The sequence below is a fragment of the Malaya genurostris genome, chromosome 2, assembly GCF_030247185.1.
Source record: "Malaya genurostris strain Urasoe2022 chromosome 2, Malgen_1.1, whole genome shotgun sequence".
Taxonomy (NCBI): domain Eukaryota; kingdom Metazoa; phylum Arthropoda; class Insecta; order Diptera; family Culicidae; genus Malaya; species Malaya genurostris.
The window spans coordinates 314,488,559-314,560,647 of NC_080571.1; the positions used below are offsets into that span (position 1 = coordinate 314,488,559).

Below are 72,089 nucleotides of genomic sequence, written 5' to 3' on the forward strand. Positions count from 1 at the left end.
TTATATAAGCATGATCAGAGAGAAGAAATTGTATCCGTTCTAATGTTTTTTAGAACTGGATTTATAGAGAACACTGATGCATCTATACGTATCATATCTCAGCCAATATTTGTAGAGCATAACCGATCGAAATTTATATGGACGAGTTTTGAGCCATCTCGTACAAATGTTGGCAAGGTCGTCAAATGGTGAGATAACTAAGTCCTCACAAGTCTCTATCTCATGCCTCCCCGAGCGTCTATGATGACATTTGGTCAATAGAACGGTGTCGACTGGGTGCTATCGCCTTCTGCGTTAGTAGCAGAATGAGAGGGTGCGAAACGGCTTGTAGGTTGAAGCCCATCCTAAAGTGCAGTGTTTATCATAGTATATTACAACATATAATTCTGTTGTTTATTACATCATGTATTATTATTACTATTATAATTATTATTATTATTATCATTATTAATATTATTATTATTATTATTATTATTATTATTATTATTATTATTATTATTATTATTATTATTATTATTATTATTATTATTATTATTATTATTATTATTATTATCATTATTATTATTATTATTATTATTATTATTATTATTATTATTATTATTATTATTATTATTATTATTATTATTATTATTATTATTATTATTATTATTATTATTATTATTATTATTATTATTATTATTATTATTATTATTATTATTATTATTATTATTATTATTATTATTATTATTATTATTACTATTATTATTATTATTATTATTAGAAGAGCGTAACTTACACTGCGACATTAACTGTATCATAGCATATTATTTCATATATTATCGTCTTACACTATTTTATGTTATTATATCATATTATATTGTAATCTGTTATATTATATTTTATTTGATTATATTATATTATATTATATTATATTATATTATATTTTATTATATTATATTATATTATATTATATTATATTATATTATATTATATTATATTATATTATATTATATAATATTATATTATATTATATTATATTATATTATATTATATTATATTATATTATATTATATTATATTATATTATATTATATTATATTATATAATATTATATTATATTATATTATATTATATTATATTATATTGTATTCTATTATATTACGTTATATTGTATTGCATTATGTTGTATTATGTTATATTATATTATAGGGTTTGTTATGAGTAGTACTACGTACCTCTGCGCAAAATATAAATTTGTTTTCCTTATAAGTTATCATTTTTAAAGTAACTTTTAACTAAATATCAAGGTCGTCACAAGGTGAGCTTGGTCCTCACTGGTTCCTGTTTCATGCCTACACATGTGTCTGTGGTGACAATTGGTCGAAGGAATGCGTTGATGGCAGAATGAGAGGATGAGAAATGACATATAAATTAAAGTAATATAATATCATAGCATATCGCAACATATCATTTTATTCATTCTATTATTTATTATTTAATTCATTGTACTATATTATATTGTTTTTTTATTATTATTTTTATTATTATATTTATTGTTATTATTATTAGTTTGTCATCAATAATAATAAAATATATTATTTTTATAGATGTGGATATTATTATTGCTATAAAATATTCTACTTCCTGCAGTATTGCGAAGATAGAAGAGCATAACTACATTAACCGTTATTTTATATATTGTTTTATAAAATATTATATTATATTGTATGACATTGTATTATATTATAATAAATTAAAATTTATTATATTACATTATGTTTTATTAATTTCATTACACTATGTTTCATTGTATTTATCAATATAAAACATTTTGCACGGGGGCGTAAAGGGGTGGGAGCATCAGGGCATCGGACGAATTGATGACTGGACGAGGGATTGTGGATAGCCAGCCCAAGTCACTTGAAGGAAACTTGTTTTCTTCTGAAGGTTTGAAATGAGTCTGACGCGCCCTTCTCAAACAAACCATCAGGCGGGTTCAAGCATGTATAGCGATATGCTTCATCCTTGCACTGGATATTATGGTTGGAAGAGTATCTTTTATTCCCGCGGAATACGAGAAAGTGACTCTACTTACATATCCGCCCAACCATTTTTGTTCGCTTTTCGGTAACAGCTATAGTAAGAAGGTGAATGGATGAGTCATATCGGGGCTACTGTAAGTCTACCCGCATCCACTGGCAAGTCCTTGAACTGATGGTGGCTTCACTTCACATCACATCTCGTACAAATGTTGACAGCCCCCTCTCAGACTCTGGACATGTAGCTTTGTCACAAAAAGCCACTTCAAATACTTCGTTTTTCCACAATTTCCTATTTAATAATAAAGTTTGAAGGCACTTAAGTTCTGTGATGCCGAGGGCATTTACTATTTTTAAACTATTTGTTTCAAACTAATATAATTTCAACTATTTTGGTTACGGTGATCTACTCTGATGAATCCTGACTTCAGATGGTAGTCGGGAATGACTGGTGGGTTGGAATTTATCTCGGTAACGCTGACACATATCGCTAGTGGCCGCATACTTCTGTTCTGTCGAAAAACACCCCCTGGTCACGAAAACCCGGCGAGTTGTTTGCATGTTGGTCATCGTCAAGAGCGGCTCTCATTAAACCACGGTTGGTAAATTTGTAAAGGAGAAAGAAATAAACAGAGAGAAGTAAATAATGTATAAAATGGTTTAACAGGTGGGATGGTAGCGAAGGAAGCTAGATTCGGCAGTAAGATCTTTTTAGTTGACAGCAGAGATAGTGAGGGTGAGGTCATAATGATCAAGTTATTTTTTTTTGTTTCTATTATAGAGGTTTTAACAATAATGTCATTCGCCTCTTCGGGTAAGAAAAACTTTCTGACCCTATGTGCGGGGTTGGGAATCAAACCCAAGCGGGCTGCGTGAAAGGCATCGGCTTACCCATCACGCTATACCCGTCCCCCTATGATCAAGTTAATTCCGGTGAAGATTGTGGACAGTCAGGGGATGGAAGAATCGAGCGAATGTTAGAATCGATCTGAAGGGTAAAATTTTTCTGAGAAAATTAAAGAAAATTGATGTTTTTTGAGGACTTATAGATGTCCATCTTCAGGAGCTCATAGATATTTTCGTAGACTGGTGTCGACGAAACTTTTTAATAATCAGTAATATTGTCAAGTTATAACTTTTCATCGTAAAATAAATCCAATAGTATTTGACTATCGAATTGATGGAATTTACACCGATCAACTTTAATTTCCAAAGCAACACGGAAACTCGGATTTATTGCAAAAATTAGTCGGGACTTCAAGGATCCGTATTGTTTGAAAGCGTTATATTGCTCATTGGTGCGTCCACTAGTTTAAAATGCGTGTTTAATTTGGAGTCCTTACCAAATGATTTGGAATTTACGGATAGATCGTGTACAAAAACGATTTATTCGATTTCCTTTGCGGGACCTTCCCTGGCGGAACCCACTGGATCTCTCACCGTATCTTGACCGTTGTCGCCTGATTGGACTGGAAACACTAGAGCGACGTAGAAAGATACAGCAAGCGTTACTTGTGGCTAAAGTAATCAACGGCGATATTGACTCTCCAAAGATCTTATCTCTTTTCGACTTCCGTACTTCTCAGCGACCTCTAACGAATTCCGTTTATTGATAAAACATTGCTTACTATAAGGAAAAACCGGGCAAGTCCAGCAATGGTTTAAGAAGTGTCAGATTAAAAACAAAGATTTGTGGTATTCTGATTTTAACGTGACCAAATTGAGCAGTCATCCGGAAAAAATGTGTTTTGATAATCGTGATGGATGAACACAAAATCAAAGTTCGACTGAACTGGAAGTGCTTTTATGATCGTATGCGAAAATCTGGGCATGAAAAAAGTCTTTTCCAAATAGGTGCCTCGTTCGCTCTCAATCTATCAAAATCAACAATCCAGAGAGTTGGTCGGCATTGTTTAGTCGCAATGAAAAGGATTTCTTGCGTTGGTATGAAGCAGTGGACGAAACATGGATCTATCTTTTTTCTCCGGAGTTGTTTCAACATTTATACGGGAAAAACGCAACAGGTGGCTGCAACAAGTATGGTGTCAGTTTTTAGATGCTCGAGGTATTATTAACGTCGACTATCTTGAAAAGGAAGTACCAACAAAAGTTTTTAGTTATTAATGCGTTTGAAGTATGGAATCGTAAAAAACGGCCTCATATGAAGCAGAAAAAAACATCTTTAACCAAGACAATGCATCGTGCCACAAGTCAATGAAAATAATGGCCAAATTGAACGTATTGGGCACCGATCTGTTTCTTCACCCACCATATTCTCAATAACCTAGCCCCCAGCGACTACTTGTCATTTGATGATCTGAGAGAGTCATCGCCGCAACTGAAGCCTATTTTAAGGCCATAGATAAATCATTCTATAAGTATGATATAAAATATTTAGATAATAAAAAAAGAAATTTTGCTCAAGAAACGTTGTTTTCCCAGTAAGTTCCTGGACTTTTTGGACGATGTGGAAGCAAGCTTCTCTACGGCAGTATCGAACCACACAGAGTGCAAGCCGATTCGACACTGAATTTTTTTTTCTGTGAGTAATTTTCTCAAATGCGAACGCATTCATTGAAGAGCAGAAATCATATGGAAACCGTGAACTTATGTATACGAAACCGTCATATCAATTAGAGAAATGACAATGGTTTGAAAAACAGGGAGAATTAGACATTGTTCGTGGTTGAGTTGTAGATGTTCAAAACCTAACCACTGTCTATATGATTTTACTTCTATATTTTGAATTTGTACCCCGGTATAGAAAACAAAGACGCAATCCTACGTCAAAAGATTTCGAGTGATTTCATTTATGTGACGATAAAGAATGGAAAGGCGGGATGTGACAAGGTTGATTTTAGCAAACTGAAATCTTTTACTACCTTAACTTTTGCAAGAGGAGTTGAACTTAAGCATCTCATCAATGCAAATCACTCGAGTCTCTGGTATGACGGAAAGTACCGATAAAGGTCTTTTACCACTTACTATCCGAACCGACAAAAGAATAGTTATCAGAAGTTGTTACTCTCTACTTGCGGCTGCATTCTCGTACACAATTAATTCTTCACTATCTCTAATAGTGAAAAAGTAAAAATAGCATGATGGGTTTCTATCAGGTAGCGGTGAGTGCAGCGCTACTGAATACCGCTTACAACCTAGGCTAAACAGCCAGCACGCTGTGTTTCTGGGGGCATAAGCAATAGTTCGAACAAACCTTTCATTCTGATGTTCAACTAGTTGTATAGAGATTGAGAAAAATATCCATACAGTGAAGAACTCAATGTGTATAAGAATGCTATTGCAAGTAGAAACTAACAACTTCTGGTAACTTTTCTTTTACCGGTTCGTATAGTAAATGGTAAAAGACCTTTTTCGGTACTTTCCGGCATACCAGAGACTCGGGTGATTTGCATGAATGAGATGCTTAAACTCGACCCCTTTGGTTTAAAGTAAAAGTTAAGTCACTAAAAGATTTCTGCTTGCTCAAATGACCATTGTCACGCCTCAGCTTTTTGTTGTATATTTTCACATCCTTGCTCTACCTTGAGTACTAGCATTTTATAATTATGATATTATTTATTATACTCAGTAACAATAAAACTGTTTTTATTGTTATAAATGATACTAATATTACTATTATTTTTCGTTAGAAATTTCAGGTGGGTAATTACCCACCTTTGGAATTTTCGGGTGGGTAGTACTACCCACCGTACCCACCTCTTTCACCGGCCCTGACCGTGTGTGTTGAAGTTTTCCTACCAACATTACCAGTAGCTGTATCCGTGACCTCGATGGATGACTTAGCCATCGAAGGATACGATCGCTGAAAGAAGGGGCCATTTAGCAGTCAACTACTTCAACAGTGTTTTAACTTTAGGAATGAAAACCATCAGCAGGTTTTTAAGAGGTTCAGAAATATTTAAGGTAGACATAATCAAGTCCACAATATTAGAGATTAGAACAGATATCGTTTATTTTACCCCGGTTTAAACAATTTAGTCCTTCAACAAAGGAAATATCAGAGAATTTAACAAACAACTCATTAGTGCATAACAATTATAATCGGCACGTCAGTATAGACATTGCACTTTGGTAAAAGTAAAATTTTACGTCTGCTTAGCGGTTTTTTGTTGAACTGTTATGCAGTGATGATTCAAAGACGAAACGTAAACATATTAGAAACGGTTATGCACCCTAGCACAAAATTAGGCTAACCCCTGAATTATCTTAAAATCTGTTTGCACCCGCTCTAGATGATTAGAGAAGGTCTGTTTCAATACAAAGAAATTTTTCCGAGTGTCCTTACCCTATTCTCTATTCTCAATCAATAGAGAATTGAAATTGTTTACTTTCACCCAAATACAAGTATGGAATTTTACGAACATTAAAAGTATATTCGCATAGGACAGCAGTAGGACTTCATTCACATTTTATGAAAGAAATTTCATAAGACAGAATGTATCATACATTGCTATCAACCAAGAGTCACACCATGTGTGAATCTACGATCACATCTTAATTCTTCTGTACATTGCCATATTGCCATATTGCCAAAGTATTATATCGACTATCCCAATATGTAGACTCAATAGTTTCCAATATTAACGTCAATATTAACGTAGTATAAACTGCTAATGAAAAAAAAAACAGAACGTGCATAATGCATATGAAGATGCATGATCATAGAGAGCAGATGACTCTATGTTCATGCATCGTCATAAGCATTATGCACGTTCTGTTTTTTTTTTCATTAGCAGTTTAAGCTACGTTAATATTGACGTTAATATTGGAAACTGTTTATGGTTAGACCAATGTTTCTAAATCGCACGGAATTTAGACAGAGAACATCATCACCTGTCGGACATCGCACTTGTCACGAGTAGCAGCGGAAGATGGTGTCAAATCGACCGACCCCACGCCACTTGCGAAACCCGCAGCTTACTTTTCGATGACGGATTTTTCTGCCAGTCACGAAAATTGCATGAAGATTCGAGTGTCTCCCACTGTCGCTCGGAACTTGTCACGTATGGTTCACAACACAGGCCTACACCATCGGAGAATTGCGCACTTTGCGAAATTTTGCACTATTGAGCAGATGACTGAATTGTGCAGTGCAGTTCTATTCTGGTGAACTTCGCACAGTTTCTCAAGCCACCAAGCTGACATTTATAGTACTGTGTCACCCTGAAATAATTAAAATTGCATTCGAAATCGTTGGCTAATCTCATTCGTTATTTTTTCATCAGCTTCTGACACTTGAGCTGCCGACAAAGATGCGATTAATTACTAAGTGTGTTCACTGATATTTAACTATGCGACAAACTATGCCCAGAAGAGAATTATACCAGCCAGTCTCTCCTTCATACCACATTTTCATGACATTGGGTTTCTAAAAAATGCGATTCACTTAAACAAACGTTCATTTCAATCGCTCCAGAATTGTCAATAATGCATTAAAACGCAAGAAGGATACATCGTGATAGTCATGAACACAGAACACACCTATTTAAATACCTATTAAGTTTTTGTACCGGGTGATTCAATTTCAAGTCAAACGACAACATTGATATGGATCTCTATGTCATGTTGTTATTTAGTTAACAGTTGCTCAAATAAAAAGGTTTATTGAATTTAGCAGTTGTTTTAGTTATTGAAACCTAATGCATTTCTTAAACAAATTCAATAATGACTTTTTTGGCGATTCCATCATCAAACGAAGTGTCCTTCAACTGCTAACGCAGTGCGATCAAACTAGTGTGCAGTTCGGCTCTCATATGGGAACCTGCCCTAATTACGAGGTGCTGGCGGTTAAACTCCATTAACTGGCTAATGGAAGGGAAAAACGACAAAAGTGAAAGATCATAGAGAACCATCAAACAGTTTTGTACGAGAGAACGCAAATACAACATGCCAAACACGCAATGCCAACAACAGTCCACATTGAAGAGACACCTTTCTATTACAGCCAGCAGTTTCAGTAAGTCAAGATCTTGGAATGGGTCACCCCACACGTGATACAACCTCCTCTGGTCCCGTGGAGTGCGATCGCGGTCTACGTGCACAAAAACAAACCGCGAATAAATGAATGAATGAATAAACGAAAGACATGCGATGGCAACAGCGGCGATAAGCTTTCATGCTGGGTGGTTTTGACGCTTTTTTGGCTCCTGGTGCAGCCTAATTACGAATCGTGACCGAAATTAAATAGTTTGACAAAACCAGATTAACTATGTGTCATTTTGTAGAATTTACAACCGCAGCGTACACGATTCAATCGATATATACTCAAACTCAACGATGGTTTTCTCGTTGTCCGCCTGTCTGTCGTTTATAATTGGTCACCTGTGGAAAGGGTTTGAAGTGAAGGCATATTGTTGAGCGGATTCTCACGGGTGCTCAATCGAACCGTGAACTGTTTCAACTGTTGCACAACATAACCGGCACTGTGGTTCTGCTGATGTGCAGATACGCATGGGAAATTGTCCTTCCTCCGATGAGCATCGCTACGTTCACTGGTCAGTGAAGATCAAGTTCAACCGGTGCACTCAAAATGTATCAATTTGTAGATAATTCACAGTGATACCGTAACATATCAAACTTCCGACCTGCGCTAGATCCATCCACTTTAAATATTCTAAATGTTTAAGGTTCAGGTGCGTGAGATAAAAATCTGTACTCGATGAACTGTTTCGGAGCTTTGTGCTATTGCATATAATAAAAAATAAGTGAAAAATCAGCTGAAAAATACCATCGAAAGTGCGGACAGTTTTCCGTATCAACACGGTAACACATCGTTCATCAATCACATGGTTAGAAATCATTCGACCTAGGCCAGTGTCTTGTGATGTTTTCTTCCTACTGTATAATCGGGACACTGCTGAACTAATACGACCATTTTATGACTGTGTTGGATATTACATACCTGAATGAATCATTTTAAAAACTATAATAAAATCATGGCTTGACTACGATGGAAGGATGACATTTACTGATATTGGAATTCATTTGCACAATCCATATTTTTTGTACAGACCTAAATGATTTTATTGTTTTCACTGCTGTTTAATTTTTTCAACGGTGTTTTTTTATTTGGAATATTTGATTGCTACTGCTACTGCTACTGCTACTGCTACTGCTACTGCTACTGCTACTGCTACTGCTACTGCTACTGCTACTGCTACTGCTACTGCTACTGCTACTGCTACTGCTACTGCTACTGCTACTGCTACTGCTACTGCTACTGCTACTGCTACTGCTACTGCTACTGCTACTGCTACTGCTACTGCTACTGCTACTGCTACTGCTACTGCTACTGCTACTGCTACTGCTACTGCTACTGCTACTGCTACTGCTACTGCTACTGCTACTGCTACTGCTACTGCTACTGCTCCTGCTACTGCTACTGCTACTGCTACTGCTACTGCTACTGCTGCTGCTGCTGCTACTGCTACTGCTACTGCTACTGCTACTGCTACTGCTACTGCTACTGCTACTGCTACTGCTACTGCTACTGCTACTGCTACTGCTACTGCTACTGCTACTGCTCCTGCTACTGCTACTGCTGCTGCTACTGCTACTGCTACTGCTACTGCTACTGCTACTGCTACTGCTACTGCTACTGCTACTGCTACTGCTACTGCTACTGCTACTACTACTGCTACTGCTACTACTACTGCTACTGCTACTGCTACTGCTACTGCTACTGCTACTGCTACTGCTACTGCTACTGCTACTGCTACTGCTACTGCTACTGCTACTGCTACTGCTACTGCTACTGCTACTGCTACTGCTACTGCTACTGCTACTGCTACTGCTACTGCTATTGCTACTGCTGCTGCTACTGCTACTGCTACTGCTACTGCTACTGCTACTGCTACTGCTACTGCTACTGCTACTGCTACTGCTACTGCTACTGCTACTGCTACTGCTACTGCTACTGCTACTGCTACTGCTACTGCTACTGCTACTGCTACTACTACTGCTACTGCTACTACTACTGCTACTGCTACTGCTACTGCTACTGCTACTGCTACTGCTACTGCTACTGCTACTGCTACTGCTACTGCTACTGCTACTGCTACTGCTACTGCTACTGCTACTGCTACTGCTACTGCTACTGCTACTGCTACTGCTACTGCTACTGCTACTGCTACTGCTACTGCTACTGCTACTGCTACTGCTACTGCTACTGCTACTCTTACTGCTACTCTTACTGCTACTGCTACTGCAGTTTGTACAGCAATCTGCAATTTTACCCCTCATATGACGGAAAAGTCGTTTTGCAGGGATAATTTTCTAAACGATGACCGTTTATGCAAAACAAATGTGTTGACGAGAAACCAATTGACCAAAAAGCCATCTTAAAATTCAAAGTTACAGATACTCGGAAAAGCGTTGTATTAGATCTTGTGAACATTTAGTTATCTTATCTTTTGACGTGTTGGACATTTTTCATACTTGACAGAAATTTACTAGATTTTGCCGAGTCTATATTTAGATTATATTGTTTAGTTAGTAGATTATATTGTTGTTAGTAAGATTCTGGTCGAAATGAAAAAAATATCTGCAAACCGTGAACGAACATTTTTTGATTACGAATGGTAATTTCCTGGGAATTTGTATGTATAGCCTTATGCGAGTATGGCTTTTATCGTATCAAAGAACACTCACCAGCAACTCTTCACACGATTGAATCAGTGCCATCAAAGAGAGACAGATATCATCGCAACAACAAAAACAACATTTAACATAGAATAGACACCAGTGTGAGAGCGAATTTCTTTCGGTGACATTTCTGAGAATCCAAGGTTAGCACGCTGCTGTGGGGATCCTCTCTGAAGCAACAAACGGTCGCTTATTCTCGTTTCGCGATCCGATTCTATACAGGCCGTTGATAATTGCGATAGAATCATTTTACTATTGCCGCTTATTCTAACTATGTGCATATAACCTTTGTATAAGTTGTGTCTATAAAAATGTCTGTGAATGCTCCAATATTGCAACCTAGTATGAGAATCATCAAGTTGAATCATCGATTCGATTTTTTGCGATAATTGTCAACTTGCGATTCTCTCTTGAGAAATTCCACACAGCAACGATCAGTATCAGACTGTAATATTTTTTAAGGGCCGTAAAATACTCAGAGTATGAAGTGGAGCGAAGAAATGTAGAAAAAATCTCTCGCAGTTCATGCATTGAGAGGCTCGAGTTCTTATAGCCATCTTCTACCGGATTGAAAATGTTGTATACAATACCTTATGATAAAAAAAGAACCGGAATTTTCATTTTAAAATTCCCGCGCTTGTCCAATCGGTAAACTTTTATTCTCTCAACGTTGGCAACACTTTTATACACATTCTGTCAAATTTTGACGCATATCGTACAATTAGTTTTTGTTTGGCGTCTATACAAAGAAGTTGAAAAATTTTCGTGTGGCGATTTTTATAATGAATGAAAACTGAGAACAACGGCTCGCCTTCGAAGCGCCATTCGGTCGATTGTTGTGCGGTTTCGACGTCATATTCATAGATCCACACCTCATCACCAGTTATGATGCATTCGATGAATATGGGGTCACTATCTGCGTTGGAAATTATCTCTTTGGCCACATCAACACGACGCTGTTTTTGAATGAAATTCAGCTTTTTTGGCACCAGCAGAGAAGCGACGCGTTTCAAACCCAAAACATCAGTTAAAATGTGTTCGGCTGATCCATAAGAGATGCCCAACAACACAGTAATCTCTCTAATCGGTACAGAACGATTTTGCAACACGATTTGCTTCGCCGATTCAATGTTTTCTTCAGTAACAGATGTTGTTGGGCAGCCAGGGATCTCATCATGATTCAAGCTTGTACGATCACCTTTGAAGCGTTGCCTGTGTTTTTCTTAGACACGATTCACCAAAGGCCTTTTCTAACATTTTCAACGTTTCGGAACACTTGAATCCATTTGCAACACAAAATTTGATGCAAGCACGTTGTTCTAAATTTTCATCCATTATAAAAATCGCCACACGAAAATTTTTCAACTTCTTTGTATAGACGCCAAACAAAAACTAATCGTACAATATGCGTCAAAATTTGACAGAACGTGTATAAAAGTGTTGCCAACGTTGAGAGAATAAAAGTTTACTGATTGGACAAGCGCGGGAATTTTAAAATGAAAATTCCGGTTCTTTTTTTATCATAAGGTATATATGCAGTGCAATTATTGAGTTTAAAGCAATCTTTTTTAGCAAACGAATGTTAAGCCTGACTTTTTTGATGAAATATCAGTTTTAATCAATTTTTCACGAATGTTTGATTGAAAATTGCTAAAATTTTCTGCAAGTAGATTTTAATTCCCTAACAAAAAAGTTAGCAACACTGCTTCAATGCATTTGTATTAGATCGCGCTACACAAAATAAACAAAACTAAATTTTTTTTGTTAAAAAAGCAGTTTTCCGGAAAAATAAATAGTTTTACGTCAACCTTCCATATCCATTACCTTTCGCGAGTTAAATTAAATGTTCCTATTTTGCGGGATTACTAATATCGTTTTCGTTTTAGAACCTACGCGCGGGCGACTCTGACTCCGAGTAAAACGAACACGTGGTAGGCGCCCTTAACAAAAACTCATATTAAAAAAAGTACGGGTGTGTAATGTCAGAGACATAACTGGATGTCGTGAATACGAATAAAACTGACACGATTTCTTTACACTTTCGAATTGATAGTTGGTCGATTGAGTGCATTGCGAAACTTTCCCCCTTTTCACTACTAAAATTTTCAACGATTTTTGACATCGATTATCTCATTTTTTATTTGCATATTTCATTGAAAGAAACTATCAAGATGCGGTACAGGATTCATTTCTGCCTTTTAGAAGGACCAAATTGTGGAATTCTCTACGATATTTAACATAGTTCGGAACATTTTCCTCGAACGATTTTCTCACAGCGAAAAGTGCACGAAATAAATCAAATTATTTTGGATTTTCACCAAACTGGATTTGCAAGGAAGTAATCTTTATAGTTCTTTAGATAACATTTAGAGCCATTAGAACGGCTGATTTTGTATAATGTTGTCCACTTTTCGTTTCTTGTTTTCTTTCTCTCCAATGCAAAGCACCTGCAGCTGATGCAATCGTTCTTGTTTGAACTGAAACAAACCGACACATCCGCTCGCAGTGCCAAATGATGCGAAACTGATTTAATGCGTCTTCTCGTCCCGACGTCTGCTTTCATCCAACGCACAAGAAGAAGTGATCGATTTTCGACCACGGTACCCTTTTTATAACGTTCAGTTGAAGATATGTGTCTGACTACCTCAAAATCGTCGTCCTTGCGCGAAAAACCCAAACAAAAGTAAAGAGTTTTCCGCGTTGTTTTAAAATTTTCAGAAAACTTAATTTTTGAGTTGTTTGTGGTTATCTCACAATGTTCAAAACATTATCCTAAATTCCTGATCATATTTTTGATGAAATAGTGAAAGAATTATGTTGCTGCCATTAATACAAGTCGAGATATTCACGATTAAGTTCTGCCCATTCTTCCATATGGCTAATTTTGAAAAGGCGCCCCATAGTAAAGTAAGTCGTATTCACGACAAAAATAAACAAACTCGCATGGATGCGTGGTGCGACCCGTGAAAATTTTCAGAGCGAAACTACGCGATTGGAGTCCGATCTAGAGCGACCCCAGGTTGCCAAAACAAACTCATCAAAGTTGTTTTGACGACTCTGGGTCAGCTCTCGGGCGGCTCTGATCAATAAACGAAAGCTATATAATAGAAGCTACGTAAATTTTTATTTCGCAATATTTCTGCAAGAGAAACTCCATACAGGAATATGTTCGTCACTAATCAAATGTGTTAATGGACGTAAGCTGAAACTGAACAGTTTTCAGACAAACGGAAGGGGTTTAGACTGAGATTTTCGCTTTTCTTAAATTGCAATTCTATGTATAATGAGCTGATTTGTTTATTTTTCAACCTTATGCAAGATTTATTGATTAAAATCAGGAAAGTAAGCACGGGAATTTGTTTTTACGCACACATCGCTGACATTACTCATACGCTTGCAAAATGTCTTGCTCCTTAAGAAGAAGCAATGACCGAAAAAAGCAAGTCAAAAAACGTACCAAAAACAATTGTGCTGTGTAAAATTTACAGAACACTTTACAAAACTCAGTCTAACAGTTAACTTATGTAAACTAAAATTGATAGGGGAGAGTGGCCCTAGCTTGAAACTGTGGGCTAAGTCGTCACTCCAGCGTTTCTAAGAGATAGTGTGGGTGTTAGCTTTACAACCTTGTTGGGCATGTTGGTAGCCATGGACGTGACCTAATCTAACAATTCTTATAAGCGTCTCCGGTTGACAGCGTCAGTGCAGTTGAAATTCTTTGTGCATCAGAGATTTAATTATTTTTGAATTTGCTGTAGTAGCTACAGGTATTTAATCATTTCGGATATTTTATTACACCAGGTGGTCCTTAGTCGCCACCTTTTTTCTCTTTGAAATGCGACACCTTTGGAAAAATAATATAAATAAACAACCAGCTGACGGGCATAGCAACAACCCTACAGAATCGTAGGCAAGGGTTTTTCTAACGTGATTTGACATCGAAAATCACATAAAACACTGTTAATTATTTTTTGTGAAACTCAAACCTTACTATGACGGTATGGCACCTCCCTTCGCTACAAAAGATTACTTTTTAACTCGATAATAATAGCCGATTTATCTAACAATCTAAAGTGTCGCAATAATCTAACAATCTAAAGTGTCGCAATAATTTTCAAGTCATTTTTTAGTGTAAGTAAATCCGATATAAGAAAGAAATTTGTATCAAAACCCTATTTAACTAAATTCAACGGCTTAGATCTCGAACAGTTTAACAGGATCAGTATACTAACGTCAGTATAATCGTCGCTGTAGTCGCACAGTTGATCGGTACACAATTAACAGTTCGGCTGAAAAGTTCGTATCGTTTAATAGAAACACACATTTTTTTGCCAAAATTTGTTTTTATTATTCAACATAATTGCCATCAGAGGCGATACAGCGATTATAGCGATCTTCCAACTTTTCGATACCATTTTTGTAGTACGATTTGTCCTTTGCCTCAAAATAGGCCTCAGTTTCAGCGATTACCTCTTCATTGCTTCTATTTTTTTTACCAGCGAGCATTCTCTTGAGGTCTGAGAACAGGAAAAAGTCACTGGGGGCCAAATCTGGAGAATACGGTGGATGAGGGAGCAACTCGAAGCTCAATTCGTTCAATTTCAGCATGGTTTTCATCGACTTGTGACACGGTGCATTGTCTTGATGAAACAAAACTTTTTTCTTCTTCAAATGAGTCCGTTTTTTTGAAAATTCGTCCTTCAAACGCTCTAATAACGCTATATAATAGTCACTGTTGATGGTTTTTCCCTTTTCAAGGTAGTCGATGAAAATTATACCATGCGAATCCCAAAATACAAACGCCATAACCTTACCGGCCGATTGTTGAGTCTTTCCACGCTTTCGGTTCGGTTCATCGCGTGCAGTCCACTCAGCTGACTGTCGATTGGACTCCGGAGTGAAGTGATGGAGCCATGTTTCGTCCATTGTTATATATCGACGAAAAAAATCGGTTTTATTTCGATATAACAGCTCCAAACACTGCTCAGAATCATCAATTCGTTGTTGTTTTTGATCGATTGTGAGCTCACGCGGCACCCATTTTGCACAAAGCTTTCTCATATCCAAATATTCGTGAATAATATGTCCAACACGTTCCTTTGATATCTTTAGGGTGTCAGCTATCTCGATCAACTTCACTTTACGGTCATTGAAAATCATTTTGTGGATTTTTTTCACGTTTTCATCGGTAACAGCCTCTTTTGGACGTCCACTGCGTTCATCGTCTTCGGTGCTCATATGACCAGTACGAAATTTTGCAAACCACTTACGAATTGTTGCTTCGCCCGGTGTAGAGTCTGGATAACTCTCATCAAGCCATTTTTTGGTATCGGCGGCACTTTTTTTCATCAAAAAGTAGTGTTTCATCAACACACGAAATTCCTTTTTTTCCATTTTTTTTCAAAATAACAAAAATAGCTTTACTCAAAATGCAATATCTCACGAACTAATAATCAGACAGCTGTCAAATTTATACACGTATCTTTTGGTGGCTGGTACTAACTAAAAATGGTATGGATTCAATTTTAGTGGCGCCCTCTCATAGAAACGATACGAACTTTTCAGCCGATCTGTTAAAATCGGTTACGAATATTTTTGAGAAGAAGGTTAAATTTCTCACCGCAGCATGTAATGCTGAGGTTTTAGTTTGCTGCCGTTTATCAACAATTCCGCTTATGTTGACAGCTATGTAATAACAATAACCTGAAGGTATTTATGAATCGAAAGCATTTCCGTTTTTTGACCTTGATGTTTTCCTTTTTGATTGGCGCGGTAACATGCTTGTCACTAAATTCGCAACTGGGTCCCGAGGTTTTGCCGTAGTGTTTTATTTTTGCGCTTCACCTAACAGTTCAACGTCTTTGAACTTTCAGCTAATTACTAGCTTAGGGTGAATCTCGAATACGAGTCTTTTCACATGTTCAATAACAGGCGCAGATCTTAACAATGAGTAATGGTTTATGCTCCGGTTTAAAAAGCAACAACGCGTAGATTTTTTGTTTGTGGTAATTTGTTTTTCTCAATTTTGCTCTATACTTTTGATGTGAAAACATCTTACTTGATGATACAAACTCGTTTTTTGGAGGAACCTGGCCTTAAACCAGGGCAGTGGAATGATTGTATAATTTTTACAATTATCAATCGACATACACCGCAAAGATGCGCCGAAACAGTATCGCTTAATAACGGTGATAATTATTGGCCGTTATGATGACTCATGCTTTAATATGTTATCGAAGATTTAGCTTTATCCGGCTTCTTTTCGATTATTCAAATAAAACCGAATTACGCTTTTGCTGATGCTGTCCTTATAATAGTCTCAAATCATATCTGCGGACCCTTTCATTGACTTTCAAACGTCAATATAATATTTGCATTGGATTTTCGTGTAGTAGTGATTAAAGATTGGATCTTACTCCTCCAGAGTATCTAATTTTGCTTCCAAATATTATCATACAGCGTTCAAAACTCTTACTTTTGGAATCTGACGGCCATGTCACTTGCACAAAACATCGACTTCGCCGTTAAAAAAAATATTTGATTCTATTCTATCAACCTTTCATATGAAACAAGTTTGATTAAAACCAGTTCAGCCATCTCTGAGATTTCGACCTCTTTGTTGGATAGTCTCTCTCTCTCTGTTTCTCTCTCAAACACACAGTAATAATCCCTAAATGATGTACACGGACAGTTTCTGATCTCAACGAACTGAATCGAACAGTGTATAAAGCTCGTCGCTACGGGCCACGGAAATGAGAGAAAAGGCTACGCAACCACAGTGAAACTATTCATCATATACTATTCGACTCAACTCGTCGAGATCGGATGCACTCGGTTTTTCTCAGAGATACCTAATCGCGTTGCCCAGTGTACGACTCAAATAGTAAAATCCGGGGCCATATAAACAGATATATAAGAATAATAAATCGATTTTCACCAACTTAGATTCCTAAGACAGGTACAACGTAAGAACAGTGTAAAATGGGCAAAAAATTCAAAAACGTGCAGTTGTTGAGTGATAAATGCAGTAATTTAACAGTTCTGGTTTTATAAGTATTGTATCAAGAAACATTCAATTGCAGTAGGAAGCAGTATTCTTGATAACGGAGTTACAATTTGGGCTTATGTTCGCATCGACCTTGGCTGAATCGTCCCCAATTGCCACGTAATAAGAATCGCTGTGCCCTCATCAACCTACCGACTCTGCAAAAAGACGAATACTTCTTCAACTCTAATAGAAGTAAAAATTCTGTTCTTCTAGAATCATAAAGCCGAATTCGGATGAAATCTCTCTATTATTCGTGAAAAACGGCATAGTCATCTCAGGTAAATCCACGTGCGTTCTGTTTTGGAATTGTTGACTGCTACTTCAGGAACTGGAAACCGGAAATGGATAAAGTCAAGTTTTTATAAAATAACCAACTAACAAGACCTTGAAATTAAACCAGTAAAATTTTCAACGCTCATCTCCATGTACTTCCAGAGCTTAAAGTTGGATCTCGATTAAATTAAATATCATACAGAATAATGAGTTCCATTCCGACGTTTTGGACCGTTTTTTACAGTGCTTCCGGTACTGATAAAGTAAACTGGCCCCTCTCGAAACGAGATCCTGGACATGGGCCTGATCTTGTTTGATTTCGATTCTACACACATATTCGTCGGTGTGAGATAATTTGTATTTGTCATTTTATCTGATAGTGATTGTGCTTCAGTTTGTGATGGATCTGCAACCAAAATCTATATTTTAGAATTAAGAAATCCTGTTTTTGAAAAGAATTCATATCTTTTTTCTCAATTTATCGTGATAATGATGAACAAAACCTTTTAAGCGATTGAAGCGAATGTATTTTAACAGAAAACATCATACACATAAAACATGTTCAGTTACAGAACATTATTTCTGCCCATAAAATTTTGAAAGCTTTTGTCGTTGGTTACATTATTATAAGACTTTTTCCACTTTTGAACATATATCAGCACTAATGTACATCTCATGAAGCTGTTTCAGAACTTCCAAATTCGGGTGCTCCATGCCTGTAAGAAAAAAAAAACATCGCTTTAATTGGTGACATTTTGGTTTGTTTGTTTTTACTGTTTTCCAATGGCCCAAGCATTTGAGCTTTACTGTAGAGGATATCGGCAGTCCAAAACTCCGGAATTCGAATATAGATCTTCTTAGCATCGGTTGGCAAGTGCAAGCCGAACTTGTGCAACAACATTACGAATGGTTGGTACGTCAAAAATGTTGATTGATCATGGTTCCAAGGCACCACCGGGATCGATGTTTTCTTCACTAAATAAACAAGCAAAATTGTAAGTGCATTGAGCACAATTTTCAAATTTTCAATTATAAACAGAAAAGAGAAAAAAACATCGGAAGCAACTTTTCCTGACTTACAAATGCAGTTATATGGAACAGGTTCCATGGGAACAGCTCCACTATTTTCCACAGAATGATTATCCTCGTGCAAGCTCAACTTTACAAAACAACAATCCAACAGAGTCCTTTGCAACCACACAATCATCTTTTGTTTACGATCTTTCACCATTTGATCAAGAATTTCCTGCAAATCGTCAGACATTCATCTAATCTTTTCGATTTATTCCATGGACAAACAAACCTTAACGTCATCAGTTGTGTTTGGCAGAGCACCGCATTCTTTAGCCGTTGGCACATGATTCGAATTTTCAGCCTTCATCAATTCATCATATTGGTCCATTGCAATAAGATCCAATTTTCGCAGTTGCGCGATTATTGAAATACGGGATTTCTGGTGATTACCATGTTCTTGGAAAAGTTTCAGAATATCCGTTACAAAACATTTGCTACGTCTACACTGAAAGTAGTACCAGTGAAGGCAGTCTATCTCTTCCTGGGTCCAAGTGTCTGATGAATCACCAATTGAATGTCGACTACTCGTTTCCTGTGGTGTGCTGGAATCCTTTTCCGAACTGAGATGTTGATTGTTCATGAACTCGTGTATCACATACTCGATTAAGTCCGACCAGTCCTAGATATAAATAGTGGATTTTTTTTAAAAATATTTAAGGTATTCAAACTATTCATTACTTACATCACATATTTCATGCTTGTTTTCCCAAATCAATGAGAAAGTTTTCAGTATATCGGCTTGGAACAGCATATCTATTTGATCTAGATCGCCGCCCACGTGGTGCATCATTGTGAAAATACAATCGTTCACGAACGCCCCGTTACTTTGAAAACTTTCCAGCAGTAATCCATACCGATGCATTATTTCTGCCGTCGCAAATCTAAAACGAGCCAAAATTTCTAGTTCGTTCAACACTTATCTGCAAATTTGCAAATTCAAGTACTCTTTCATGTGAACCATAAAACCACCGGAGCTCGCCTCCGAGCGACCACTCGAATCATTTACCAGTAGCATCAGGTAATGGTTGGTTACGATCAGATCCTGTAAGTACTGTTTGCTGTGCAGCTCTGGGTTGTGACATCTAAGCAATAGTATAAACAAACATTTCAAATTGTTCGATTTGCTGATCTGATTCTGCAGTGTGTTTAATTTCTGCTTTTCTTCCTGCAAATGGAACATAAAAATTACGATTAGGCAATTATTTAAAAGTGCACAAATGGGTGTTTGATAGACTGACTTTTTACTACATATTCAAAATTCAAATACGTTCCTATTTGAGCACTAATACACTTTTTCAAAATTTGAAAAAAGTTCCTCATTCACTCATCAGACACTTGGTATATAATTTGTTATACACTTGTTTAGAATTCTGTAACACTAAACCAGACTGTAAATGCAAATTTAGCTAATCTAACTCTTTGTGTATATCTGTCAAAATAGGATTTTAATTACGAAAAGCCAACGATACGGGGTAAATACGCATTATATTGTCTGAATTCAACAGTTACATTTCCAAAGAATTATAATTTTCAGTCAAAAAATTTGCGGTGGAGATTGTGGTGTTTCGGGTATTTCTACTCGTTATCCGGTCCGAACTCGAACTCGACGAGTATAGGTCGGGTTCGGGTATAAAAAAAATGTTTGTCGGATTCGGGTACAGGTAACGGTTTTTTCATTTTAAACGGATATTTGAACCCGACTACCAAAGTTTTTTCGGATTCGGGTCGGGTATGGATAAAGACTTTTATTTTCTAGCGGATGCGGGTCGGGTTCGGGTTTGGATGAAAATTTATTTCTCGGGTAAGGGTACTTTTTTTTAATTCATTTTCGATCGGGTACGGGTCGGGTTCGGGTTCGGGTTCGGGTACAAGGAATTGCTTACCCGACCATCTCTAGTTTATTTTCAATATTTTAGGTGCTGGTCATACAAGCAATTTGTCGTATGTTCGAGCCTCAACCTGAAGGAATTCCTAGTGTCAACAAGATTGTAGCACTAGACATGCAGTGAGTTTCTGTACGCTAAGAATTGGCTTGTAATACCAAGTCTTCACTAAATTGCAATATGTATGGACACTCACATACTTAAAGAAGTCAAACATCAGCCGGTCATATCCAGAAAGCTGTTCACTAAATTTATTCACGATTTTATTTACGCGAAATTCACATACACTGGTGTGTATTTTTACTATCTACGAGGATGTCTGAAACTGTTGTGTGAACTAGAGATGGTCGGGTATAGAAATTCTTATACCCGAACCCGACCCGTACCCGAGTGATCAGCAAAAAAAATTACTCGTACCAAACCCGTACCCGATTAAAAATTTAAAAAATTACCCTAACCCGACCCGTACCCGATCAATAATAAATAAAATTACCCGTACCCGTTAAAAAATAAAAAAATTTATCCGTACCCGATTAAAAATTACCTGTACCCGTACCCGACCCGAGTGAGTAGTAAAAATTTTACCAAAATTCAGGATGGAAAAAATAAAGTGTTTTAGATAGCGAGCCGCATCTGGCTCTAGTTTGTAAGTAAAATACATTAAAATACTTGTTTACATTTAAACCTTGGAATAATCCACATCAACTGCCGAGCTATGAAAGTCGCGGATTGCTGATTGGTCTTGACACACTACAAGTACGACGAGAGCTGTCGCGTGCTTTGATGATAGCTGATATTTTGAGTGATAGGATTGACTGCCCCGCTTTGCTCCGTGAGGTTAATATTAATGTTCGTCCCCGTGCTCTCCGTAACAACGCCTTTCTTCGACTACCTCTACGTCGCATCAACTATGGAACAAACGGTGCCGTTATAGGCTTGCAAAGATCGTTCAATCGTGTATCATCTGGATTTGACTTCAACCTTTCACGGAAAACAATTCAAGCAAATTTTTTACTTAGTATTAGAATTAGGACTACAATGTGTCTGTTGATTTTACAATAATAAACAATAAACAATAAAATACACTGTGAAGCATGAATAGATTTCCAATGTCTTTGGTACTTTATACTCATTTACAAATGTCAACAAAAGGGAGTACTATCTACTCAGATTTTTCGAGAAGCATATTTACCCAAAATGTCGTAATATCCGTTGTATTCAATTTTGGGTAGGTATGGTTTTTACGAAACAGTGCAACTTTTGATCCAATTCTTTAGAACCACAAGTAAGCGTGCTCATTATCTTGACACACAAATAAAAATTCACATTCGAATCACTTGAAAAATCACGTCAAATGGTTCCAAATGTCTAATTGAATATTATTCGTGACGAAAATGAATGTTATGCGAACATCCCCTAAAATGGATAGAGTATCATCAGTTCGTTTAAGTGAATTGACCAAACATCAAATAATGTACGTGTATTCCCGGTGTTAAAAATTCAATTTTGAAAATGGTGAACAGTGAGTCCTTCAAGTGTAAGTAGTTCGAACATTCGTGAGATTTTTTTTTTGGTTAGAATTTTCTCCTACAAAGCAAATTGGATTATGATTTTGATTTAAATTAATCTGTCAAATATGCCCGTTTTGTAAGCCTCACAAACCCACACCCACGATATTAACGGTAGCTGGTGGTTTTTACAGCCATTGAACTTCTGCGCCACCTCCGGTGGAACCCTCAACGAATGAACACGGTGAAAATTTGAGTATTTCGCGAGAAAAGATTTTCACCCGTACTTTTGCGACTCCACGTTGTCACGCATCGAGATTTTCACTTCTAGCCCAGTGAAAAGAAACGAAAATTAACTGGGAATATAGCTCAACTTGCCAATCGGTGTCATTTAGAGTGAGGTGACACCACCCAGAAGTGAAGAATAAGAAGAACTTCTATGCAGATTTTCTGAAATAAATGTTTTTATGGTTAGAATCCTGATGATTTATATGAAAATTTAGAAAATCTCCAACCAATATTACAGTTTTCTGGTATCTGAATTTAGCTTATGAATAACTTGTTAACGCGGACCGAAGCAAAGCGATTCAATGCGATGTACTGTTTTCAGGTTTGCTTTGATCAAATTTAACTAGCTCACACGCGCGTCCAGACGCTTCGCATGACGCCTTCACTCTGACAGCAACCTAAGGGTGCGTGAGGAAAAGTGGACGACCTAGGTGTATTTGATCAAAGTAAACCGCAATGATTACCGAGTACTCGGCGGTGCAAATCTCGGTCGACATATCCATTCGATTCTGTCGCTCAGATAGCAATTTACAAGTGGTAAAACATCTTTTCCCTTTGATGTCCAGAGCACACAATAACCCTAGCATCGACGTATCTATCACGCTATACCCGTCGCTAAGCAATGTTACAATTCTTCTTGTTTCCATTTTTCTTCAAGATTCATTCCAATTCAAAATTGCTACTTTTGGAAATTATTTTCGCTCAGTTTTAGTTGTATGTTTTTATTAGATGTAATGTCTTCAACTGGTTTTACTCATTAGAGCTAACTTTCAACTGCTTTTTCTCAGGGATGCGCAAAAAAAGGGTTTCTTCCCACAAGTGATGTTTTGATGACACTAAATTTGAAATTTTCGAATCTAGACAAAAATAATTTTACATTCTCATAAAAAAATTGACAAGCGTAGATGGAGTTGAAGTGAATGATATATAATCATTGTTTTATGTTGCGATTATAGAGGCTTTTAACCTTAAGGTTTGAGGCCGGTGTGTTTTAGGGAGATTTAGAGGGCTATTTTCACACTTCAAATATGATTTTCTCAGAAACGGTGACGAATATCAAAAAACACAACTGACGATCTATTAAAAAATTAGTTTAGATTATTCTGTGAAAATTTCTGAATGATTCATTGACATTAGAGGTCGGGAAAGTTTTTTTTCTGAAGGAAGAATTGCAGAGCTGAAAACGGCAACTTTCAACTTGTTCATTGAATATCTCGCCTTCAAAGGCATGCATCAAAAATCTATCCTGACAATGTCTAGATAATTTAATTTAGATGCGATTAGTGAATAAAAACATAGGTGTTTTCGCGATAAAAAAAGAAGTGAATATTATTTTTGTGAAGGTAAGTTGATTTCCATGCACGCGCCATTTATTTTGTTTTTAGTTTCCTGGTAACGTAACAAAAAATGAGAGAGAAATAAAATCGGCTCAGCAAGGCTGCTAAACAAGCGGTAGCACATTTATTCTTTTATATGTCAATCCTATTCGACCGATTGATGTAGTCAAACTTGTAACCGAAAATATCGAAACTTTTCTGGCGACCCGGCCCATCGAGAGTCATTTTGCATATATGCGAGAGAGCATGGAGAGAAATATAATACGCAGAGCGAGACACGTGGTTCATTCAAACTTGTACGCGAACTACTGGCTTCAGCCCATGAGTTTATCCGCCACTTCGGGCTAGAAAAACTGTCTGACCCTATATGTGCGGGGTTGGGAATCGAACCCAGGCGGGTTGTGTGAAAGGCATCGACTTACCTATCACGCTATACCCGTCTCCATCTATTCGTTCTAAAAAAATAAAGAACTCCGAAGGAAAAATGTACACAGGTTATCGTGTTTACATACCAATACTAAAATATCAGTATGCTAAAATACATTTCATATATGCTTCCAATACTCACTGGTGTCAAGTATGTGCTCTGTTTGTATGTATCCAGCGCTTGCATGAATTCTCTTATCGCCGTTACAACCTGAAAGGAAAATGAAAAGAATTATTGATTTTTAATTCAACAAAATTACGCTTGTTAACACCTAAAAGTGTAGGTATGAATGATATATCTTGAATCAATCGACTAAAAGATTGTGTTGCTCAAATCTGTTTTGTTGTTTCAAAATCGAATATATTTTCCTACTAAAAATAACTAATTGAATCATACACTTGAAGATTTTATTTGTAATGACTTAATGTTAGATGAGCTTGAATTTTACTGGATTCGACTGTAACTTGCGTTCTGCTAGCAGGTGTGACTGTATAAATTTATATGCACCTTTTACCAGCCAAGCAGATGCATGCTCCTGTGGCTCAGTCGATTAACAGGCGCACTTGCGATTCAATGATTCTCGGTTCAAGTCGCGGCGGTTGATATCAGTATTCTTTTTTTATATTCCAATGAATTTCATGTTATGGAGTCTTAGACACAATATTGAATGATCTTCGACGTAAATTTGCGTGAACTGCGACGCTTCAATTACGAGCATCTAATAAGAGCGATCTAAGGGTTTTTTTAAAAGTGTGTACTCCATGATTATTTTTAGTAAGAATACTATCCTGATTAAACTTCCCAGATTAAAATCAAAATGGAAGTTCCACGAAAACTAATTTTACAAAGGTCACAAAACTTCAAAGAATTTGCTATGCTGTATCAACCATTTTTGCGATATTTTTTCGTTAACTGAGTGCCAGAGATGTCCATCTCCTCTGTGTGACGAAGAGCAAGTATAATTTCTCCCCTCGCACTGACAACATCAACTAGAGCTCTCCTCTTTCACACTTATGCACCACTGTTATATAAAGTGTGCACGCATCATGAGAGCGAATATTTAATTTTTTCAACTCTAGCACTGGATCAACCTAAGACAAGAATTGACAACTAGCTTCTTATTCTTCCTTCCGGATCATCCTTCTCGTCAATTTCGCCCTGTGGAATAAACACCAACGTATCGCTATATATACAAATTTTTAATAAATTTATGCTAAGAAAAAACTATTTATAAAACTTGAATTTTTAGACTCGGTTTTTGATTTGAAATAAACATGAAAAATGTGTTGGTGAATGCATTTTATTATTATATATTAATGTTTAAAAACAATTAATTTAGCTTTGATGACAAAACACGAAATATCTCATGTTGAACGCAAAATCGAATCTATTGTTGACGTATTATCGGATCTTTTGGAAACCGGAAAAAGACAAGTTTGGATAGAAATGCTTAGTTCGACCACAGTGTGGAATACAACAGTTCATTCTTCTCGTAGAACTAAACACACTTTCGAGTTTACGCTAATTTAACAAATCTTTTTGGTTATACTTTAATTCACAAAAAAGAAAAACGGCTTGATGCTGATTTTAATTACACAGTGCTGCCACTATAAACATTTATTACAAATGAGAATGGAAAAAAGTGAAACATTCTCTGAAAATTTTAATTTTCATTGGTAAGCTGAAGTTATACATTTTAATAAACTTGTTTTCTGATTTTCTTTATACTTGGCATCATTGCTCGCGTACCCTGCAAAAGTTTTTAATTTTCACAATGTGCAGGTAGCAACATCAAAATCAACCAATCAGAAACTGGTCCATTTTGGTACAAAAGCAGCCCTCCCAGATGTCAGGTCTTGTCTTAGAATCACACTGAATTGCTAGAGCAGAGCTCTGAGATTCTCTGAGGTGAATGAAGATATTTTCTCCGAAGTGTGCACGCCGGTAAGGACTCTGGTGTACTGATGGCATAAGAAAAGCGTGGGACACGCATATTCAGCAAAAGCGCAAAATCACAGAAGCGTTCGCTCACTGGCACGCACCAGTGGTCACTTCGGTGTATTTAGGCGAGAGCGCGTGAGAGCGATTCATGCGAAGAGAATGTGTTTCACTCGCACCAGCTGCTTTAATCACAAGCACACACCCAAATTTTGTCTATTCGACACTGAGAAGAAGTGCGCTTTCCTTTTTGTGTGATGTTCGCTTCTTACATCCCCTGTGTAGACAAGAATCATACACCAGCGTGTATCACTCTGGTGAAATGCTATAGTGAGCGCAAGTGAAAATTTAACTAACGAAACATCGTTGCTTCGAATAAACCGGGCAATCGAGGCGGTCACAAGTTTGTATCTTACTCCCCAGGAATCGCTACAACTGTATTATTGGCTCCGATTATATGACAATTATATAGTACAAAATTTAAAAAAAACTGCCTTTTTAAATCCAGGGTACCTAACGCTTTGCACGATCTTTTCAGTGGAAAGCTAAATTCAACGAAACGGCTTCCGGCGAAATAACCTTCTACACAAAAAGACCCAAAAAATTCGTTTTTCGTCTTATCCCGAATCAATAATTAATAACCGTAGAAAAGTTCCTTAAAGAAAGAGTTTTTGTCTGTTCTGTTTTCTTATATCCTCATCTTATCCGTTAGTCGATCTTATTTTCTCGACAAATGTGTATCCGTTGTAAACAAAACATGTTCGAAAATTATGGTAGTTTGACTCAAGAAGTACGTGTTCCGATTATTTGTTGATTAAATCCAACCAATCAAATCATACAAAAACTAGGTGTAAATCCCAAAGTGTTAATTCAAAATTATGCTACTGATGTATGTGCAATCTAATGTAAAAAAGTATTTCGGTTGTATACGTAAGTAGAAAAACAAAATGAAAATCTATTCTCATCTACATTTTACCGATGGCCTAGAAACGCTTGTTAATTTACATGAAGATCATCGGCAACGTCGCAGATCAAATTACATCATTCGTACTCACCAGATGGATTCTCCTCAAATAAGGCTTAGTGCCGCGTTTGTCCTCATGACTTTGTTGTTCTAGTTGCTCGCACAGCATCACACCCTCGTACGTCAAATAGCTGATGATATCGAACGAGAGTACAGCACTGATGAGCTCCAAGTCGAGTTCCAATTGGGCGGCAAATTTGAGAAAGTATGTTAGCAGCCAGAAAAAGTGAGATGTGTCGATTTGTATTTGCTGTTCAGGGGAAGGTAAAGAGGACGGCGTTGATACAATGTAGCACACATACGATAGTGAGATTGATATATTCGTTTAGTAATCAATGAAACATACCATATCCGATAAAAGCAAACTGTGAAGCTCATGTATCAAATGGCTGTACCCTTTGACAAGAAAGTCAACGGTGAACTCCTTCAATATATTGGATATGTCGTCATTAGTAGGGTGCATCAGCTGTTTCATATTAGCACTGTATTGAAAAGAAATCGGGTTCAAAATGTTTAATTCATAAACTTCTAATGCATTTAAAAGAAATACAATATTTCAATGCTGTTACACTTACATGTTGCTCTTGTTCCGTTTCACCAATTTTTTTCTTCGCTGTTCTTTCTTCTCCTGAATTAGCATAGAACTGCTCTGCTTGCTGGCAACATTCAATCGGTGCTTCTGATTGGAGGGCGGTTTTTGGTGTACCGGTTTATAATTTACTGAATCTTCTTCGCTGCTAGATGTTGAGATCCCTTGCGTTCCATAGCCACAATCAGATTCCTTGGAAATCGACATCTTCTTTTGACTTTTAAATCGTTGATTAGCCGAATCTATCAATGGGTTACATTTAGAAGACAGCGGACTGTCTGTTTCAAATGGGGTAGCATCACACGGGGACGAATTCTGTGCGTGGTGCATCTGCAACGATGGTTTGTTATTATGTATTTGATCTAATATTTCAGAGCAAACAGGGTTAGCCTTGGCTTCACGGGACTGATTCAGCGCCGTGCGATCGATCTCTTGATCGTCTGAATGTTCAGCCGAACAATTTTCTTGCTCACAATCCGTTGCTGATGGGCGCACTCGGTCAGCTTTTTCATCGTCATCAAGCTTTCCACTCAAACCTGTCGATATACCTGTTTGTATGACGTTAAATTATATAAAATTTAAATTTTGAGTTAATCGACATACCATAATCAGACGAATCCGAGGTCGGGATGGAGTTGGTCTCTTCAATCCACTGCTTTGTAGGCGTAGTGTTACTCTCATTGTCCTCATAACTTTCCGATGAGGAAGATTCCAACCACATGTTCAAAAGCTTCTGCAACGTACTAACATGTTGATCTTTGAACAGAAGAGCTATCAGTTGGGCCATGGTGATGGCCCAGTATCCACGCTGCGGACAGGACATCAGATATAGCAACAATTTGTCGAGGCTTTGTGTGAAGAGATTCCAGATTATCTGATTTTGGTTACCCTCAGGAACATGTAGAATATTTCTTAACAAAAGCAAACAATTGTTTATACTGTTACAGTTGTCAATCGTCAATTTGCTGTCGGTTTCTAGTATCCACTTTATGAAATTAATCACTGCCTGCGTGGCTTTCGAATCGGCGAAAGCTTCCTTGTTCGTTATTAACAATTTATTCAACTCGAACACCGTTAATCTTCCGACATCCGTGCCCGAAATTGATTCCACAGGTAGCAAACATTCCACAGGAACAGTTAAATTTACCAACAGGCGAATATTCGTGTCTATAATTTTAGAATCTTTGGCATGAATTAACAGTGGGATAGCATCATTTTTGACATTATGTCCAAAGCCGATTGCCCTCCGGTACGTTCTAAGATACACATCTTCAACGGTCAACTTTAGGATTATTTCGTTCAAAGTTTCCTGGCACTTTTCGTTTATGTGGTAGTCACCATCGATGTACGCACCCAGTGAACCGAAGGTGCTCTGGATCTGCGGGCCTTCGAGCAGCCATTCCATACTGTACGCACGTGGAATCGATGCCTGTGTTTAACTAGCCTACATGTGTATGGTTTTGAGATATACAACCTGCGACTGACGTTGGAATTGCTTATCCGGAAGGGGAGGCTTCTTCCACTCAGGGGGTAATTATTTTACCAGGATTGCTGTCGGTGGCATTTCTAAACGAAGCAACAATGACGAAATGTGCTCAAACATGTGCTGGGGAATCCATCTAAGTGTGACGCTGGAAAGTATGGAAACAAAACAATTGTTGACATAGTTGTTTTGTTATACGTTAACATTTCGATCAAGGCAAACGAAGACTCTTTTGTGTTGTACAGTATTTAAATCATTCCAACCATACGATTGGTCAAGTTAAATTGGGCTTGTAGGACAAAATTTTGAAGTTTGTGACCAAATTATAATATTGAAATGTTAGTTTTTGCCTTTCTCATATAGAAAAGCTATGCAATCACTGTGAAAACAGACTTTTCAACCGAATGCAATATACCATTCGACTCAGCAAATCTCTCTCTCTCTATCTATCTCTCTCTCTCTCTTTCTCTCTCTCTCTCTCTCTCTCTGTGTGTGTGTGTATGCATGTAACAAATGCACTCACTTTTCTCAGAGATGGCTGAACCGATTTTCACAACCTAAGATTCAAATGAAAGGTTTTATGGTCCCATAGCCTTATATTGAGTTTCATTTGGATCCGACTTCCGGTCTCGGAGTTACATGATAATATGGAAAATTACAGAAAAAGTGTTCACTCAATTTTCTTTGAAAGGGCTCAACAGATTTTCACAAACTAAGATTTAAATGAAAGGTCTTATAGTTTTCTAAAAATTTCTAGAACAGTTTATCCGGATCCGACTTCCGGTTCCGGAACTAAAGCGTAATAAGTGGAAAATGACCAATTTCATTAATATTTCTCACGAATGATGGTAAAAAACAGGTACAAATCCCATAAAACTGTCTGATAATTTCTTCCAGTTTGCAGAAATTGTTAGTTTGTAGACATGAAAACTTAATTAGGCACTACTGGTCCCCCCTTTTCCTGTTCCTGGAGTACCAAAAGTGGTGAAGAAAAACTAAAAAATGGAATTCACTTCGATTTCTCTGCGATGATTGAACCGATTTTCACTAATCTTGATTTCTATCATAACTCATATTATCTTCAAAGCTACTGTAAAATTTCATCCGGATCTGACCTCCGGTTTCGCAGTTACAGGGCGATGAGTGTCAAAGTTTTTAAATCGCCATATAGAATGACAACATTGGTACGTGGTGGTACGGTGGAAGAAGAAGACACAAAACGAATGATGCGTGCTTTGTTATTATTCGTACACGCTATAAAGAAAACGAAACGGTTACGGATGTCTGTTACTAGTGTGTGATATTGGTAAAAGACGGTGCGATTGATAAAAATTTGATAAAAGAACCGAAAGTATAGATGAATTGAAATTTATTTTAAAAAATGCAATTATCACAGCCGGTAGTGCAGTAATACCGTGTTGGTGGTGTAGTGATGTCAATAATAATAATAATAATAATAATAATAATAATAATAATACTAATAATAATAATAATAATAAAAATAATAATAATAGTAATAATAATAATAATAATAATAATAATAATAATAATAATTATAATAATAATAATAATAATAATAATAATAATAATAATGATAATAATAATAATAATAATATTAATAATAACAATAATAATCCTACTACATGTTTTATGCTGCTGACTCATGCTGTTTAGCTTGACTTACATATGCAGAAGTAACAAAAACGCAGGTTCGTTTCGTTTGTTAGATTTCGTTTAATTGGTTTAATCGAAATAGTGCATGAGATAGTAAGTATAGGTTTAACTACGTTCAAAACTGTTCCAATTGGTAGGTCATATTTGTTGCTGGTAAACGAGCCAACTTCAGCTATACCGGTCATCTGAATCCGGTTTTGGAAGAATTTGAAATGGTGATTAAAAACTGCAAAAAGGATCTCACTAGTCTAGTAAAATCCATTTTCACAAACTTATAGATTCAAAAGAAAAGTCTTACAGTTTCACACGGAACTCTATAATTTGTTGTGGATACTACTTCGGTCAACAAGCTAAACAGGATTTGTAGAGTTTGTTAGATTAAATCCGACCAAACTTTCCTATTTCTATTCAACGAACAGTTGTATTTGCGAAGTCCACAGTAATATTTATAATGTTATGAGTAATATTAGAAAGGCTCATCCTTACACCACTAGGTGGATTGAAACAGGTTTTTATTTATTTATTTGGAGTTAGGAAAAGCCCACTGGAGTTGATACTTATTGAGTCTGTTCCTCTCCAGCCGGCATAAAACCTCCTCATCTTTTGAATATAAACAAATAAACAACTTCTTAATGTTAATGTGGAAACGTTATGTCATAATCATTGTATGGATTATATCTAATAGAAGTATTAGTAACTATACTGGTGCTCTCATAAAATCATATAGCATATATTTAATTACCTGTTGACGATTTAATTTCGAGAAAATCTAGTCTTTTTACCTTTTTCATAAAAACAACATTTCTCATATAATAAGTGCACATTTGAAAAACTTACATGTATCAATGTTTAATTAGATCGATCGTTTTCAATTGTATTTTAAAAGTTTCATTAATGAATAAATTATTTTAAAAAAGATTATGTTATTAAAACTCGAACTTTTTCAAGAGCATTTTAAATTCTTTTTATTGCAATCCCATATTTTTTATTAGTAAATTATACATTGTCATATGTTTCAGACCGAATAAGTAGGGGATGCCAAGTAGCACACGTTATTACACTTTATTGACAGTTACTTATATGAAACAAATTCAAGGAACAAGTTGAAGACATTGCAACGTGCATTAAAAACTGCTATGTAACCTGAAAAGCGTAAGCAGCGGAACTTGTGCGACTTACCGAGGGTAGCCAAACAAGTTCTCAGTAACGAATATTTGATTTGATCCATCGCACACATTAGTCACAATGAAACAGAAAATAATTTGTGTCAAGTTACAATTTGTTGTATGTTTTTCCCATTCAACATTTATGACCAAAGATTGGCATCCGATAATCAGAACTAAAATATAGAATTCAATCTTGTTTAAACTCACTATATCTACTCAAAATCTACGTGCCATTCGATATTTTTGGTAAAGTTGTACTAATTGAAAACGTATGCGCCTTCTATATTTTGTGTTTTAGAACATCAACATACAAAATAATATTCATGTTTTTATTCGCGTCATATGAAATTTAGAGCTGAAAAGTCGAAATGTGTTCTGATAGAGTCTTTTTGTGATTAATATTACTATTTGATATATCAAAGCTGAAACAGTTGATCAAACGCAATGAATAAAAATGCATTTTTTGAAATTTGATGAACATTTCATTAACTGATCATAATGGTAGCCATTGGCAAAAGTTTTTTTCCAAGCCTACACTGCCGTGACAAAACGTACGAACATTCTCTCTGGTTGCTTCGCACAGATATCGACAAAAATTGCGTATGAGCGCAGAATTGACTATACAGAATTTCTTTAAACTGTATCATTTTTTGTGTGCTTTTTATACTTATTGATTTAATGTTAATGTCCGGGGAAATGTACGGAAGCTTTTAACCAACACTGTATTTCTTTGTTGCATCACAGCGAATACGGTAACCAATATGAAATCATTATTTAACTTTGTCTTGTATTGTGTCACTTTTTCCTTGTCACATTTTGTTACGGTGACCAGTTAGCGACCAGAAACTGTCAATCCGAACACGTCGTAAGATTTAGATTACCGAAAAGTTACGTTGGAACTTAGTGTAACTGAGGTGTGAATTCGTAACATTATTTTGACTTCATTGTCACCATCATAATACGACTTATTTCGTCATGTATGCCATGCGATCATTATGCAATCATTAATTTTGTGAACACTATGCATTTTATCAGGAATTAAGTAATGCACCAATTTCTATTTTACCACGGGAAATACAAGCCGAGTTAAAATGAAACTGGACAAAATAAATACGTGTTTCGTTTTAAATGAATTTTCAAAATAATCCGAATTATTTCGAGAAACCTAGCAAGAACGTGCAAAAAACTTACGTTTCAAAACAGAATTGGGTATGTAAATTCTGTGCTTTCTATAACTGAAAGCAGTTTGAACGGAACTAGATATAAAAATGTTTTATTGTCGAAAATACTACCATTTTTGTAATATCATACTGTGTACTTTTCGAAGAATTATGTTCCTAAAAACGAACTGTGCCAAAATCGAAACGGGACAAAATGCAATGAAATGCGTAGTGTTTGAGGTACTTAGAAACAATTGCATACAACAGCATGGAACATTGTGTTTAACTGTGTTTTTGAACATCGTTTCGTCACGCAGCACTTGAAACTTTTACTACTACGATAGGACAGAAAAATCACTGATATCGATTTCTCCGTTAGAAGTGTACGGTTTTTAACAATCTATAGATTGTTGGATAGGTATTACCATAAGATATTTAAGTTTTGACACATATTTTGTTCACAAGGTAAATGTGACCGATATTGTCAAAAAAGTTTGAAACTTGAAACTTTGTTTAACTTAAAAAGTAAACATCAAATCTCAAAAACATTCAACAGCGATCTGGCTAACGGAGAGGCCTTTTATTTGGAACTGATCAAAATAGGCCCAGTCATCTCTGAGATGTCCCGTGTTCAATGCATAGGTCACTGGTCTAACAAACCAGTTATCGTATGTTCGAGCCCCGACCTGGAAGGATTCGTAGTGTCAGTAGGATCGTAGCACCAGCCATGCAATGGTTCTGTACACTCTGACTCGGCTGCGAAGTATGTTGAAACTACAGGAATGTAATGCCAAGGCTTGATTTTATCAGGTGTACAACTTTGCTTCCGTCGTTTTCCGATAGGTGGCTGTACCAGCTGAGGCTGGTAAAAATACATAGATGATAATGCCTTTAAAGTGAGTGTGTACAGTGCCTAACGAATTGTCATCGCCGTTTCAGTGACAGTTGTTCTCGTTTTCGTATTATTCACGCTCGAAAATGTCTGTTTATGTGCCCAATTCTCGGCATTTGCGGGAAGTTTCTGTTACAATTCGAAAAAAAAATGCAACTGAAGCGCATCGAATGCTTTCAGAAACTTACGGTGATGCTGCTCTGAGTAAAAGAATGTGTCGGGAGTGGTTTCAACGTTTTAAAAATGGTAATTTCAATGTCGAAGACAAACATGATGGTGGAAGAGAAAAACCCTTCAAAGATGAATAACAATTTACTACGAGCTCTTAAAACCGGGTGAAACCATCACATGAGATCGCTACCGAACGCAACTGATGCGCCTTAGTCGCACGCTAAAAGAAATGCGGCCACAGTATCAAGAGCGACATGGCAAAGTCATCCTCCAACACGACAATGTTCGGCCTCACGTCGCAAAAGTGGTCAAAAAGTACCTGGAAACGCTGAAATGGGAAGTCTTGCCCCACCCGGGTCCTTCTGACTTCCACCTATTCCGTTCGATGGCACACGGTCTGGCAGATCAACATTTTCAATCTTTCGAAGAGTTGGAAAAATGGGTTGCTTCATGGATAGCGTCAAAAAAGACTCCCTTTTTCGAGCCGGGATCCTAAAAATTTCCGGAAAGATGGGAGAAAGTTGTCGCTAGCGACGGGCAATACTTTGAATAATACATCTGTAAGCACTTTTTCGCAATAAAGCTTTAAATTTTGGAAAAAAAACGGATAATTTGTTACTCATCAAGAGATTACACATGGAATAAATAATTTTGAAATTGACATTTTTACTTTAAGCACTTTAGCTCCGGAATCGGAAGTTGAATCTGAATAAAAATCGAGATATTCTTATGGTATTTGGAGACCTCTCAGTTGAATCAAAGATGTAAGTAAATATCGGCTGAACCATCTTAGAACAACCTGTTTTAATCCACCTAGTGGTGTAATGATGCCTTTCTCATATCAATCATACTATCATATATAATACTGTGGTATTCTTCAAAATAATTTTCTTCAATACTTAAAAGAATAACCGAAATCGGTTTGTTTGACCGTCTACTGATAAAAATAAAGAAGATTTGAGGTCGATTTAGAAAATTTTTCACGGTTTTTCGCCCTTTTCAGTGATGGTATAAAATTTTTAACACACTTTACCCTATATTTTCGGATACGGAAGTCGAATCCGGATGAAATTCAAGAATTACGTATGGGACCATAGGACCTTTCATTTGAACCTGAGTTTGTAAGAATCGGTCGCGCCATTTATGAGAAAAGTTAGAACACATATTTTCATTTTTTTGCACATTTTACCCCATAACTCTGGAACCGGAATTCAGATCTAAATAAAGTTGAGGAATTTTGTATGGGATCACAAGACCTTTCATTTGAATATAAGTTTGTGACAATCGGTTCAGCCATCTCCGAGAAAAGTTAGTGCAAAAAAACGTTGCATATACACATACGCACGTACATACACACACTCGGGTCACTCGCCCCGGGCGCAACGCTTTTAGGGAGGCGGCAAATTAATCCTTGGGACCTTTTTTTTAACTCGCCCCAGCCATCTTTCCGGAGATGGAGTACAGCTGTCACAAAAAGAACGATGGGGGCGGCAAAATATCTTATTTTCTTTTTTTGCCCCTTGCGCCAAATTTCCTCGGTACGCCACTGACAGTGGTATTCTTCAAAATATTTTTTTTTTCGATTCTTGAAAGAACAATCGGAATCAGTTTAGTTGACTGTTTACTGATAATAACTAACAATTGAAGTAGTTCTGAGACCGATTTAGAAATTTTTCACGTTTTTTGTTTCGCCCCTCTAAGTGCTGGTATAAATTTTTTAACAAACGATTCCGGAGCCAGAAGTCGGATTCGGATGAAATTCAGGAATTTCGTACAAGACTGCAGGACCTTCCATTGAAACTTAAGTTTGTGAAAATCGGTCTAACCATCACTGAGAAAAGTGAGTGAGATCCATTTGAGAAAATTTAGCCACTATTTCCTGTTCCTCTGAAATCAGAAACTGGGAAACAAGATAACCGAAATCAGTTTGTCTGGCCGTTTACTGATAACGGCTATCGAATGGAGTAGTTTTGAGGTCAGTTTGTTTTTTTCCATTTTTTGTTTCGCCCGTTTAAGTGATGGTATAAAATTTTTAAACACTTTACCCTATAATTCCGGAACCGGAAATCACATCCAAATGAAATTCAGAAGTATTGTAAAGAAGCATAAGACCTCTGAGAAAAGCGAGTAATTTAAAATTGGATTTTTTATACGAAACACCTTATAATTCCGGAACCGGAAGTCGGATATAAATGAAATTCAGAAATTTTTTGAAGGACCATAAGACCATTCATTTGAATTTAAGTTTGTAAAAATCGGTCATTCCATCTCTGAGAAAAATTAGTGCACATATTATGATTTTTTTGCATATTTTAACCCGTAACTTCGAGATCGGAAGTCATGTCCAACCAAATTCAGGAATTTTGTATAGAACTGGAAGAGCTTGCTTTTGAATCTAAGTTTGTGAACAGCGGTTAAGCCATCAGCTTGTGGAGAGAAGTGTAATTAGTAAGTTAGTAGATATATTGAAAAATTAGAGATTGTAATTCAATACTCGATGATATTATGATACCTAAAATGGAAAACACCATGTAAAGATGAATTCCAACTATAGCATATTTTTTAATGTATGTTAGTATACTCCAATTGATCCGATATTTCTTCCATATAGCATACAGATTTTGCTAGATTGTATCGAAGTTCTTAAATGGAATGTACCACAGTTTCGTTATTCCACACGAACTACAGAATTTAAAGGTGCAAATAATATCAAAGAGACGACATCAAAGTTAGAGGAATGTGAAACAGCTCATTTTTATGAGTAGCTACGAACCATTCAGTTCACCAAAGTGAATCAATTCACTTTCTTGACTTCACTTTCCTCTTTCGTGTACGTGGACGAAAATGAATCATTGATTCACATTGAAACGATGCAATGCCATCTTATTTATCATAATTTTTAGAATTACCGTATTACCCACAATCGGCGAATACGAACAATTATGCCACATCCGTTGAATATCTTTAAAAGTTGCATATCTGACTTTGCCTTAGGTTAACGAGTGATATTTTTGACATTAAGAAGGATAGATGCAAATGTGAAACTACAAACGAAAGCTCCTGCACGAATTTCATTTTGTTTAAAACTCTCTCTTTAAGAGCCGAAGATTCGTTCAGCACGTGGCATTTTTCCATCTTCGTAATGTAGTGAACTTGGTAGTAAATGAGTGAGATTCTTTGAGAAAGAGCCGTGAGAGAATTGCCCATCTCTAAATGAAGTGTAACTATATTCTTGGATTGTATATAGGGATGTCGTAATATCGATCGATTAATCGAGTGATATTTAATCAATTAGTTTGAAACTAATATCCGATTATTGAGCTAATCGAATAATTCGGAAAATCTCATAATAATAATCGAATAATTAATCGAGTAATCGATTAGTAACTCAGATAATCGATTAGTTTTGAAATTTTGCTCGATCACATAATAATCGAGTAATTCGAAAAATCCGACATCCCTAATTTTATATTTCAGCATAACTCCGACATGTAAACATGCAACAAAGTGGTTGTATCTTTGAAAATATACGGTTGTATCCAGAGCTTAAAATTGTCACGCATTCTCAATGAAATAATCCAATCCAACAGCTTCATTTTCAATATTTTACTGTCTCATTCGTAAATGACCGACACCAGAACAAACGAAGAGAGACGAAGCATTTTCGTTTAATATTGAAAAAATAAGAGAGAATAATTGCCAACGTCACTTTTTCCTCTATGACAAGACGAAACTAAAGTAACGTCTTCCGAGAGCGTCAGCAGAATTTCAATTCTCATTCTTTCATCGATGTATTGAAAATCTGTGACGCTTGGCTATAAATAGTGACTAAAATATGACGAATCGGAGTAATTACATCCCAGAACCTCTTTGGAAACCAAAACTACTACAAATTCGTGCACTAACAGGTAAAAGTTATTGTGAAACCTTTCTCTGTCATTTTCGATTCTCACAGCTTCGGTTGAATATCGACACTGCGTACTATGGGATTTTCACTGAAAACTGCAAAGGACTGAAAGGGCAAATGAAAAAAAAAACACAATTTTGAAACTACTCTCCCGCTTAAGTCATTGATTAGACATGGATTTCGTTCTCATAGCTTGCAAGCGAAGCTGAGAGTGACAGTAATTTCTCGTCATTTTCGTCTGTTTTGAGTCAATGAAAATGACTTTTATTAGCTCTGGTTGTATCTTTACGATACCAAAGTGACAATAGACATAATGTTGTTGTTTAGGTACGTTGAAGGAAGGGAAATTACCGAATTTCCAGGTTTAGAATTTCACACCCAGATATTTTCCAGGTGTGGAGCTCAGTATACTCCCAATAGGGCTTACGCCGCCCCTGGATAAATTGATCTAGTGGAGGGAGATTTACGGAGTATCTGTACCCGTAACTTCTCCTATCGGGGGAGATCATTTTATCATTTTTCCAATTAAACTACTCTGCGAGTAGGCCCGTGCGCAGAATTCATTCAAGGGAGGGGGGTGCTTAAGGGAGGGGTGAAAAGAGGGGAATTAGGTTCAAGGGAGGGAGAGGGTTTCAAAAAGTGGGAAGGTGCAAAAATTTGAAAGAAAGGTCTAGTTATTGTCACTTTTATATAAAAAGTACTCTATTGTTCATGAAACTTACTGTTGAAAAATCTTTGATATGGGGGGTTAAAGTAATTTGTCTCGACCAATTGTGTGTTAAAAGGCATTTTGGATAAGGTCCTTTGAGTTTGAGTTTCATGATAGTGAAATCAAGTGTTGAGTTTTTTTAATTTACGCTTTTGAATGCAATACGTTATTACCGTTGATTTCGTAAAATTGATATCGGTTTATATACTACATAGACAATAAACAATTTGTTACACCGCGAGCAAAAATAAAGTTAAGATAAAATTCAAAAGCAACTTACGTAGAAGCAACATCTTTCAGTAATAGTTAGATTACCAGCTCTGAGAAAAAGGCGAGACAGTTTAAGTATACTTTCACGACTTTGTGCAGTTTGTACTCACGCACACAGAAAATCGGTCCTCGTGATCTAAGTCATAAAGTCAAATGTCAGTATAATTGCATAACTCGTCTCTACTGAAATGGACTGAAATATGTTTTTGAAGAGGGATACTTGACAGCAAAAGACATCGCAATCCCTCTACTGGTTCATATTTCCAATTATCAAGATAATTAGTATCGATGCAGATTGCTTTTACTCTGAAGGATAAAAAAAACAGAAACCAATGTCTTTCTAGTGATCAAATTTCACGGTTATTAGAAAAGGAGAACTTCACAGTTGTAACATAAACTACAGTTCAAAAATAATTATCTAAAAGTTGCTGATACAGAAATTGCGGAATGGATTTTTTAGGCAAATAATTTCAACATGATTTCACACAATTACACGATTACAGCACTGATAATTGTATATTATATATTTTCCCATTGTCGTCCTGCTTGTAATTAACGTGTACTGAGCTCAGCAGGTTCAATATGGTAATCTGAATCCAGCCACATTATGCTACGTAATCAAGCAGGTCACATTTTTCGTACGGCAAATCGTGTGGAAGAAACGTGAGCTGAAAGGTTGACACAACTTCTCCGTTCATCGCTCACATGCGGTGTGTCACAACAGTAACTGCTGTGGATCTGTTAGATCACTGAACACTCGAAAAATCACTGACACTACTAATTTTATACATTCACTTACTTTATTCCAAACATGCATGTATCTATCGAATGGCCCATCCATTAAATTGTTATCCTTTAGTCACCATACAAATGAATTCCAACTACACGTTCTCGGCCATTACAGCTCTCCACTAGAGTCCTGATGATTTTATTTCCTTACTCACTACTAAGAACCACACATTTTCCGTGGGTGATATGTTGGAAAAATCCGATAGAAAATCACTTCGCAGCAAACTCGAAACACTTCCACTTTCCTTGGCGTCCAGACATTGAATAGCAGGCTAGCTCGGTGGTTGAAACAGTCTAACCGACAAAAGTGAACGCTTCGCTTCACTTACTCGGCTTCTGGCTGCAGGCCTACAATTATAGGAACCTGTGAACGGGATTTTACATGCTGGTAACATTTCAGTTGTAGTTGAGCGATTGACAATGTTTTAGGGGGGCTCGCTTCGGCTCTGCACTCCTGTATGCTTCCAGGCGCAGAGGTAAAACGCAAAAATTATTCATTTGCTCAGAGTTTGTCTTTGTTCTGCATAAGTTTATGAAACATTGATAGTCAACTTGTATTAAATTGTAAGGGATCCTTTTATTAACTAATTGTAAAAAAAGGACGAAAGGACGTACAATAAAGCGGACGCCGAGCAAATCCTTGGCCTAAAATTTAACGTTGACAAGTCTCGCTGGGATGTTCCGGAAATGTTCAGGAAGATGAATATCAACAAATTTGCCAAGAAGTGCAGGCGATTTGTAGATGCGACAAATTCAGCAAGCTGTATATAACGGCCGGCTCTACCAATGGGCAAATATATAAAGAACAATGCTTCCAGAAGTTACTACTGCCCTTTCTCCCGTCTCTAGAGAGATCTGGTTTGGTTGGGTCTGGTATCGTGCCGTTACGTGGAATTAGTGATGAAGTGGTACAAAACTAACAATGTTGTTTTTGTGCCGATGGAGGCACATCCGCCAGACTCGCCAGAACTTCGAAAAATATGCTTTAGGCACTTTTGAAAAGCAAGGATTTTAAGAAAAAGTCTATATGTAAAAAAGATTGCGCAAAAGATTTATTTGATTTGAGATTAGAAGATTGAGTACTTTGCAGAACCACAGATAACAAATATATAGGCTCGAACAAAAATTTTCAAAATCCGGTGTAAATTTCAAATTTGCTATACGTCGGAAGCACTACTGCCACCTACACGACTGTTCGCCGCGATCTTTCAAAACGTTCCACTACGTTCCGGATCGATAACAAAATCCTTCTGCCTGTTATAGAAATATTCCAACCACAACAATTTTAACACTTATCACACGATTTCTCTAAGTGTCAAGGACTTTTATTTTATTTCCATGTCGCATAAATCACACGAGAATTTGATCAGAATAATACAAAAATAAACTTGTCAATTTAACCAACAGCAAAACAAAAATCTAGCGTGAAGTGAATGTTGCAACCAAATAGTTGTGGCACCTCGTGTCGACCGTGGGGACATCTGCAAGTATTCGCCCCGCTGATTGAGCAAATTTTACACACAGTTCAGAGCCTGTATATCTGTTATCTGTAGCAGAACCATAGTGAATATGTGGTTTGATTTATTTTCTGAGAGTTGCAAAAGTATCTAACTAAAAATGAATTTTTGGTGATCACCTAAATTGTTCCAACCTAATCATAGAAAATAATTCAATACTTTAAGCAATAGTTCGTTTTTGAATCTTCATAAACTCACTCCAAAATAGTTTAAAAAATACTGAATTAAATCAGTACAATCCATTTCCATTTCTTTGCAAGTTAAATATAATAACCTTATAAATTACCCAAATTAATTTGCGTGAACGAATAAACTTAAGTTAATGTTCAACTGTGTTAATCCCTCAAAATTCATTTACTGCTACTTTTATTTTATTGGTCTAACGTTGAAAGTGAATGTGAATGTACAATGTAATACAAATATTTCAACATATTTGGGTTCCAAGAATTCTGCGCAAAAAAATAATTGTCCCGAACAAAAATCTCGTTATCCGAACAGCTTGGTGAACATATTTGGTGTTGTCTTAGCCGAATATCATCTGTAAGGAAGGTCAAAAATACGGTTTGTCTGGAGTGGTGTTGTTCCCTGTACCGAAGAGATGCTCGTTCATACATTCAAACGTATGCCGCTCACGCGGCTCTGCAACGTGCTCACTGTTCGGAGGCGCCGCTTCCATTCGATGTTTGAAAAGGCTAGTTAGAGTTATGCCGAAGCGGGCTTATTATTGAACAATTCCCAGTGGTTTTCAATGTAGTGGTTCTCCCTATATTTGTTACACTGTCGCGAGTCTGAAATCATGTTTTTCGCGCAATAGAGGCGACAGTGGTGTAGTTAGTAGTTGAACTTCCAAAAGTTTTGTTTTTTCTTGAAAATAATTTTGATTTCGGCTATTACTCGTGAATTAATGTAGTATATTATTCAACGAAATAATATTTCAGTATTTATAAAACATGTTTGTTTAAATTACTTATTGCTTAATGATTCTAACATTATCAATAAGGAATAAACAAGTGATAGTAAGTAGGTTTGGTTTGGGTAGGTTTGAAAACTAAAACTTTATGAACAACTCATCAGAAATTCTGAATGATAATATACATGAAAATTAAACGTGCTTCTATTCAATGACAACTAGATGACAAAATCGATATTATATTTTTGATATTACTAAAATTATTCCCGCTTGAAAGTGAAACTAACCTTGAACTAACCTATTTTCAACCTTAACTGCAGTCAACATTTGATAGCATTTTTGGTAGGGACCAATACTCGGTAGGGTTTAGCTTCAAGCGAAAAACGACAATGACTACCGAATAAATATAATTTCACGAGCAATAAAACGTTGTGGTTCCTCTCAATTATCAACTTAGTATTAGAACTTTGCAGAAGCTACAAAAAGATGGTATAATCATACAATTGGTGCATACTTACAATATACTATCTGGTAAGTATCATCACACATTCATTCACAGTCTACTGTTCGCCCGGACCAGAATTCAGTCTGTTAAATGTCGGTATATATTGTACATGAGCATATAATTAATCCATCAAACCGATATTTCCTCGGTATGTTGTTTTACCCTATCCTCAATATTATAGTTGTCCTAAACACAAATACTTGTATTTGGTTGCACCCCTCACAAGAATCGACAGCACCGAGGCCTAAGAGAGGATAGCAAGCCAGCAGATCATAAGTTAATCCTCTCTCGTTGCACTCGGCCGGTGCACATTTGTGAAGTCGACATTGGTTGGTTTACACGGTAAACTATACCCGCAGGTAGTACTTGGATTAGGATTAGGATTAATTTCTTCTTTTAGTTTTCAAAATAGCCACCAAATTCTCATTTTAGCACGTGGTTCGTTTTGTGATAGTAACAAATTAAATATCTGTTAATACAGAACAGTTTAAGAGTTTTGCCACATGAACTGTAGCAATATTACATTATTTTCGTTTATTGATCAGAGCAGCCCGAAAGCTGACCCAGAGTCGCCCAAACAACGTTTGATATGTTTGTTTTAGCAACCTGAGGTCGCTCTAGGTCGGATTCCAATCGCGTAGTTTCGCTCTGAAAATTTTCTCGGGTCGCACCACGCATCCAGCCGAGTTTGTTTATTTTTTCTTTTTTTCATGAGTTGTTGTTTAGGGCGCGTACCACGTGTTCGTTTTACTCGGAGTCAGAGTAGCCCGCGTCTAGGTTCAAAAACGAAAACGGTATTAGTTGACACGGCTCTCAGTAGGCAATCATTTCAATTTAGATCGCTTTAGTCGACACATGCATATTTAGTTATTTTTCTTTAGCTCTCCAGTCTCCCAGTAAGCAAAACAACTAAAAGTGAATTCAAATCGCTCAATATTGTTCCCATATTGAGCGAATTATAGGATATCGGACTACAATGGCTCATCGTTAGTCGTCCATGTGTTTAGAGAGTACACAGTAGAGCTTCTTCCTGGGTTTTCACAATATTAACTCAATTGAAGACAAACACTAGAAAAGGTCTTTAGTGTAAATGACAGTTTCTCTTTGTTTACTTTCTCTTTCGATTATTACGGGAATCCCTCTTTCGATCTGCACTTTAGATTTTGTTAGAAAATACAGGAATATGCCATAATTAATGAAAGAGAAAGTAAACAAAGAGAAACTGTCATTTGCACTTGGGACCTTTTCTAATGTTTATCGAGAATTTTGCGGTGAACTGACATTCAAGGTCCAATCGGCAAACGACAGTAACTGTTTCACTACAGACTCTCATAGTAACAGACTGGCGAATACTTCTTAGGGACCCTCTTAGAGAAAAACGTTTAACGGTGGTCCTTCGTTGGTCTAATACGTTGGATCATTGGTCCAATGAAAGTTCAATCAATCGTTCAACGGGAGGCCAACAGGGGACCTCCGTTTGCCGATTTTGAAACAGACCGTTGAACCGAATGCCATTTTTTCGTTCAACAAACCCGACAGACAGAGGTTCATCGTTGAGCCATTTTTAATATGAGGAGTTGGAGCCCCGTTGGACTAGTTTTACTGGAGAATTTCTGAAATTTATTCCACTTTTTACCTATTTTTATATATATAAAAAATAGGTATAGAATTCGATCAAACTTTCGAAAAATTTTCCGAGGCCCGGAGGGCCGAATGACATATACCAATCGATTCAGCTCGACGAACTGAGCAAATGTCTGTGTGTGTGTGTGTGTGTGTGTGTATGTGTGTGTGTCCGTATGTGTGTTGTCAACTAAGAGGTCGAGATCTCAGAGATGGCTGGACCGATATTGATCAAACTAGTCACAAATGAAAGGTCTCCCCGTCACCCAAAACGCTATTGAATGGTTTTGAGATCGGATGTTTACTTTTTGAGTTATACAAAGTTTTATGTCAAAATTTTCAGTTTTTTGACAGTATCTGTCACAATTGACCTTGAAAACAGAATATGTTTTCAGACTTAGATTCCGCACGGTAATACCTATCCAACAAGCCATAGATTGTTAAAATCCGTCCATTTTTAACGGAGATATCGAAATTTTTCTGTAAGCGACTTTTCCCCCTATTCCAGCAGTAGGAGTTTTGAGCGCTGTATGACAAAGAAATGCTTGGGAGCAACGGAAAACACGATTTTTTATACTGTTACATACAATTGTTTCTAAGAACCAAAAGGATTGTGTACAGCATTCTTTTTCATGACATTTAGCCTCGGACCGATTTTGGCACGGCTCGTTTTTGGCAACATAATCGTTCGAATATGACATATATAAACCAGATGATGGCAGAATTTTTTTTAATTATTTTGTTTTAAACTACTTACAGCAATAAATGCTGGAACAACATAACATCCATATACCATTCGAATCAGTTCGTCGAGATCAGCAAATGCGTGTGTGACAAATAACTTCAATTAATTTTCTCGGAAAATTTCTTTTCTACAAATTCAGATTCATACGAAAAGTCGTATGCTCCCAAACAAAGTTCCTGCATTATGTTTGGTTCCGACCTCTGGTTTCGGAACTACAGGATGATATGTGAAACGAAATCAAAATTGTGTAACTCATTTTTCTTGAAGATGGCTGAACCGATCTAAGATGCAAATGAAATCTAAGAATCATCTAAGATTCAAATGAAAAGTTTCAAAGTTCTATAAAACATCTTGCTTTTCAGTCAGATCCAACTTCCGGTTTCGGGGATTGTATAAAAATGTCTATTCCACATAATTTAATCAGGTTTATCGGGTTAGCAGATTTGGATAGTCGATAAAAAAATTAACTTTTTTCAGTTTTAGTGGTATTCAGTTGTCAATCAGAAGGCACCTAAAAATTTAATTCGTGCTATGATCTCTCAAAGATGTCTTAACTGATTTTCAAATGTTTTGAAACAAATGTAAAGTGTACAGCTACTCAGGTGAATTTATCTGACTTCGGCCATACCGCTTTTAGAATTCCGGTTCCAGTATAAAATCGTTTCTCAAAGCTCAATCGTTTTCTCAAAAAAAGCCTAATCAAATTTCAGAAACAAAAATTTTAATTAAAACAAACTTATATACAAAAATTAATTATTTTATCCAATTATGACTTCCGGTTCTCGAATTACATGATGATGAATTTTTAAAATTCAAACCGATATAGAAGATGACAATCCCGAAAAGCTTCAAAGTTGAACTCAAAACTGTTGTAATTTATTCGTCATATGGCCATACGAATCGGTTTGGGTTATGCTGGTTCCTGAATACCGGCTCTGGAAGTACCTTAGATTACCGTAAACTCTAGAGTGGAACTTACATATCATGGCATGTTTAATCGATTATCACACTTCTAGATTCAAATTCGATCCGATTTGCAGTTTCGACATTACAGAGTAATGAGTGATTAAAATCTCAAATTGTCGCTTAAAACGAGGGTCATTAAAATAATGTCATGAAAACTTAAACACCGAAGAATATTCATGCAAAAAACACATGCGGATTGATAAAAATAGGTATCATCTCACTGCTAGGTGGATTAAACACGTTTTTTTTTATACTAACACTACATACCTGCGCAGTACTTCTACTTAACGTAGAATAACAATAAATTTTCTTTCTATATGAAGGTAAAACACAACTTTTCACACTATTTTTGCAAGAGAAAAAACAACAACAAATCATTCCAGCAAGTTAAACGAATATTTTGTGCAGTATGTCGTTCAACAAGCGCTCAAGGGCCAACCAAATAGAACGGCCTGCTGAGAGGGGAGCTCAACGAACCGTCAAAATCTCATGCTCTAGCATAGGAATTTGCAGGAGTGTTCTAGTTCTAGATGCATAATTTATGTCAGTTTTAAAATTTAAATCTCATTACAGAGACGGACACAATCATAGCTGCAGGTAGAAAACCTGGTACCATTCGCTAACGCAGAAACGGTTGGTGCACAGCCAATATTCGGAACGTTCCCGACTTGGAAGCAGATGAAGAATTCCATCCCATTCATACGCACAGAGGTGAATAGTCACAGAGGTGCGAACGCATAGAAGTGCTGAGACACAGAGGTGCAAAAAATTTGAATCCAGAAATTATAACAAATTAAACTGGCAGCCCCAGCAGCGTTTTATCTGTGTTTCAAATATAGAAAAAATTTAACGGCAGCGTATACCAGTTTTAAATATGACAGTAGAACTGTTCGAATAAATAAAACTAAAACGGCTTGCTGGGCAACGTTACCAGGTATACCGATTTCTCGGTATTTATACAGATATTTGACCTCTATACCGCAATACAGATATGTACTCCCTAAATACCGATAATTCACGGATCGTACAGATAAATACCGATTTTCGTTTTTAGCTTGGATATATATGTGAAAAGGTTGCTGTCGGACCTTTTTTTTGCTTACCAAAAAGAGCGTTGGTGACACTTTCCTACTTATGTTGACGAGATTTTAATACCGATGTGGTACAGATAGATTTTTGGAAAAATGACCTGGCAACGCTGTTGCTGGGGATACGTTTGTTTTAGTTTCAGTTATATTATCGACCACCCATATGAATCTTGCAGCTACTGAATTTGCTCTGAAAGTCTGTACTGTTTCACTTTGTTCCTTTTCTCTTTCTATGATTATGGAGTAGTCTCCCTATTGTGGTTTCAGCACCGATTGAAAAATGATGGTTCAATCATCATATTTTGCGAGTAGTGTTTTCAATGGTACCACAATAAACAAAAGATAAAGTAAAAGAGGAACTGTCAGTTGCAGTTTCGACCACTTAGAGCAAATTCAGCAGCTGCAAGATTCATACGGGTGGTCTATAACATAATTGAAACGGATGCAAAGGTATTCCCAGCAAGCCGTTTTAGATTTATTTATTCGAACAGTTCTACTGTCAAATTTAAAACTGGTATACGCTGCCGTTCTATTTTTTCTATATTTGAAACACAGATAAAACGCTGCTGGGGCTGCCAGTTTATTTCGTTATGAAATTTTTAAACTGACATAAATTATGCATCTAGAACTAGAACACTACTGAATATGCCCTTATAATGTTCCCCAGTAATATGTTTCAAAAGTTTTAAATTTGTTTAATAATCGATTCGAAAGAAATTTGTTTATGGATCGCATCGATCCCACGTCCTGCAAATCGTTGGTTTCCTTACCATTTTGGTATAGCATTCCTTGAAGCCGATTCATAGCGTACAGAACCACAGCAAAATGTGAGCAAAGCTGATATTAAAATCAGATTTCAATCTGACTTGATTTTTGATCAATGCCGTTAAACGGTTTGACAGCAATTAGGGGTGAAACTTGGTTAGGTTTGGCATCAAGCGAAAATGGCATTTGTTTTCTTACTGGTTTCCAACAGTACATACTTGAAACTTAATTTTGATCTCGGCGAAACAAAATGCTGAAAACGAACGCCAAAGCGATATTTTACTGAAATATCGGCTAAAATAGCAATAGCGATATGGTTTGTGATATTAATAACAAATTTGTTGAATGTTCGACGATTATTCGTGACAAAAAATCCCCAAGAGCATTCCTATGGGATAGTGATTTTCGCAACGCTAATCTACTGCACGAAATCGATCGGTCTCCGATATGATATATCTCTTTGAATATTTAATGCTTTATTGAGCCATAACTTTCGTTATAGCCGGAATCTGATTTTCTGCGAAAATCGAATTGTGTTCTCTACTGTGAATAACATGGAAATGCCTAGCCTATTAGTTTGACAGCCAACATAATGTTGAAATAAATAAATCAATGATAACGAGTTTAAACTGGAATGTTTATTTAATATTTAAAATTTTATTTTAATTAATTGCTTAGAATCTCGGCATTTGCTCACATGCTTAAACACCGATAAATTTGGTAATTTGTTTCCAAAAGCGACGAAGATCTGTGTAATTTATAGTTTTCTCGAAACCGAACATCTCGGTGATAGCAAAATACCGAGAATTTCTGTTATTTTAATGTTTACCGAGATGATTGCCGAGCAGTCGGCTGTTCAAATTCGGCAAAGTTTGGCCGAAATTCGGGCACAAATCTAAGTATATAACAAGTTTATAACAAAACGCAGTTTTCGTTAAAAGTTCTGATGCAATTTTGGTCTCATTAGTAGTTAGAATAACAACATTTTCTAGCAAGTAACAAACAGAGAAATAGTTTGGAAATAGTCACATACCCTGAGGGGGGCCCAAGAGGCGCTGGCCCCTCCCGAAATCAAAAACATCTATAATTATTAAGAAGGTCTCAGACATGTGTTAAAGAAATAACAAGACAGTAAACCTAAAGAAATGTAATACAATAATAGTTCCAGTGAAAAAGTTTCAAGCGTCTGTTAAAAACACTCGTAAAAGGCACACCGAGAATTAGGTACATCAGTAATCTTTAGTTACATTATTTTTTTATCTTCGGGCCCCTCCCGAAACGAAATCCTGGGTACGCGCCTGTTTGGATATAATCTGTATCCTACTGACTTTCGTATAATAAATTCGAGCGTTATTATGAAACTTTCTACGAGTACCTGCGCTCGAATGTAATCATAAAAATGTTAAAATATCCCAGAATGTTGATTCTAAAAAAATATTCCTTACCGACGGATCACGAACTATGGAGGCTACAGACTTTGGTATTTACCGCAATTAGTTATGTACTTAAGCTTGAAGAGTCGGCTTCTGTCCAATTTAAACTATCAGATCACTGAGAATTGATAGGCATGAGTATTTTTTTGCGACAAAGATAAAAAAATGTACCCAAACAAAAGAGAATTCGTAATTTATTTGTGTTGAAAAACTGCGATATTTTTTATCTTTGCACAAAAAAATGACTACTGCTTATCAATTCTCAATGATCTGATAGCTTCAATTCAGGCTGAGACTATCAACGAAAAGGAAATAGTATTTTGAAGGTAATAATAGCAAACATTGCTTGAGTATTTTGATCTATTTATTATAACTTATATCTTAACATATCTTCTTAAGTTTATTTTAGTTTTATCATCTATTATAAGATAACAGTTTCGATGGAAAATTTGCCAAAACCAAAAACATACAGCCCTTTGAAAAACTTTTATCTATCTGCAGGGTGGAAAAGGCTTCAAAATTCGGAGGATTTTTCGAGTCTTATCAAAAATAGCTCTGAAAAATGAATGTTTTTGTAATTTGGAACAATAATGTGATGATATGAAATAATACAAGATTACATTTGGACACAGTTTTGGAAAAGCTTTTCGCGCTTTTCATGGAAAATCAACGAATTTCATATAACCGATTTCGTTGTATTTTGACGATTTGGAAGTACTAAACTCCGAAAACTTTACAAAACTAAACTTACTAATTGAATGAGCTTCGTTACAAAATAATTTGTATTTCATTTAGTACTTTCAAATCGTCAAAATAAGCTTTCAAAAAAAAAAGCTTTTAGAAAAATGTTATTGAATGTAATCCTAGTAGCCAACATAAGGTTTATTTAAAAAAAATATTCATATCATCGCATTATTTTTCCACATAATTGTGAAAGACCACAAAAACACCCATTTTTCAAAGCTAAAATCCTCCGAATTTCCCAGCCATTTTACCCCTGCAGATAGATAAAAGTTTTCCAAAGGTCTGTATGTTTTTGATTTCGACAAATTTTTCAAATTTTCCATCGAAAATTTCCTAAAACCACCCTCGCGCATGGTACTTGGACGATGGCTTTAATCTAGAAATTCTCGTAAAATAAGACTTATTAGAGATCACTATTATGCTAATAGTTTGTGGGGAAATTCAACAATAGAACAGTGATATTCGAAACAGTATTTCACTGATTGAAACAATGTTCTTGATTACTTTTGAATTCATTACGGAACATAAACGTGAAAAAAGTTTAATCATTTTAATGATTTATAAAGACTCACGACGTTTTAATCTCTAAATACCGGTTGATATTCAAAATATTATGTTTTTCTTTTGCCGTTCAAGAAGTTTAATTATCTTCAAGTGATTATTATTTTATCAACGATAGCTTATGATGTTTAACTTTTTAAAACATAGAAAATTCATATCATATTAACTAACAACGGTTGTTATAAACAGTTGCCCAATTCCTAGCTACTACAAGTTTAAAGAACGAATGAGCATTTCAATTATTTCATCCCCCTTTAGCTACACCACTGAGAAACGAACTTTTGTTTGAGCGAAGTTTCGAATGGTGCATAAACATCAGGGCTCCAGCAGAAGACGTCAAAGTATTAGTTCGGAACCTCTCCACGTCTACGCGAATGGGCCGCTGCCAAACTTGCTGATGTCATCACTGATTCAATGTCCTACCGATATTTGATATGTACTGTATTTTTGATGCACCACATTCGCATTTCAGTCTCTCTGCTGAAAATGCATTTTTGATTGGACTCCATGAACCTAGTTTCAACTTTGTGTCTACGATAAATGAAATTATAAAAATGTGTACTTTACGTCATATGTGTCTTGCAAGATTCATGTATAATAAAAAACTGATTACAAAGTTTATAACTTTTGCTCAATTCAGACAAAACTTAAGATTAATGGCTATTTCAAATTTCATTATTACGCGTTCGCACTTGATATTAGACGAATGTATGAATGATTTAAGTGCAGTTCAAAATATGGATGATTCGATTTTTCCTCTTATCCGGAATATAGCAGAACAATCTGATCTAGAATAAAAATAATGTCAGATTCGTGAACTTTATTTGGAACAAAAACATTTACATTAAGCATCAAAGAAACTACTAAAAATATAGAAATTAAATCAAACCCAAATTTCAGTAACTTGTCGAGTTTCGAAATCTTTGCAATATGATAACAGTTTGTGTTCAGTATTATTTGGCAATTCTGATAACATCCAGAAAATCGTTTTGGCAATCTCTGTACAATTGAAATTGTGGAAATGAATTATATTGTTATTCAGTGATGACATCAGAACATTTGTGATGCATCAAGCACAATTTAAATTCTTTCACTATGAGTGGTCACTTTACCTATGTTTAGGTATTTAAATTGAATGGCTAAGTTGCAGTTCAGTTTAGACTACTATGCATTGATCGGTCGAAAATGACGCGTAAGAAATGTCTTTGCAGTCATCAGTTGAGTTCCAGTTTATCCCGGACACAATATCCGCTTTTACCGAACCTTAACTTTGGGATCGGAACTCAAGTTGAAAATTAGTATAGCGTTTCCCAATAAGAGGTGTAATTTTGAATAGCCCTATAATTTCAGGCAGATTCGTTTTTGAAGCTGTAATTTTTTGACGTTCGACAAGTAGAAACTACGCCAATTATGTAAATGAAACGGTATTGATCTTAAACAATGCCGTGTATTTGCTGATTGGGTCCATGGAATGCATGAAAACGATCCGGAATTTCATCGAAAAATCATATAGACTAATGTGCCCATTTTCCTCTCGTTGGTTCGTCAACATGCAAAATTGTCGTATCTGATACTCGAAAAAAAAACCAAGCTTTTTGTTGAGCAGCCTCTCCATCCTCAACATATGGCTGTTTGGTTCAGTTAATGGTCTGCTGGGGTCATAGAGCCTTACTTTTTAGAAAATGAGGCTTGAATAACAATTACGGTAAATGCATTGCATTATCAAGATTTTTTATGTCTGGAATTGGAGACTATTGATTTGGACAACGTTTATTTTCAACAAGACGGTGCTACGTGCCAGACAAGCAACCAACGAAAAAGTCGATATTTTACGGGAATTGTTTCCGAAATTTGTAATCTCTCAAAGAGGCGTTCAAAATTAGCCGCCGAGATCTTGCCTTACCACTTCTTCCTTTGGGACCACGACAGACTTACAGCAGCCACTTTGCGATTTGGTGATAGGAAATTTTATCGGAAGGATATGGTCCTGCAAGCGTTGCCGTGGTGGATAATTGTCTGATATTGTTTTCCATTATTAATGGCGCACACCTTCACCTCTTTACTTTGAAATAAACATTTATCTCAGGAAACGCCATTTTACTCTGAAAATAAAAAAATACACCTCTAACTGGAAATCCTTTATATGAAAGCGATTTGAGAAAATTAAATAAGTTTCATTTCGAAGGCCTTTAGTCAATACTTTGTGGGTTTCCGAATGTGAAAACTGAAGACCGTTTTGAGAAAATCGACATCAGATAGTCAACAATTCGGTACTAACATGTGACGACTTAACAACTTTGCATTCGCCGTTTTCCAAGAATTTTCAGAGGTCGATGTGGTTTCATATAAATCTGAACGTTTAATGATATCTGTTCCGAATATTTAGAAGCAGCAAGGTGTTGTGCAACATCAAAGCCATTCCCAATCCGAGATGTGGCCAGAAAGTGCTGAACATTCTTGCCAGGGAAGTATATAAGTCGTACGAAGCCAGTGAACATCCGAACCGCCACATGAAGCTGAACTCCGTGACCAAATGGCTTTTGTACGAAGGTGTTTTGACGATACTCGAAAAAACACACTAGAATCGATGACGAAATATACGATAAACTTGATTTTAAGCAGATTCGCGGTCAAAAGTTTAACATCGCGACTAGCCGAGGGGATATGCCAGAAAAATTCAAGTTTGTGTTTGATGACAACTTCACGAAGACGGCAAGCGATTTACAGTTGTGGCCAGAACCATTCGTCATATCCTTGACGACGACATACCAAGTTTACATCAAATAAAATGTGTGTATTGCCGTTCATCCGCTAGGATAAGGACAAAGTCATCTTGTGATCGATTTGGTCAGGTGCCACAACTCAAAAGTGATTCTAGAGTAGAATATTGCCGAAAAAATCGAATTCCCCCGAGCTGCCAAGAACTTTCGTCCAATCGAATTATACCAGGAAATTTATAAATAGCGATTCTTACTGAAATTGATTTCATATAGCAAAAAATCTGTTGGCAAAAGTTCAATTCTCCTCGATGATGAAATGAATATTCATAGCCGTTATATCTTAACCCTTTGCAGAATACATGATTTGGTTATACGTGGTTAAGTAATAACATCGATAGAAGCAACAAGTGCTGTGATTAATAATAGTTATTATCATTATAAATAAAATAAAAACATTAATAAAACAACAATCACAAAGTAAGTTATGCAGCTGACTCAAAATATTACCCAATTTATCTTGAATATCATATGCAGAAGTAACAGGAATTAATGTTATCGCTACGCCAGCCTGCTGTGTGTTCGAGACATGCGAAATGTTGCACTCCTGTTACTTCTATGAATGAAATTCATGCCAAAAACCGCTTTATTGGGTTTAATCTAAAAAGTGTTGTAATCAACCATCTGGAATTAAAAATGCCTTTCGTCTTAATAATCAATGTTTGAAATGTGAAAAAAAATTGTTGTTCGTATTGATCACCCTACGTACATAAAAAATATAGCAGTCATTATCTCTTAGATTCGATTCAGTAGCTAATTTATTCGGTAGAGATATTTTTACTGATGAAAATATAACAATTAAATAATGCACGAATCATTAGGATCAAACTGAAGCATAGTGGAAATTCAGCATCGAAACATCATCGGAGCCCCTTCTCCTTTTCGATTATCTCATTAGCGATGTTTCAACGAGTGATAATTTGTCATCAAGTTTCGCTGACACATAAAAAATCACTTGTAAACTGCTTTTGCTGCTTGTTTCATAAATTTTCATTTATCTCGGAAGTGGTTTTTTCAGTCACTGAGTTTTATTTAGAAAATCTTGACTTCTTCATCAAGTTTCGGACATGTGTTGCATCGCATTTTTTGGACGCTTGAGCCCAATTTTTTTTGAACTCCTGCATGTTCTCAGCTGTCTTACCAGTCTTCTTAAAGACCCTCTTCACGATTGCCCAGTAACGTTCGATGGGTCGAAGCTGGGGGCAATTTGGTGGATTGATATTTCCCTCTCAGCAGGCCGTTCATTTTTTTTGGTTTTTGAGCGCTTGTTGAACGACATATTGCACGAAATATTCGTTCAATTTACTGGAACGGTTTGTTGTTGTTTTTTCTCTCGCAAAAATAGTGTGGAAATTAAGTGTTACCTTTACATAGAAAGAAAATTTGTTGTTATTCTACGTGAAGTAGAAGTATTGTGCAGGTATGTATTGTTAGTTTAAACAAATAATTGGAGAAAACTTCAGAAATTCTGCAGTAAAACTAGTCCAACGGGGCTCCAACTCCTCATGTTAAAAATGGCTCAACAATGGACCTCTGTCTGCCGGGTTTGTTGAACGAAAAAAAATGGCATTCGGTTCAACGATCTGTTTCAAAATCGTCAAACGAAGGTCCCGTGTTGTCCTCCCGTTGAACGATTGATTGGACTTTCATTGGACCAATGATCCAACGTATTGGACCAATGAAGGACCACCGTTGAACGTTTTTTTCTAAGTGGGTTTTCTCAACGAAATTTATACCCTTTTCCGCAAGCCAATTGAGAGTCGTTTTGGCATAGTGAGCCGACGCTAAATCCGGCCAAAACAGTGGATTTGTACTATGCTTCTTATGTAAAGGCAGCAATCTCTTCTGGAGACACACAGATCGATAGATTTCTGCATCTATAGTTCCGGTAGTGTAAAAAATGGTTGACTTCAAACCAAAGGAACATATTGCTTACCATACCAGTACCTTTCGACCGAATTTCTCCGCATCGCTCACATCCTCCCCAACAACGACAGTTAAGTATTGTGGACCTGGAAGAGTTTTTGAGTCCTCCTTTGCATAAGTCTCATTGTCCTTCAAAACGCATGCATCCGGACACTGCAAAAGACGCGAATACAATTTCCGGGCCCTTGTTGCTGATCGCTTCTTCTGTTCTAAACTTTGTTTCGAGTTTTTCTGCTTCTTGTACGTCTTCAGGTGATTTCGCCTTTTGATACGCTGGATCATTCCGACACTCGCTCCTGCTTTTTTGGACAAATCACGTATTGACATTGATTTGTTCTTCATGATTAGAGATACCACTTTCTGGTCCAGTTTCGGGTTGAAAGAACCGGAGTTTCTGCCTCTTCCTGGTAGCTCATCCAAAGAATAGTGTTTTCCAAACTTATTATTGATGGTTTTAACACTGGCATGATAAAATCCAAAACGCTTCGCCAATTTTCGCATAGTAATACCCTTCTGACTTAGCCATGTGTCCAGAACCTTAATTTTCACTTCTTTTTTAATACGCGACATTTTGAAAACGCAGAATTTCAACCGCACAAACAAGTAAACAAACGAAAGCTGACAGCCAAACGCACAGCATGCTGTGATCTGAGCATAAAAAACCATCACAAATACTTGCGTATAACACTAATGTATGTGGATAGCTGATTTTCGATACATTCCTTACTTAACATAGATTAAAACCATAAAGTTTGTTAGGTGGGCCAAAATATATGAAGTGTCCAAAATACCTCTGTTACCCTACTAGGTATGTTACCTGTTCACGAATTAGAAAATAAAACATTTCAAAAATTAATTTTTATTCATTCTATCTCGTGTAATAGTAATAATAATTATTATAATAATAAAGTAATGAAATTTTATAATATAATACGACATCAATTACATCATTTTCATTTTTTTGCTAATGTCTTTCGCTTTTCTTTAAGAATGGAACATCTCTAGGTATCTTTGACGATTAATTCATCTGTTTGCTAAGTACCAGATGAACAAGCAATCCTTATTAAATGTCGATTAAAACAATTATATAGAACTTTTTTTTCAGAATCATTCTATCGCGCCGCATTCGATGGAATTTCATTCGCACTTGTTCTTCACTGTGATCATAATTTGATTGGTTTGATGTATCAGGTACAAAGCACTGACGAAAACAGCATTGGCTCTGTAGGCGTAAACACAAAATTAGATGGTTTCGAGTGATGATCACATAAATATAGTAATTAATGGAAAAAAAGTTTCAATACATACTCTCCCTCCTTGAAGTATTCCTTAAGCGTGGTACTGAACTTTTTCGAAAACTTGACAAACTCTTTCTTGCGCTGTTCAACCGCTTGTTTTCCAGAAGAACCTGGTATGAAGCCGACCACCTCGTTCACAGCGTCCAACAGCTTCTTGATGGCACTGGCGATTTCTCTACAACAAAAAAAAAAAACAGAAATATGAGATCACTGAAAACAGACCAATGCAGAATTTTTTGGCAATTTTAAAATAAAGGCGATTTTTTTTAAATAAAATCTAGCTGTCTTCGTTAGGTAAAACTCACTTGATTGTCTCTAGGAACGTTTTTCGATCAGTTATTTCGTCTGGAATTCGGCTCAGAATACGCTTCAGTGAGGAGGACTTTTTGTTTAGTTCCTGAAATGCATCTTCGGTGCGGTTCAGACGGTATTCGATAACTGCAAAATAGTTATACGGTAAATGTGCATTACAAAACATACAATATAAACTCACGATCGCTATCAGTTGCCGCCCCCTGCAGTCTGAGAATACTTTCGTTCATATTGACATTAATATCACCCTTCTTGATGATGCCCATGACTAAATCGAATGTCATCCCGGGATGTGTTTGTTCGGCTTTTGTGAGCGCAGCTCTTAGGGTTTGCGAAGCAACCACATCTCGACGTTCCAACTGAAAACACGAAACAGATTATTACAAGTTACAAAATATTAGGGCAATTGGCGGTAATGTGCAAATCAATCATATAAACACGAAACAATTAATGGGCTTCAATTCAACGATTGAAAAAGGAAACAATCATTACCGAATCATTTTCAACGCAAGGTTACCCTCGATAGGAAAGCTGTAAGGTTGCTTAAATTTTTTCGTTTTTATTTCTTGGCGGACCATGAAGCAAATGAATGAACCTTTCCGCATTCACCTGCCACAGCTCATTAACTGATCAGAATTAGCCATAAGAGGAAAAACACTAGTGAACAGGTTACCAAAGGAAGCTGGTGGAACCAGTTTTACTTCCGGTAACATTTCCATTCGATTCACCCACCTGCGACAAAATTGGACGTATTAAAATTGGTAGCACCAATGAAGTAACCACTGGAGTATCATCTCCCATTGTCATTGCTCGATAAGATTATCCTTAAACTGCTGCTCTGTCCGCTTTCGATCTAAACCAGTTAGTCGGAAATCCAGGAAGTGTCGTCTAGTCGTTTCTTCCTTGTTCGGATATGTACGTAGTTAATGTTTGCTTTCACAATGAATCACTAGCCAGGAGTTGGACCACAGGAATTTCACAAACCCGTAAACATCGCTGGCAGGAATTAAAAACATTCACTAATGAGTCACAAATTCGCACGGCATTTGAACGAACTGACCAACATCGAGAAAATCGATGTTTTCTTAAATTTTCACTACAGACACCACTTCTACTTCCAATATCAAGAAATGAGTTCACGTAAATATTTTGTATTTGACACATCACATTTTCTCGCTTTTTCGTTTTTGCATCGTTTTTGGCAACACCAGTGATGCCAGATTTGAACATGGTTCCATATTTCAGCTTTTGCTTTTTTAAGGGTGAAACTGGTATTAACAGTCGATAAATTATTGGTAAATCTATACAAGTTTTTCTAATTTGATCTAATTTCCTTCTGTTTCCACTGAATTAATTATTCCGAATAAACAGAATGGGAGTTTCGTTCCTATTTAATTTGTCTACTTCTGAGTTCCATGCATAAATAGGGGCTGGGGTGACGCCATGACCGGACACTGAATAAAATCTAAATAATAAATCTCCATAGGCGATTATACCACAGACTAACAGACATGACAGTATGAGTAAATTCTTATAAAATTTTTTTTTCGTTATGCACTAGCTCCACCTATATTGTACTGCGCGAACTATTTACTATTTGTACACCCCTTGTGTTATGTAAAAGTTTTTTTACTAGTTGGTTTCCCCTCGTTTGTCAACACCGATCAGCTGCTTGCAGGGATGCCTGATTTCATCAAAATATTTGAAAATGAATCATCACAATACATTATTGGATAACGTTGATAATATATTTAACTTTTTCGCGATGTTGGAAGGTAACCATTTATTTGACTCAACGTTGTTCATCTAGACTATTTTTTATTGTGTTGGTAGTTATCACCCGAAATTAAGTGGCGGCAGACCAGAAGCAAGTAAATATTGTAACAAAACGGGTTCGATTTTGTCTTGCGTTGGAGGATGAGAAGTAGACACAATTATGTATATAGTTTTGGCAATATGTATTAAATCTGTATCCTGCATGAAATTCGCATGGACGTATACAAATCAATACATTATAGGTAATTCTGTATGAATGGCAACTCTGTTGGTAAATGAAAAAAATAAGCACAGTCTAGATGACAGACAGGATGTTTTTGATAGGGTAACGTGGCGCCATCATGACACATGTGAGTACTGTCCCAAATAAAGGAATATTCGAAATGACCGTTAAAATGATTGAAGAATCTAATTTGAGTGTCCTGTCTGTTAGTCTGTGATTATACCAAAGATAAATAATAAAGACATGTACGTGATTATAAATATTTAAAAAAAATGTGGTTCGTTCCCGGTACCTTCTGAAATGACCGCACTCACCGCTTGGTGGAGCGCGAGATTAATTGCATTGTTACCATTTCAACCAAAGTGTGCCATAAAATCTCAATATATACAAATGAGCAACCGAATCGAAAGGGTTCTCACGGTTTGACATTTGCATTATGAATGTATGATGGGAACTCAGCAGTGCAACCAATGTATCAACATTGGTGCCAGTTTCACGGAGGACCGTAGATGTGCACCAAAAAAAGATCGTGACTGTCATGTCTGGAAATTCGTTTGTGATTATACTCCAGTTAATAGATTATTGAGCGTATCCTTGTTTATGTTAAACCTTTTCTTTTCTCTCTGTACTGGTTGCTACACACTAGTTATTAAGTAATTATATCAACGTAAATAGAAAACCAAACTGAGCGGGTATCGGAGGCGTTCTATTCTCGCATTTGTTCTAAAAATTGTTAACTTCTGTCCAAACGGTTTGAAAAAGGTTAGTTAAAACTTTCTTAAATTCGATGGATATGATTGATCAGAACGATTAATTATTTCAGTTTTTTCCGTAACAGATATATGAAATCAACAAAATTTCTGCTAAATAATGGTAAACAGGCTACAACTCCAATCCATCAAGAGTGGGGAAGTCATGGTACCATTCGAAAGATCGTTGACATTTTGGCATGTCAAAAATTATTCCCGAAATGGTAAACTACATTTTCAGAATTGAGATAAATTCAGCCCTTTCAACTCATTCATAAAACAGCGACATACACGCTTCTGGTTTATCTCTGTAGTTAATCAAATTCGGCTCGGACAATTCCTGAAAGTGTGTAGCAGAAACCTAAATTATCATTACTTGGCCGATCATTATTACTAAACTTATGTGTTTGGATATGATAATCGTGGTGCCTAGAAAGATTCATCAATGCAAACATCAATGGGAACATACTAAGTAAAGCAAAGGACATCCTATTATCGCGGTATTAAGCTCTCACATTTTCCATGTCATAACATATCATAAGCAACATATCTTTTTTTTTATTAGCATGGCACCTCCAATCGAGTCCGCATCGAAATTCGCACATACAACTAGGTGAGAAAAATGTCAAATTCATGCGCGCGAAAAAAGATTTGTTAGATGAATAAGCTAACGACATGACCAGTGATTCTGTTGGTCGTTTGTCTTTGTACTTATAAAATATTTGCAATTTTTCCTGTACATCTCAACGCTTACTCTAATGAGTGAAAGAATGCGAGAAAATTCATGGCCTGAGTAAATTTTGCTCAAATCCATACATACAATCATAATTTGATATATTGTTTCAGTTCATGAACCCAGCAAAAAAGATTTGTAGCAATCTCAATGTGATGTGATGCAATAATAATCTGTTTTTGAGAAATATTTAAGATAAATCACACATTTTTACATCGAAACAAAGTATTGAGTACAGTAGCAAACCGAAGAAATTTGCCACCCCCTAGTTGTTCTAGTGAGAAAAAACAAGCTGAACTCCATCTGCGGAAAGATGACTCAGACGAGCAAAAAACAACAAGGCCCGAAGGATTGGTTTGCAACCCCCTAAAAACCGGCGCGCCCGGGGCGATTGCTAGAGCAGAGCCATCAAGTTCTCTGAGGTGGATGCAGAAATTTTTAACAGAGGTGTACAAGGCGGTGAGCACTCTGGTGTTTGGTTTGCGTAGAAGAAACCAAGCATGAGTTAGAGTAAATTCAGCAGCTAGAAGTTCTATATGGAAGATATAGCAGAAACTGGAACAAACGTATCCGCAGCAAGCCGTTCTAGTTTTATTTATTCGACCAGTTCTTCTGTCAAATTTAAAACTGGTCTACGATGCCGCTCTATTTTTTGTATATTTGAAAAACGAGTAAAACGTAAAAAAGTAAAACGAGTTTTTCTTTCCTTATCCTTATAGTTTCCTTATATTACATTTTGGTGGGGAAAGGGTTCCAATCAGCTTTTTACAGCCCTGTCCAAAACGTATTACCGACGACACGACCAGACACTCCGAAGAAAAGTTGGTATTAAAATTGTCCGTTAAAGATTTACTGCCAGTTACCACAAATATAGTGACCCCTAGATAATGAAAAAAATAATCTTCTCGTGCAACACTGTTTAAGTTTTTACGAACTAGTTACCAAGTAACCCCAACATTAATAAACAAACAGTTTGAAAAAAGTGTGCGGAATGGTTCGTATTATTATTTACAATTAACACTGTAAATAATTTAGGAATGCGGATTATAAACAGATCAAACAAAATATATCTGTTATCTAGTCAATCGATCGCATTCTTGATGTACAAGTAAGTATTTATTAAGAGCTCATGACATGTTCGTATTTTCAGTTTCATCAAGAGTAAACTTTGGACAATAGCTAGACAAAAATAACTTTATCCTTCACTTTGATGCGGACGAAAAGTTATATCTGATGCTGAATAAACACATATGAGAAAAAATCATCTTAAAATTTATAAATTGAGGATTGATCCAAGACATGACATGCATTGCATAATTTTGCCAAAGCAGGTGCCTCAGAAGTGCACTTTTCTCGAATAGATTTAAAATACTATAATAAAACAAAAGAAAAGTTATGTTCTTTGCAGAACACGCGTAAATGTTTATTTTCATTTTTATTATAGAATCTTTTCGCAATTTCGAATTTAATTGACTATATGGTGGTTGATTGTGGGCATCATCGTATTAGACGACACGATCAGACACCAGAATATTCGGCTTGAAATTGAGCGATCTCTCGTTATTAATAAAAAAAAACTATCTTATCGAGCAACACTGTTTAGTTGCTACGAACATGATGTTCGACTTCCGAACGGGTAAGCTGAAATATAAATAATGATTTTAAAAAGCTGTCGGCAATGCATATTTCATTTATACCTTACCTGGAACATTTCTGATAAAGTCATTTATCTATTTTTCAACAGAACAACATTGGTAACTATGGTTCTGTTATTCAAAATCAATAATTTTTAGCACTTGTTGCCAGTTTCAGTATTTTTTCAAACGACTTAGTTTTGACATTACCAGTTACTGAGGGGTAGTTAAATTTGCGATACAGTTTTAATAGACGAGTGGCAGGTCGTGTCGTCGGTATTACCCTCCCCGTTAATTTGTGTCAAGCCGAATTAGCTCATGCGCGCCATATAAACGCGCCTCTTTCAATATGAGGAAATTACATTGTTACCCAGCATTTTTTTAATAGTGTTGATATCCTTACCTTTAGTTTTGTGTTACCTTATTCCCCATTGTTCAATTCAACTGAGTTTCGTTGTATTTTTTTTTACTGACATAAATTATGCATCTAGAACTAGAACACTACTGAATATGTCCTTATGTTCAAAGAGTGTGAGTTCATTCACATAAGTGATCACCCTTACTGCAACGTCGTGATCGTGTCGAACGTCATTCTAGTACTGCACGGTGTTTATGAATGTCCTTTTACTCTCGTATAAGCAAAACAAAGCTGTTGCCGATCGGTTTTTCAACACGTGAAAAATATCAATTATTGGTGTTATAATAATATTTGGAGCTGTGTCTCATATCGGAAACCAAATCATCTGAAAGCTAGCAGATTAACGGCCTTAAAATTCGCGATAAAATGTAATTGTATTGTTTTGTACTCAACGATGATTCCTAACCTTCACTTATAGAGAGTTTTGCTGAGTCTTGAAATGTAAATAAATTTTTCAATTTATAGGAGACACTTTTTCGGCAATTCTTTGGGAGGTGATTCAGATGACGATGAATTTGACACTGTATCGGAGCCGGAGCTTATTGTCGATCCGTATATAATGGAAGAGTTTCCAACAGTGGCGTATGTCGGCGAGGAAGAAGACGATGATTATGACCCGACGGGTGATATTTCAATTGGGACATCATCCAGTGAGACAGACGATTCCGATGATTCGGATTTGGAAGAAGAGTCACCAATCGCTAACGAGGAGGAAAGTAATGCTGTAAATTCTGCCCCAAAACGAGCGATCGATGATTATGATGAGGATATGGAAGAAGACGAGGTTATTAAGGCTATTATCACGGAAATCAAGAAGCCCAGGTCAAAACCACCAGATATCAAAACAGAAGATTTTGTAACAGGACTATGCTTTCACCCAGAGCAGGATCTTTTGGCCGTGGGTACTACTATGGGCGATGTAATGATGTACAAGTTTACGAATGATGAGTGCACATTAGTGCAAACTCATGAAGTACACACGAAATCAATCCGTGATGTAGATTTCAGTTTGGATGGTGAAACGTTAACCACAACTGCACGTGATCGTTCTATAATGGCAACGGATGTTGAAACTGGTAAATTGAAGCGGTTTTGGGAAGACGCTCACGAAGAACCAGTCTACACAATGAGTTTCATAAGTGAAAATACCTTCGCCACTGGTGACGACGCTGGTGTGCTTAAAATGTGGGATTTACGTCAGAAAGAAGTGATCTTCACGTTAAAAGAAGTGGATGATTTTATTAGCCGTATTATGACCAACGATCAGCGAAAATATTTGCTAATGACCAGCGGTGATGGCTATTTGACGACAATCAACCTACCGCAAAGGTTAGTAGATTTGTCGTGCAAAAACGTGGTGTCGATTTCTAAATGCTATTGTTTTTCAGAAAAATGTACGTTCAATCGGAACCGTACGAAGAAGAATTGACTTGCATGGGAATTTTCCGCAAAGACAGCAAGTTAGTGGTTGGATCGTCGAAAGGGAACTTCTACACGTTCAATTGGGGACAATTTGGTTATCATTGTGATGCATTCAAAGGTAGGAAACAATTATGATTGCAAATAAATAGTCAAGTAGTTCAATTAACGTTGTCTTAGGCCCACAATCTGGTATCAATAAAATGATCCCCATAACGGAGCGAATAGCTGTAACCGGAGGCGAAGATGGTAGGTTGCGGGCTATGCATTTAGTACCGGGCCGCGTACTCGGAATTGTGGGACAGCATTCGCTAGCCGTCGAAATGCTAGATATTAATAGCACCGGTGAGCTGATTGCATCCAGTTCGCATGATAATGATATTCGCTTCTGGAATATCCGTTATTTCGAGGATTTCGATGACATCGACTACGGCAGCAAGCTGGATAAGAAAGCGATGAAGCACAATTTACCTTCTTCGAAGTTGACTAATAAAGCGGATTTTTTTGCGGATTTGGCAGAATAAAATATAGCAAATATATACATATATTGAAAGTTATTTGTAAAGTTTAGACTTAGCGATAATTATTGTGTCAAAGGCATTCACGGATATAATCTCAATGATAGATTGAGAGCAAAAATATTAAAAAACAGAAATAGCAATTGCTTTCGGTTTCTGTTTCATAGAATGATTGCATGAAAATATAATCTGTTGATTTGAGACTCATATAAAATGAGATGTTTTTAGATTTCTACACTGTCCCAATCTATCTTCAGCGTACTTAATTTTTACTAATTAATCAGAGAGGGACGACTCTTCTGAATTTCAATTATTTTCGCAACGAAAATGTTTGAATTTTTTTAATTTTCGGAGATTCTTACAATCTTGCATAAATTAATTGACAAAATTGGGGATCGGGCAAATCGGTGCCTTTCACGCAGCCCACCTGGGTTCGATTCCCAACCCCGCACAATTTATCTTCAGCTTACGATGATGATTCCTGGGAATAATTGTACAGTTTTTTTTGGTATCGGACAAATTCGAAAAGCGAGAAATTTAGAGGTCTTAGCTGCATACAGTAGCAGCCCCTATCGTTGGTTTAGTGAGCAAAAATAAAAGATTCTTCAATTTCATCTCAGGAAGGATCGATTTGGTGAGCAAAAAAAAATACTCTTCGGGACAATTTTTACTAATTAATCAGAGAGGGACGACTCTTCTGAATTTCAATTATTTTCGCAACGAAAATGTTTGAATTTTCTTAATTTTCGGAGATTCTTACAATCTTGCATAAATTAATTGTCAAAATTGGGGATAGGGTAAATCGGTGCCTTTCACGCAGCCCACCTGGGTTCGATTCCCAACCCCGCACATAGGGTCAGAAAGCTTTTCCGGGCCGAAGAGGCGAACGACCTTAGGGTTAAAACCTCTACAATTGAAACAAAAAAAAATAATAGACAAAATTGAATCGAATCCAAAATTTTCTATCCATTTTCACTTGAATTCCTATAATTCCGACCAGCGAACCATCTCTCAATTTTTTAATATGAACACTGTTTAATCGTGTTATCGAACCAAATATCATTGCTAATCGGGATCATTTTGGCTGAGCAAAAAAAAATTCCTCGAGCAAAAAATAAAACTCGCTACTTAGTGTTTTCTCTAGCAAATTGAAACATTTTTAAAATTTGTGCAGCATATTGCAAAATCAGTGAAAGTTTGTCAAAGATTCAATTTTTCGTCACATTTCCTCGATATTATGAACCTTTCTGACAGCTCACTTACAACCACAAATGCACATTCGCCATTTTGAAATTAGTTTGTTTTCATCACATCATTCAAACGATCAGTCAACTTCCGTCAACTTTAACGAGACTTCTCCGGTGATTTTTATAAGTTAAAGACTTTTCACAACTGTTTTTTCCCATGTGAGATCAGTTTCAGTGAGAATCGCGTTTGAAAAAAATCAGTAGTGAACTTTTCTTCAGTGATTGATCAATGATTTTTTTGGCTGAAAATCGCTTGCGAAAATTACATTCACGATTTTCGAAATGTTGTTTTTCTACCAACACTGATCTCGTATTAATGTTTTGTGAGAAACGTTATGGAAATCATGTGGGAAATAGGATTTGCTATTCTGTTTCTAATACAATTAATTGTGGTAACTTGAAAGTACAGAACAAGTTGCGCTTGAATTTTCTCGCTGCCTTAGAAAACACGTGGTTATATTTGACAGTTCAAAGAACAGAACAAGTTCCACCTGTACTTTCTAGTTGCTTAAGAGTACGCGTGGAACTTTGGGCAACTTGAGCTTGGTAGTCCAGAACAAGATCTGTGTAATTTTTTTCACTACATAGAAACTGAACAATGTATTCTAGAAGCAGCTTAAAAAATCGTTCGGTTGCGTTGCGTGAAATGTGGATGATAACTTTAAAAAAATGGGCTGATTATAATGCTATTTATGAACTTCGTAAGCTGCTCAAGCCAAATTATTTCCATTATTCGAACTTTTGGTTAGTTGGAAGGCTACTAGCAGTAAATACGTTAAAAAGCCCAAGTAATGGAGTGTTAGGGTATTGATTTTAATGCAAACGAAAGAGAAAACATTTTTTATTCGATTACTGTTATGACTGACGTTCAGCGACCGCCGAGTCATATAGAATCTCTCCAAAGTGAATGCTAATAAATGGTTTAACCAAAGATAGTCTCTATTTCAGCGACCGTTATTAGAATATTTAAACCGAAGGTCTTAAATGAAGAATTGTTGAGAAAAATTCTCGAATTTCAGAAGAATTCGTGTTCGCTGAGTTAATCACAACTAGAAACGAAAGAGAAAGTTTATCTCTTTCGTCTTATGTTAAAATTTATACTCTATCAGTAATAGCACAGACTAACAGACAGGACACTCAAATTAGATTCTTCAATCATTTTAACGGTCATTTCGAATATTCCTTTATTTGGGACAGTACTCACATGTGTCATGATGGCGCCACGTTACCCTATCAAAAACATCCTGTCTGTCATCTAGACTGTGTTTAATTTTTTCATTTACCAACAGAGTTGCCATTCATATATAATTACCTGTAATGTATTGATTTGTATACGTCCATGCGAATTTCATGCAGGATACAGATTTAATACATATTGCCAAAACTATATACATAATTGTGTCTATTTCTCATCCTCCAACGCAAGACAAAATCGAACCCGTTTTGTTACAATATTTACTTGCTTCTGGTCTGCCGCCACTTAATTTCGGGTGAAAACTACCAACACAATAAAAATAGTCTAGATGAACAACGTTGAGTCAAATAAATGGTTACCTTCCAACATCGCGAAAAAGTTAAATATATTATCAACGTTATCCAATAATTTATTGTGACGATTCATTTTCAAATATTTTGATGAAATCAGGCATCCCTGCAAGCAGCTGATCGGTGCTGACAAACGAATGGAAACCAACTAGTAAAACAAACTTGTACATAACACAAGGGGTGTACAGATAGTAAATAGTTCGCGCAGTACAATATAGGTGGAACTAGTGCATCACGAAAAATTATGTTTATAAGAATTTACTCATACTGTCATGTCTGTTAGTCTGTGGTAATAGTTCACCTGCAATTCCATCTTAATGTGGATGTTGATATGTGGCTTTTATCCCTGAAAACGCGTGATTTATTGTTCACTTTATGGGGATTGATAGTGATCATTCAATAAGTCAGTATTGTGACGACAATTCACTTATATTGCAATTGCAACAAAATAAAAATTCTTTGAAATGCACATTACTTTTTATTAATGCAATACATATACATATCCAATCAACGTGTGTAGGTTGAGAATTAGAGGCCGTTTTTTCAATTACAGCATCATTAACCTGCACTGCCCACACGAAGGGAGACCCGATGACGAGAAAGAAGCGTTCTACGTGCAGCTGAAACAAGCATATGACGGCTACCCACGCAGGGACGTAAAAATTGTCACCGGTGACATGAATGCCCAGGTAGGAAGGGAGGCAATGTACCGGCAATGTACAACGGCCAACGATGTGTCAACTTTGCGGCCTCCCGAGGAATGGTAGTCAGAAGCACCTTCTTTCCCCGCAAGGACCTCCACACGAGATCACCTGACCAACAGACCGAAAACCAAATCGACCACGTTTTGATCGACGGAAAAATTTTCTTGGGCATAAAAAATGTTTGCACCTACCGCAGTGCGAATATAGATTCGGACCACTACTTGGTTGCTGTATGCATGCGCTTACAACTTTCGACGGTGGGTACCAAACGTCGATACCGAACGTCGCGGTTTAACATCGAGCGGCTGTGGGATGCTCAAGATTACGTGCAGTGGCACTACCAACGGAAGAGCAGCTTAGTGCAGCCACTCTTGAAGATGTCTGGAGAGACATCCGTCATAGGTAGTACTGCATCAGCAACGCTAGGTACGGCGGCTCCGAACGTAAGGCACGACTGGTTCGATGACGAATGTGAACAGTTAGTGGCCGAGAAGAATGCAGCTTACTCGCGTACTTGGGCTCACTGGTGACTGCCGATAATGACACCAGCAGAGAAATTCAGAGACGCATATTGTCAGGAAATCGTGCTTACTTTGGACTGCGCAGGACGCTTTGATCGAGCAAAATTCGCCGTCGTACGAAGTTAACTATCTACAAAACGCTGATTAGGCCGGTTATCCTCTACGGGCACGAGTCCTGGACAATGCTTGAGGAGGATCAACGCACACTAGGTGTTTTTGAGCGGAAGGTGCTGGGAAACATCTTTGGCGGAGTGCGGATGGAAGGTTTTCGGTTTTGAAGAAGACTATAAATTATCGAGATCTTCGTCGCTTTCGGAAAGGAATTACCGAAGTTATCGAAGATTTTAACATTGCATTTAAAACTCAAATCATAGATTTATTGATTCCTACAATTATATTAGCGGTTGAACTGATAGGCTTGGAAATGGAATAAATGGAAACAATATATCACATGAAGAAAATACTGTAAAACATATACACAGTAGAATGGATACACTCTTCCGGGATATTTAAGGGAATATACCATACCGGAATCCAATTTTTTTTAATTTTATTTTATTTCGTCAAGCAAATGTAGACTACATATAAATTGTTTACAATGTTCACTTACATACTACACATTATTTCTACGACAAAGCTTAGATTTGATTTGATTTTTTGACATAGTAAGGTCAAGATGTTCGCAGTATTGATTGTAATGGCGCATTATTCGATTGACTGGACTGTATTTTGCATAATTTGTTCTAGCTTGTTTTTCTAAAAATAATTTCCTGGAACGTAGTTGGCGGCTAGGTATATAAAAATTTAATTGCGATAATAATGGAGCTGATTGAATGCGTTGAGAAATAATGTCGCTGATAAAATAAAGCATTGCAAAGTCGCGGCGTTCTTTAAGTGTTTGTATATTGATAAGCATGCAGCGTGCTTCATATGATGGTAGAGGAAATGCTGTCCAGTTTAATTTACGAAGTGCATATAAAAGAAATTGTTTTTGAATAGATTCGATGCGTTCTTCGTGAATAATATTGTATGGATTCCATACTAGGCTGCAATATTCCAAAATAGGTCTGACATATGTAGTGTATAATAATTTAATTGTGTATGGATCCTGAAAGTTATGACTGAAGCGTTTAATAAAGCCCAGCATGCTATTAGCTTTATTGATTATGGTATTGTAGTGTTCCACAAAAGTGAGCTTGGAGTCTAAGATTACGCCTAAATCTCTTACAATTTTACATTTTTCTACAAGTTGATTTCCTAGATGTATGTTTATAGGTATAGTTTCATTTTTCCTACTGAAAGTTATTGAGTTACATTTTTTTACATTGAGTTGGAGTAGACTTTTGCAGCACCAAATGTGGAATAGATTGATTTCGTTCTGGAATATTACAGCGTCGTTGATATTTTTAATTTCCATGAAGAGTTTCATGTCGTCTGCATATATAAGCACTTTCAGATTTTTTAGTATGAAGGAAATGTCGTTTATATGTAAAATGAAAAGGAGAGGCCCTAAGTGAGAACCCTGAGGTACGCCAGAAGTTACATTAAATGGTTCAGACAGTATGTTTTGGAAGCGGACTACCTGTACACGATTCGTTAAGTATGATTTGAGCCATTCAAGAAGAGTATGTTTTATGCCATATTTTTGTAGTTTGTGTAGAAGTAAAGGTATGTCAATACGGTCGAAGGCTTTGCTAAAGTCAGTGTAAAGAGTTTCTACGTAGTTGCCAGCGTCCATTGCATTCAGTGTGAATGTCATAAATTCTAAGAGATTTGTTGTAGTTGAGCGGCCTTTAAAAAAGCCATGTTGTTTGTTTGTTATTACATTTTTAAGTTGATGAAAAAGTTTTTCGTTTACAATTTTTTCAAATAATTTTGGAATGCATGAGATAATTGCTATTCCACGGTAGTTCCGAATGTTAGATTTTGCACCAGATTTAAATATTGGTACAAGAAAGGAAGATTTCCATGCTTTAGGGAAAGTACATTTATTAAGTGATAAGTTAAAAAGTAGTTGTAGTGGTAGTGTAAGTTCTTCAGCAAGATTTTTTAAAAATATTGGTGGTATGCTGTCAGGTCCAGGCCCTTTTGAGGCGTCTAAGTTTTTCAGTGCTGTCGAAATATCATGTTCTGATAGATAGTTTACAGAGATAGAGTTGGAAAATGCAGGTATGAAAGAGAAGTATTCACGGTCACGGTCAGTTTCTGAATAAGATGTATATACTTCTTGGAAAAAATTTGCAAAGTGATTGCAGATTTCTGTACTATTTTTCCCTACATGTTCGTCGAGGTGCATTTGAGATGGAAAATTGTTGCTTTTTAGTTTAGTTTTCGTGTAGTTAAAAAAGTTCTTAGGGCAAGTCTTTATTTCGTTTTCAATTTTGCGGTTGTATTCTTCGTGTGCTGTGTTAATGGCTATTTTGAGTTGATTGCATAGATTTAAGTAATTTTGAAGATGGGCGTCACTTTTTTCTTGTTTGTAAGTTTTGTGCGCTTTTTGTTTCCTATTTTTCAAATGTTTTAGTTGTGAATTGAACCATACAGGTAATTTGCTGTTATGATTTTTTCTTCTTCTTTTCATGGGCAAAGTTTCGGATAATATTTTGTTTATAATGTGATAGAATTTGTTTATTTCGAAGTCGACATTTCCTTCTGTACTCAGTATGTTCCGCCAATTTATTATACTTAGTCTACACTTGACTTCTTCAAAGTCAATTTTATTGTATTCCGGCACTTCCTCATATTCCAAGTCGTAGGGAAGGGATGCATTGTGTGTAAATAATAAATATTCACTTACGGTGTGAAATGCTTCATTTTTCCATAATGGCAGGTTTGATGCATTCACACAAAAGTCTTCTGTGCAATTTGTGAAAAGAAGGTCTAAATATGCGTTTTGTTGATTTTTTACGGAGTTTACTTGATGTAGGCCAAAATTAGAAATTTTGTCGAAAAAGTAATGCAATGTTGGGTTTTCTCCTACGACTGGAAGTAAGATTGATTCATTTTCAATGTCAGAAATGAAGTCCGCATTACGTTGATTGAAGTCGCCAAAAATATGAAGCTTTACTTCAGGTTCCATATTCGAAATAATTGTGTCTAAAGATTGAAAGAATAATTCAAAAGAGAATTTGTTCGCATTTT

At 36.4% G+C, this 72,089-nt stretch overlaps 3 protein-coding genes across 3 annotated transcripts; 1 reads left to right on the forward strand and 2 right to left on the reverse strand.

Moving 5' to 3' along the window:
* Positions 1 to 18,506: 18,506 nt before the first annotated feature.
* Positions 18,507 to 40,595, reverse strand: LOC131431171 (protein timeless). Its single transcript, XM_058596728.1, has 12 exons — positions 40,302 to 40,595; positions 28,674 to 29,701; positions 28,057 to 28,618; positions 27,828 to 27,963; positions 27,513 to 27,731; positions 24,661 to 24,729; positions 20,021 to 20,241; positions 19,759 to 19,957; positions 19,306 to 19,695; positions 19,083 to 19,248; positions 18,777 to 18,977; positions 18,507 to 18,718 (listed from the first exon to the last, which is right to left on the reverse strand). The coding sequence occupies exons 2-12, from the start codon at positions 29,473 to 29,475 to the stop codon at positions 18,627 to 18,629; spliced, it is 3,057 nt and encodes a 1,018-aa protein (XP_058452711.1). The 5' UTR covers positions 29,476 to 29,701; positions 40,302 to 40,595; the 3' UTR covers positions 18,507 to 18,626.
* A 16,110-nt stretch (positions 40,596 to 56,705) lies between these two features.
* On the reverse strand, positions 56,706 to 58,627 carry LOC131431172 (programmed cell death protein 10). Its single transcript, XM_058596729.1, has 5 exons — positions 58,194 to 58,627; positions 57,643 to 57,820; positions 57,455 to 57,587; positions 57,160 to 57,324; positions 56,706 to 57,073 (listed from the first exon to the last, which is right to left on the reverse strand). Exons 1-5 carry the CDS (start codon positions 58,266 to 58,268, stop codon positions 56,989 to 56,991), a joined length of 636 nt encoding a protein of 211 aa, XP_058452712.1. The 5' UTR covers positions 58,269 to 58,627; the 3' UTR covers positions 56,706 to 56,988.
* Positions 58,628 to 63,187: 4,560 nt separating this feature from the next.
* On the forward strand, positions 63,188 to 65,132 carry LOC131431173 (WD repeat-containing protein 55 homolog). Its single transcript, XM_058596730.1, has 4 exons — positions 63,188 to 63,362; positions 63,460 to 64,323; positions 64,383 to 64,534; positions 64,594 to 65,132. Coding segments are annotated over exons 1-4 (1,362 nt in total). The 5' UTR covers positions 63,188 to 63,360; the 3' UTR covers positions 64,938 to 65,132.
* Positions 65,133 to 72,089: the final 6,957 nt, after the last annotated feature.

Bases quoted from the DNA above. Each gene is read 5' to 3' on its own strand.
- LOC131431172 (XM_058596729.1), bottom strand. From the start codon at position 58,268: ATGACAATGGGAGATGATACTCCAGTGGTTACTTCATTGGTGCTACCA. The intron at 57,821-58,193 runs GTGGGTGAATCG...TCGTGTTTTCAG, and splicing joins TACGTCCAATTTTGTCGCAG to TTGGAACGTCGAGATGTGGT. The intron at 57,074-57,159 runs GTATGTATTGAA...TTACGCCTACAG, and splicing joins GAATACTTCAAGGAGGGAGA to AGCCAATGCTGTTTTCGTCA.
- LOC131431171 (XM_058596728.1), bottom strand. From the start codon at position 29,475: ATGGAATGGCTGCTCGAAGGCCCGCAGATCCAGAGCACCTTCGGTTCA. The intron at 19,249-19,305 runs GTTTGTTTGTCC...GACGATTTGCAG, and splicing joins ACACAACTGATGACGTTAAG to GAAATTCTTGATCAAATGGT. The intron at 18,978-19,082 runs GTAAGTCAGGAA...TTGTTTATTTAG, and splicing joins TGTTCCATATAACTGCATTT to TGAAGAAAACATCGATCCCG.
- LOC131431173 (XM_058596730.1), top strand. The intron at 64,324-64,382 runs GTTAGTAGATTT...ATTGTTTTTCAG, and splicing joins ACAATCAACCTACCGCAAAG to AAAAATGTACGTTCAATCGG. The intron at 64,535-64,593 runs GTAGGAAACAAT...ACGTTGTCTTAG, and splicing joins TCATTGTGATGCATTCAAAG to GCCCACAATCTGGTATCAAT.